We start from the raw sequence: 71,929 nt of genomic DNA on the forward strand, positions 1-71,929 counted from the left end.
ATCTGCCAGGCATTGTGGTGCACACCTTTAATCTTCAGTTGTTGTAGAACTGAATAAGCTAGTTATATTTTTTCAAAGATAATTTGAAGCCAGTGTGGTGGCCCCAGCACTCAGGAGGCAGTGGTAGGAGAATTACCATGAGTTCAAGGCCAGCCTGAGACTACATAGTGAATTCCAGGTCAGCCTGGCCTAGAGTGAGACTCTACCTTTAAAAAAAAAAAAAAAACGCCAGATGTGGTGGTACACAACTTCAGTATCAGCACTCAGGAAGCAGAGGTAGGAACAGCGCCATGAGTTCGGTCACCCTGAGGCTACATACTGAATTCCAGGTTAGCCTGGGGCAGAGTGAGACCCCCCACCTCGAAAACAAAACCAAAAAAAAAAAAAAAAAAAAAGAGAGAGAGAGAGAGAGAGAAACAGAAGAATTTGGACTGGAGAGATGGCTTAGCAGTTAAAGGTGCTTGCTTGCCTGCATAACCAAAGGACCCTGGTTCAATTCCCCAATGTCCACGTAAAGCCAGATGCACAACGTGATGCAAGTGTCTGGATGTCATTTGTAGTTGCTAGACACCCTGGCCCACCCATTATCATTTATTCTCTGTCTCAAATATTTTTTTTAAAAACTCTATCCTTGATAGAAACTGAATTTTTTGTTTGTTTTATGTTGTTTTTCTTACCGCACTAGACATTGAACCCAGGGCCATCTAATCTACATGCCAGACAGATGCTACCATGGAGCTACTTTCCCAGCCCCAGAAGTTGATTCTCATTATATATATGTGTGCATGTGTGTGTGTGTATACACATATATATGTATATATATGTGTATATATATGTATATATATATTAGGATGGGATATATATATATATCCCATCCTTGCTCTACCCTGAATACTATTTAAAACACACACGTACAGCAGTTGGGGTGCTTGTCTAACTTGTTGGAAGTCCTAGGCAATATCCTAAGCAGAGAGGGAGGGAGGAAGGGAGGAGAGCAAGGAAGACAGAAAGGAAAGTGGACAAGGTTCACACCTTTAATCCCAGCGTTAGGTGGAGGTAGGAGGGTCGATGTGAATTTGAGGCCAGCTTGGGAACTTAAGTTCCAGGTCAGTCTGGGGTAGATTTGAGATCCTGCTAAAAAGAGGGTGGGGGGGAGGAAGAAAGAAAAAGATGAGAGAAGGAGGTTGGGTGTGGTGTTGCACACCTTTTGTCCCAGCAGTTGAGGCCAGTCTGGGACTACAGTGATTTCCAGATCAGCCTGGGCTAGAGTGAGACCCTACCTCGAAAACAAACAAGCAGAAAGTAATATACGTTCTTCTATGCACTCAGCCTCAACAATTAACACAAACCAATCTATTTTGTAAAACAAAGTTTTTAGCAAGATACTGAATATAACAACGGTGTTGTGGTATTTTGAAAAGATCCCACAGTTGCTCTATGGATGGGGTGCTGGAGTAGAAATGGAGACAGGGACAGGGCATGTAGTTTAGACACATGAGTACCTTGGACTAAGAATGTGGCACGAAATCTGTGGACAGGTAAGGGACCAAGCCACCCAATGGGTGGCTCCATGGTTTCCCTCCCTCCTCCCTTTTCTTTGTGATAGGGTTTCACTTTAGCCCAGGCTGACCTGGAATTTACTATGTAGTCTCAGGGTGGTCTCGAACTCACGGCAATCCTACCTCGGCCTCCCAAGTGCTGGGATTATAGGCGTGCGCCACCACGCCTGGCGCGCTCTCTTTAAAAAAAAAAAAAATTGCAAGCAGAAAGAGATAGAAATGGGCCTCCAGCCGCTGCCAACCAGCTCCAGACACTTGCGCCACGTTGTGCATCTGGCTGTACTTGGAATCGATCACCGCTCGTTAAGGTTTCACAGGCAGGAGCCTTAACCGCTGAGCCGTCTTCAACCCGTCCATGGTTTCTTTGCACCTAAAACTGATCTTCCAATAGGCCCTTCCGAATGGGAGCTGTACACACACCAGTGACTATTGCCCAGAACACGGCCAAGCAGTGGGTCTTGTCTCCTACAGAGTTGACTTCAGAGCCAGTCCTTTATTGGATGGAGATGGAGTAGGTGTGCCAACTTTCCCAGGAATGTACCCGGGACTCCACCCCGTACCGGGGCCGACCACGCCTACGCCATGTGGCACGCTTGCGTGGCTGCGCGCGCCCGCCCCTCCGGGGACCGCCGGGCCGTGCGCAAGCGCGCTGCGCCGCCATGTGCGCCGCGGCCGTCAGCCGGCCCCGCTGAGCGCAGAGAGACGTGCGGGTCCCCGCGTCGGCCGCTGCGCTGCCCTCTCGGCCTGTCTGCACTGCGGACGCCGTCATGGGGAAAAGCCGGACGAAGCGCTTCAAACGACCTCAGTTCTCCCCGACGGGCGGCTGTCAGGCCGAAGCGGCGGCGAACGGGACTGCAGACGACGATGACGACGGGCCGGCCGCGGAGCTGTTGGAGAAGGTGAGGCGAGGGCGGCTGCGCCGGGCCCGGGCTGCAGGCGGGCGGGCGGACAGGCGGGCGACGGGGAGTCAGCGCCCAGACCACCCCCACCCCACCCCACCCCCGACCTCAGCGCGGCGCGCGTGCGCACTGCGTCCCTCTGACTTCTCTCCTGGCCCGCAGCTCCAGCACCCGAGCGCCGAGGTACGCGAGTGCGCCTGCGCGGGCCTGGCCCGGCTGGTGCAGCAGCGGCCCGCGTTGCCGGGCCTGGCGCGCAGGGATGCCGTCCGCCGCCTCGGGCCGCTGCTGCTGGATCCCAGCCTGGCCGTCAGGGAGACGGCGGCCGGAGCGCTGAGGTGAGCGGGGAGAGGACTGCCCGGGGTGGGCACTTGAGTACGGGCGGTCGCTGTGGCCTGTCAGTGCTTTCTGTATGCCAGCCGTACCCTCTCTGATAGATCCTTCATGTGCTTAGAAGGGAGGAGGACAGCCTGCCCGAGGTCTCTCATTTGCTGGAGTTCGGGGATATGCATCCAGCCTCCAGATGACCCCAGACCAAAATCATGCTGCGTGCCCGGCCCTCAAATGTGGAGCACATTTTTTTTTCTCTCCCTTGGGTTCCCAGATTAATCGAAAAGTCTTCCAATCCGGGTGCCAGGAGCTGCTTTATTATGCACAGCGGATTTTGAGCAGGCAGCATGTTGAGCGAGAAAATCCTTGTCCTTTCATGAGCGCCTTTGATTAGGTGTCAGGAAACTAGTGGGGGAGGGGGAGGACTACCCAAGACAGTACCAGTGAGAAATGCTGTGTGGTGAGTTTGCACTAGGAAGTTTACATTGGAGTGCCTTGTAAATGTCAATTTGAACCAAGACTTGAAGTTGAGTGAAAGCAGGTATGGGAAAAAAGGGAGGGGGGCACGCCCATTGGTGTAGGTACAGAATGCAAAAGTTGAGCCAGGCGTGGTGGCACACGCCTTTAATCCCAGCACTTGCGAGGCTGAGGCCGGAGGATTGCTGTGAGTTCGAGGCCACCCTGAGACTACACAGTGAAATCCATGTCAGCCTGGGCTAGAGCAAGACCCTACCTTGAAAAGCCAAAAAACAAACAAACAAACAAACACCAAAAGCAAAAGTTGGTGTGGTCTGGGAGACTTGGATCGGGATTATAAGGAGGGCTTGCAGGAGCAAGGTGTAGGATGGACTAGGGTTGATTTTTCCGTTTTTCATATTTTCTTATTAGAGAAAGAGTGGGTGCACCTGGGTCCATTGGCTTTGTTGGCAAGCGCCTTAACTGCTAAGCCATCTCAATAGTTAGTAAGAAAGACAAGATATATAATTTCTGTCCTTGGTAAATCTTCAAAACTATTGAGGGAGAAGAGCGTTAACCAAATAGTCCACGTGTGTAATTGCAAGTGGTAGTAATTGCAGAGGACTCTAGGAGAGTTATAACTAGGAGTCCCAGGGAGAAAGCCCTGAGTGAGTCAAATCTGAAGAATAAATGGATGGTAACCAGTTGATGTTCGGCATGAGGACATCTTCTTATCCCTGGAAAGGGAGGAGGCCAAAAAAAAAAAAAAAATCAGAGCACCTGCAGAATTGTTGGCCATCTTCCAGCTTGCATCCAGATTCTTAGTGTCTGGCACAGAGCTTTACACTCAAGGCAAACTCTCTTTCCAACCAGTTTAGCCAGAATCACGTCAGAGCCTATTCTCAGTAGCCTTACTTTTTTTTCTCTCTCAGTTTTTATTAACATTTTCCATGATTATAAAAAATATCCCATGGTAATATCCTCCCTCCCCCCCAACTTTCCCCTTTGAAATTCCATTCTTCATATCCCCTCCCCATCTCAATCAGTCTTTTATTTTGATGTCATAATCTTTTCCTCCTCTTATGATGGTCTTGTGTAGGTAGTGTCAGGCACAGTGAGGTCATGGATATACAGGCCATTTTGTGTCTGGAGGAGCATGTTGTAAGGAGTCCTACCCTTCCTTTGGCTCTCATATTCTTTCTGCCACCTCTTCCGCATTAGACCCTGAGCCTTGGAAGGTGTGATTGAGATATTACAGTACTGAGCATTTTGGTCACTTCTTTCCAGCACTATGATACCTTCAGAGTCATCCCAAGGTCACTGCCATCTGAAAAGAGAAGATTCTCTACCCAAAGTGAAGAGTAGCATTAATATAAGGGTATAAATATTAAGAGAAGTGCTTACTGGGCAGTTTGATAAACATAGTATATACACTTATCCAGACATCAGCAGATGTTACACCCCTAGGGCTCATGACTACCCCTGCTTTAAGTTTTCAGTATCAGGGATGTATTCCCCCCCATGGAGTGGGCCTCCAGTCCAGTTGGAGGGTAGTTGGTTTCCACCATGACTGACGTGCCACTACTGCACCCGTTGGCTCATTTGGCTTGCAGTGTCCACTGTTGAGTATCTTCACATCTATTTCTCCCATTGAACTACATGTAGAATGGCTTCTTCCAGCTTCTGTCAGCTGGTCTACATGGAGGAGGTTACCAGCTCAGTTCCAGCAGGATTTTTCAGTGGCCTTCAATACTTTAGTCCAAGTATGTGGAGTCTTCAGCAATATAGCCTTACCTTGTTACCTTTGCAGTCTCCATTTCAAATGGGGAAAGTCTTCAATCCCCTTCCCCCTTACCTTCCTTCACTCATGTGCCCTCTCAGACCTTAGAACCAACATATTTTTTACTTTTTGGAACTAACATTTTACTTTCAATTTTTTTCTTTTTAATTTTTTGAGGTAGGGTCTCATTCTAGCCCAGGCTGACCTGGAATTCACTATGAACTCTCAAAGTGGCCTTAAACTCATAGTGAGTTTCCTCTGCCTCCCCAGTGCTGGGATTAAAGACGTGCACTACCAAGCCCAGTGGAACTAACATTTTTAAAATTTATTTATTTATTTGACAGAGAAAGAGTATGCATACACGCCAGGACTTCCAGCCACTGCAAATGAACTCCAGATGTGTGTGCCCCCTTGTGCATCTGGCTTACGTGGGTCCTGGGGAACCAAACCTGGGTCTATTGGCTTAGCAGGCAAACACTTTAGCCACTAAGCCATCCCTCCAGCCCAGAACTAACATTTTAAATGACAGTTATTTGTTTGCATCCTATGAAGTAAGGGCCAAGACAGTTGGAAACCTGTGGATTGGTTCTGCAGTATATAGTAGAAATTATGTACAATTTCTTTTTTTCTGGGAAACTCTATGGTTAAAGATAGAAGTGTAGTCGGGTGTGGTGGTATACACCTTTAATCTCAGCACTCAGGAGGCTGATGTAGGAAGATCAGTATGAGTTTGTTTGAGGCCAGTTCCAGACCAGACTAGAGTGAAATCCTACCTTGAAAACAACCAAGACAGATATGAATAAATCTGAGAGCTTCATAGCATTTTGTGACATGTGACCTGAAAGTAAAATATGTTTTAAATTTCTTATGTAGAAATCTCAGTGCTTGTGGAGGTTTTGAAGTTTGTGATGACATGGTGACTAAGGACATCATGACTCCTCTGGTGGTACTACTGAGAGAGGTATGTGGTGGGTTTTTATGTTGGGGGGATGTGTGGTGTGTGCATGCAGATGCATGTGACAGACGCATACCTGTGCAATAGTTACTCTTTCACTCTTCACCTTATTTTTCTGAAACAGTTTCTCACTGAACCTGAGCTCCTGGAGCTCACTGTATTTTTGTTTGACTAGCTGACCAGTAAGGTCTAATAAGCCTCCTGTCTCTGCCTCCCTTAGGGCTGAGTTATAGGAACATGCAGTTATACCCAGCTTTTGACTGGCCGGTGTGGGGGGGGGAGGTTGCCAGGATTTGAACTTAAGTTCTCATGCTTGCACCCCAAGCTCTTGCTCTTACCCACAGAGCCATCTCCACAGCTTGCACAATGCATTGTTTAACATGTTTTGAACTGTTGCTTTCAAGTATAAGATTTAGGAGACAAGTTTAGATAGACCTGTTTATAGTACTTAATAGTAGTTATTCTGTCTTTCCTTAACAGATCCTATGGAAATTTTATTTTTCTTCATGAAAACTTAAAGATGGTATATGCATCACTGAATGTCTTAGGTTGTTTCTACTACTTTTACTTATATGTAATTAGAAAAGCAATCCCTAAAAATAGAGACTTAGTCCTTTAAACTTCATATAATAAAAATAGATTAGTTTTTACTGATTATTTCCTTTTGTGTCAGGTAGTTTTATATCTGCATATTGAATGTAATCCTCACAGCAATTCTATGAGGCCCTCTGCACTGTGGAAATTTTGTAGCATCCTTGGTCTCTATCCACCGGACACTGGTAGCAGCCCTCACCCCTGAAAGAGAACATTAGAAAGGTCTTCACATATTGCCAAGTGCCCTTGTGGTAAAGGGCAGAATCACCCTATGAGGGGTTTTTATTTGTTTCCTGTGTTGCTGGGGTTCGAACCTGCTGACCATGTTCTCTACCACTAAGCCTTAGCCCAAAACCAAAGCAAGTGTTACTCCCATTTATAGATGCTAGAGCCAGGGCATAGACAATATGAACTTGTAAAGGTTATGTTGTGTTCTCATGTTTAACCTCCTATCATTTGTATTGTATGGTGTTCAGTGGTTAGAAAGCTGGTGCGCTTGCATTCTCCCTTTGCCAACATGCCTTGGCTCCATATTTCTGCATTGAGAAGTAATTTTCACTTAATAGCACATAAAGGATACCAGTTTATTTTTTTATTTTTATTTGAGAGAGAGAGAGAGAAAGAAGCAGATAGAGAATGGGCCTCTAGCCACTGCAAACAAATTCCAGATGCATGAGCCACCTTGTATATCTGACTTACATGGGTATTGGGCAGTCGAACTCAGGCAAGTGCCCTAACCACTAAGTTGTTTCTCCAGCCCTTGTTTTGTTGTTTTGGTTTTGTTGTTGTTGTTGCCTGCCGGTTTGGGGTTTTGAAGTAGGGTCTCACTCTAGCCCAGGCACCCCTTGAATTCACTAGGTAGCCTCAGGCTGTCCTTGAACTTATAGCAATCCTACCTTAGCCTCCAAAGTGCTGAGATTAAAGGTGTGCGACACTACACTGGCAGGGATACCAGTTTTGATGTAAGGACTTCAGTCCTGTTCACTTTGGAGCAGTGACTGTCTGTCTGCTGGGGATGATTGCCCAGCATTTGCCAATATCTGGAGACATTTCTGATTTTCAGTTTAGTGGGACTAAGGGTTTATATTAAGTGTCCAGTGGATAGAAGCCAAGGATGCTACAAGACCTTCAATGCAGAAGGCAAGCTCCCCAAACAAGCCCAAGATTGAGACGTTCTGTCTTAGAATACTATGGAGCAACAATTTGGAAGCTAGAATGCTTCACCTACTGCTGTTTGCAACCTCCCTGCACCTGTTTCCTGCTTACATCAGGAGAAGGCTAATAGTTGATCTGCCTCATAAGTTTGTGAGGATTCGATGACTTAACATGCAAAGCACTTAGAGTAGGACATTGGGAGGTGCTTTGCAGACATTTGCACTTGTATTTCTTTGCCAATCTTATTGTATTACATTAGGAAAAATACTTTTTTTTAAATTTTTAATTTATTTATTTGAGAGCGACAGACACAGAGAGAAAGACAGATAGAGGGAGAGAGAGAGAATATGCGCGCCAGGGCTTCCAGCCTCTGCAAACGAACTCCAGACGCATGCGCCCCCTTGTGCATCTGGCTAACGTGGGACCTGAGGAACCGAGCCTTGAACCAGGGTCCTTAGGCTTCACAGGCAAGCGCTTAACCGCTAAGCCATCTCTCCAGCCCAGGAAAAATACTTTTTTGATTTGATTGTATACTTACATATAACATGTAAGGTACTTTATATCCAGTTTGCACCAATTTGGGACCTTTCATATCTGTGTTTCTTGCCAAAGGGATATACAGTTGTGAGAATTATGCCACTGCAGTTTCTAATGTTTAATTTTGTGATTTTTCATTATCATTAGCTTATTTGTTTAATTATTCTTTTTAACCAGTGTGCTAATCATGGTATTTGGTTGCAGTGCAGTGCTGGACTGGATTCAAATGAGATGTCTCCAGAGAAAAAGGATCAGAACAGAAACTGTATCGAGAACATAGCCAATGAGGCTGTGAATGTTCTGTGGAATATATGGTAAGGTGCTTTCCAAGCACAGCCTCCTGCTGGGTCACGGCTGGGCTGCTCCTCTTTCTGTTAAAATGCAGGAACTCTTCCCTGGGTGGACCTGTGAATGCACGATGTTGATACTTAGTGAAAGGTAGTATCAGGCAACCCTAGATTAACTCTCCATCCCAAGTCCTTCCACTCACAGCCTCACTGCATCCTTTTTAATTTCCCATCTTTCCTCTCTAGTTATTGACAGAAATAAGAGGAATCATGACCTTTAGCACCAGTGATTCCTTCTTTCTGAACTCCCATGTACCTGAAGTGGCTGCCTAAAACAGGTTCACCCAGCAAGTGCCTGCTTTGGTGTCTGGGATAAGAAGGGACTGCAAGCACTGGCTGGTACTTTCCTCCTCTGCCCTGGTGTTAACTGAGTGGGAAGGGTTCTGATGGACCTCTTTCTATGCGAGCACTAGTGAGGGGGAGTAGACCTGCTGCTGGATGGAAGTAGCTAGAAACACAACCTGGAGTTACTTTTTTGCCCCATTTTATGTCCATAATTCTAGCAGTATTCTGCCATGTTATTTTCAGTCAGCAGCTACTATAATACTGACCTGAAAGCTTTGTTCTTAGAATACAAGATAAAGTTGGTCCTAAAAAGCTGTCTACAACAGCAGTCTAAACTTGCCTGCAATTTTATCTTAAACTAGTGGATCTGTTCCATTTCTCCAGCAATTATGGCAAGATTATATTTGAGAAAAACAGTTTTTTTTGTTTGGTGGTTTGTTTTTTTAAAGACAACCTCATTATATAGCCCTGATTCACCTCATGCATATAGTCTTCTATCTTTGCCTCCTAAATGCTGGGGTTACAGACTTGGCTATAGGAATGACATTTGAGCAAACTGATGGGTACTGTTTTCCGTATGCTAGGCAACTTTTACTTAATGTAATTGATAATATTTTTGTAATTTGATGCTGGGAATTGAATCCAGGGCTACATGCATAGTAAGCATGTGCTCTGCTACTATAGTTCATCCCCAGCTCCTATGAAATTGTTGAAATGGAATTAAAAAAACATATTTTTAAGTCGGGCACACGCCTTTAGTCCCAGCACTTGGGAGGCAGAGGTAGGAGGATCACTGTGAGTTCAAAACCATCCTGAGACTATGTGGACAATTCCAGGTCGGCCTGGGCTAGAGCGAGACCCTACCTTGAAAAAAAAAACAAACCAAAAAAAGTTTATTTGTGATGAGAGAGAGAGAAAGTATGTGCATGGCAGAGGCTTTCGTGGCTACAAATGAACTCCAGGTACATGTGCCATATTGTGTATCTTGCTTTATGTGGGTACTAAGGAATCAAACCCTGGCCAGCAGGCTGTGCAAACAAGGGCCCTTCACTACTGAGTCAACTTCCCAGCACATTGAACTGGAATATTATGTGCACGCACATGTTTATGTCTGGTCACGAGTGCGGGTGGCATAGCACCACACGTGGAGGTCAGAAAACAATCTGGGGTGTCAGTTCTTTCTTTCCTGTTTTAGGCCGGTCTCGTTCATCACTGCGTTCACCAGGCTGTCTGGCTTGCTGTCTCTTTCTCCTACTTCACTGAGTTCTGATATTACAGACTCATACTGTTACTCTGACTTTACATGGATTCTGGGATTCTGAACTCAGGTCCTCATGCTTATGTAGCAAGCACTTTACCTACTAAACCAATCTCTTCCTTGCACTTTTCTTTTTGAGACAAGATCTCATGTAATCCAAGTTACCTTTGAACTTGTTGTATTGTTAAGGATGACTTTCTGCCTGCTCCTTCCAAGTGCTAGGATTGCAGATGTATACTGTCATAATTGGCTATTTTAAAACTAATTTCTTTTTAAATTTTAAAACTAATTTCTTTGAAAGAGTCTGAATGTGTCAGAGAAAAAGATTTTATTGTTATTTGAGAGGGAGAATGAGATGGGCACACCAGGACCTTCAGCTAGTGCAAATGAACTCTAGGTGCATGTGCCACTTTGTGCATCTGGCGAACATGGGTCCTGGGGAATTGAACCTGGGTTCTTAGGCTTCACAGACATGAACCTTAAGCACTGAGCCCTCTTTTATGTTTTACAGAGAAAGAGAGAGAATGGGCATGCCAGGGCCACCATCCACTGCAAATGAACTACAGATGCATGCTCCCCCTTGTCCATCTGGCTTGCTTGAGTCATAGAGAGTTGAACTGGGATCCTTATCTTGGCAGGCAAAAGCCTTAACCACTAAGCTATCTCTCCAACCCCTCAAATTACCTTTTTTTTTGGGGGGGGTGTGGCTGACCTGGAATTCACTATGTAGTCTCAGGATGGCCTTGAACTCACACTCATCCTCCTACCTCTGCCTCCTAAGTTCTGAGGCCCCCATCCTGGCCTCAAATTTTATCTTTGGGAAAAAAAATGTAACTGGCTTATCCAGTTCATAACTGAAGAGATAGAAAACAAAATGTTTTTTCTTAAGCAGGGAGATTGTAAATGTGTAATATCTACCTGCAGCTATCATAATAACAATCCTTTTTAGTTTTCTTTTTGGAGTTAGAGTCTCACTCTAGCTGAGGTTGACCTGGAACTCTGATCTCAGGCTTGGCTCAAACTCAGTGATCTTCTTCTACCTTTACCTCCTCTCTCCTCAGTACTGGGTTGCTGAGTGCCCTGCAGTCTTTTTATGTACATACAAATGTTTAAATCTACCTGAAGCTGTGACAGTAGGGAACCTTCTTTTGGTTTTGGTTTTTCAAGGTAGGGTCTTGCTTTTTAGCCCCGGCTGACCTAGAATTTTAGTCTCAGGATAGCCTTGAAAACCCAGTAATCCACCTACCTCTGTCTCCCAAGTGCTGGGATTAAAGGTGTGTGCCACCATGCCTGGCTATTTTTATTTATTAGACAGAGAGAAGCACAGATAGATTGGGCACACCAAGGCCTCCAGTTGCTGCATACGAACTCCAGACACATTTGCTCCCTTGTGCATCTGGCTTACTTGGGTCCTGGGAAATCAAACCTGGGTCCTTTGGCTTTGCAGGGAAGTGCTTTAACAGTTAAGCCATTTCCCCAGCTTAGAACCTTCTTTTTTTTTTTTTTTGACATGAATAATCATTTTATAGGGGTTGAAAGGGAGCAGATTTTTCCAAAATCATAAAACAGTCCACTGTAATCTAACACAAAATGTAACAAAAGCCTAATTTAACTTGGGAAGCTCAATAAAGGTAGAACCTTCTTTTTTTTTTTTTTCTTTTGCAAAAAAACATATTTTAGTGCTTTATTTATTTATTTTGTTTTATTTGAGAGAGAGAGAGACAGAATGGGTGTGCCAGGACCTCCAGCTGCTGCGGGCAAACTCCAGACACATGCACCACCTTTTGCATCTGGCCTACGTGGGTCCTTTGGCTTTGTAAGCAATTGACTTAATTGCTGAGCCATCCCTTCAGCCCTAACCCTTTTTGTATAGTAGTAATATTAGAATCTACCTGAAGCTGACAGTATTAAATAACAGTAAGCCACATTTAATAAGTGAATGAAAAAAATATTTTTCCCTAAATACCACATTTAATAATGTAGTCACATTTGTTACCTCTGTTAGTGTGTTCTGAGTGTACTTGGTAGACATGAAGATTATCATTTCCTAGAAACATGAATAAAATTACCAGCAGTTCTACTTACTCTGTACTTGGTTTGTAGACTATTAGTAACACTGATAGCTTTCTAACTTTTTTCTTCCACCCCCAACCTTCCCCTAATTTTTAAAAACAGTTTTATTTACACACAAGAAGAGAGAGAGAAAAGAGAGTCAGATAGAGAGAATGAGTGCTGCAGGGCCTTTAGCCACTACAAACAAACTCCAGATACATGTGCCACTTTGCATCTGGCTTTATGTGGATACTAGGGAATTGAATCCAGGTCATTAGGCTTTGCAGGCAAGTGCCTTAACCGCTGAACCCTGAACCATCTCTCCATCCCTTCTAACTCTTTTATTAAAAAGTAGTTTGAGGGCTGGAGGCATGGTTTAGTGGGTAAGGCACTCACCTTAAAAGCCAAAGGACCCAGGTTCAATTCCTCAGGACCCATGTAAGCCAGATGTACAAGGTAGCACATGCTTTTGGAGTTTGTTTGTAATGGCTAAATGCCCTGCCATGCCCATTCTCTCTATCTGCCTCCCTCTCTGTCTCAAATAAATAAAATATATTTTTAAAAGTAGTTTGAGGGGTAGCAGTGGCTAGGAGGGCCTGGCATGCCCATTCTGTCCCTACCTCCTTCTTTTTCTGTCACACTCTATCTCTCACAAATATGTATATGTGCGTGTGTGTGCGTACATATATATTTTTTAAGTAGTTTGAGGTATTGGAGTTTAGCTCAGGGGATGAGCACTTGCTAGGCAAGCTCAAGGCCCTGGGTTCTATCCTTAGCGCTGAAAAAAATAAATCACAAAAAGTAGTTTGAGGGCTAGGAATGTAGTCCAGTTGTTAGAGCGCTTCCCTAGCATGTGTAAAGTCCCAAATATATTTGATCCCTAGCACAACATAAACTGGGTGTGGTGGCACATAACTGTATTCCCTGAATTTGAGAGGCAGAGGCAGGAGGATCAGAAGTACAAGATGATCTTTAGCTACATAATAAATGTCAGGTCAGCCTGGGCTACATGAGATCTTGTCTCAAAAAAAAAAAAAAAAAATGTGGGCTAGAGAGATGGCTTAGTGCTTAAGGCATTTGCCTGCAAAGCCAAAGGACCCCGGTTCAATTCCCCAGGACCCGCATAAGCCAGATGCATAAGGTAGCACATGCATCTGGAGTTGATTTGCAGTGGCTGGAGGCCCTGGCAGGTCCATTCTCTTCCCCCCACCCCTGTCCCTCTATCTGTCTCAAATAAATAAATAAATTTTTTTAAATGTTATTTCAGTAATAATCACTAGAGTAATTTTTCTGTAAATTGCAACTTCCGCTTGAAGAAATTATAATTGGAGTTTATGAATGAGTAAAATATAATTTGATTTGAAATTTGTGCTGTTTTAGAGGCTCTTTGTCCTGACTTGAATTTCTTATTATGTAGTGAAGTAAAAAGAATAGCAGACTAGGCCTAGGAAACTGAGGTCCAGGCCTGGTTTCACCACTCAGGTTGTGTGTAAAGCTTCTAATAGATCATTTTACCTAGTAGGCAATCTGGATTTTCTCAGATTTGTAAAATGAGGAGGGGATGAAATGATTTCTGAGCTGTCCAGCTCTATGCTGCTGTAAGAAAACTAAAGAAATTGACTAAAGGCTCTTACCATGATGGAAATCAAATATGGTAGCTAGTTCTTATGTACAGTAAGAATGGGCATTCATTTTTTAAAATTTTATTTTTTTGTATTTATTTATTTGAGAGAGAGAGAAAGAGGCAGATAGAGAAAGAGAGGGAGCACCAGAGCCTCTAGTAACTGCAAACAAACTCCATATGCATGTGCCACCCTGTGCATCTGGCTTACATAGTTATTGGGGAATCAAACCTGGGTCCTTAGGCTTCACAGGCAAATACCTTAACCACTTAAGTACCTTCAGCCATCTCTCTAGCCCAAAATGTCTGTTTTGGTTTTTTGTTTGTTTGTTTGGTTGGTTGGTTAGTTGATTGGTTTTTTTTGAGATAGGGTCTCACTCTAGCCCAAGCTGACCTGGAATTCACTATTTAGTCTCAAAGTGATCTTTACTTCACAGCAGTCCTCCTACCTCTCTGTCTTCTGAGTGCTGGGATTAAAGGTGGGCACCACCACACCTGGCTGGCATGCATTTTTTCATTTATAAAAATGGTAGGTAAGGGGCTGGAGAGATGGCTTAGTGATTAAGCGCTTGCCTGTGAAGCCTAAGGACCCCAGTTCAAGGCTCGGTTCCCCAGGTCCCACGTTAGCCAGATGCACAAGGGGGCGCACGCGTCTGGAGTTCGTTTGCAGAGGCTGGAAGCCCTGGCGCGCCCATTCTCTCTCTCTCCCTCTGTCTTTCTCTCTGTGTCTCTCGCTCTCAAATAAAATAAATAAAAAATTTAAAAAAAAATGGTAGGTAAGACAGGTGTAGCTACTCTCCCCTATAATCTCAGCAGTCAGGAGAGTGCACTAGGAAGATTGTCATGCATTTGAAACCAGCTATAGCTACAGAGGGAATTTTAGGTCACCTTGGGCTAGAGTGAGAACCTGCTTCAAGAAACAAACAGTATGGTGGTTATATGACTCCCATTCTCTGTTGTTATAAAGCATTATAGATTTTTGTGGTTGATTTCTTAGTGTTAAATGTGAATAGTAAAACTTTTTTTCCCCCTTCCAATTTAGTGAATGCAATAGTAGAGCAGTATCCATATTCAACAAAGAAGGGTGTTTGGAGAGTCTATTAAAGTACTTACATAGGTTTCCCAGCAATGTTGACCTGGCTATCTCAGTAGGTAAGTGAAAAAGTACTTGTTTTGTTGTGTTTTGTGGGTGTATTACCTTGTTCAGGCACAGTGAACAGTGCCTGATTCTCCAGCAGTAAATGTCTTATTGCAATGTATAGAGTGGATTTTTTGTTTGGATTTTTAGAAATCTGTCATTAATGCTTTACTCATTCTGCTTTTTGCTCTGAAATTTTCAGAAGGAAGGTTATTATAGAAGCCTTTATTAATCCTTGAATGTTTCATCACCATTTTTTTTTAAATTAACAACTTCCATGATTATAAAATAAATCCCATGGTAATACCCTCTCCCCCCACACACTTTCCCCTTTGAAACTCCATTCTCCATAATATCTCCTCCACATCTCAGTCTATTTTGATGTCATGATCTTTTCCTCCTCTTATGGTGGTCTTGTGTAGGTAGTGTCAGGCACTGCAAGGTCATGGATATCCAAGCCATTTTGTGTCTGGGGGAAGCACGTTGTAAGGAGTCCTACCCTTCCTTTGGCTCTCACATTCTTTCCACCACCCCTTCTGCAATAGACCCTGAGCCTTGGAAGGTGTGATAGATATTGCAGTACTGAGCACTGTCACTTCTTTCCAGCACCATGATACCTTCAGAGTCATCCCAAGGTCACTGCCATCTGAAAAGAGAAGATTCTCTACCAAAAGTGAGAGTAGTATTAATATAAGAGTATGAACATTAAGAGAAGTACTTACTGGGCAGTTTGATAAGCATAGTATGTACATTTAGCCAGACAGCAGGAGATGTTGTGCCCCTAGGGCTCATGACTACCCGTTTTAAGTTTTCAGTATCAGGGATGTATTTCCTCCCATGGAGTAGGCCTCCAGTCCAATTAGAGGGCAGTTGGTTTCCACCATGACAGACATGCCACTATTGCACCCACTGGCTCATTTGGTCTGGGTGGCCATATATAAGGCTTGCAATGTCCACTGTTGAGGATCTTCACTGTCATCACCATTTGCTAAGAAACAGTAATCCACATGCAACTCCCAGACCCCTGAGCCAAGATTAGTCTTACTTTACTGACTTGTACCATTCTCTCTCTCTCACACACAGAAAACTGACAGCCTTTCTTGTTTTTTTATTTAGCTATGTGCTTTTCCAGCCAAATGTATTCCCCACCGATGTTTTTCCTGGTTTTAACAAATACTTTTTTTTTCCTGGATATTTCTAGGTAGGTTCTCACTCTAGCTCAGGCTGACCTGGAATTTACTATGTAATCTCAGGGTGGCCTCAAACTCATGTTGATCCTCTGTCTCCAGAGTGCTGGGATTAAAGGCGTGTGCCACCACACCCAACCAACAAATACTTTTTAAAGAGACCATTAAAAGGACAAAAGCAAAGAAGTGGAATACTGCCAGGAAAAAATTTAAAAATCAATTTCCCAAATGGAATCTTGGGAGGGAATTGTGAATAAATGGGAATTTCAGAAACAGTTTAGCTTTTTAGGATCTTGGAGGTGACTTAATTGCAGGACAGTTTTTATTATAATGAGAATTGCAGAGAAGTTAGTTTGTAGCATCTTTCAAAAGCCTTTATTCGTGTACCTTTAGTATTATAATTTTCAGGTTTTTGTAATTTTAGGTTTTCTTTATATTCGAAAGAGAGAATTGGTGTGCCAGGGTCTCTTACTACTGAAAATGAACTCCAGATGCATGTTCCTCTTTGTGCATCTGGCTCTACATGGGTACTGGGGAATTGAGCCAAGCAAGCACCTTTAACCATTGAGCCATCTCCCCAGCCCTAATTTTATTTTATATTTTTCTAGTCATCTTTTTTAGAATAAATCATTTTATAATGTGTAATCATGTTCTTTCTGGGTTTAGCTGGAGTCACAGTTTTATAAATAGTTTGTTTTTTAATTTTTTTATTTTCAGCTTCCATAATTGTAAACAATATCCCATGGTAATTCCTTCCCCCCTCCCACTTTCCCCTTAGGAACTCCACTCTCCATCATATCCCCTAACAAAATTTTTTAAATTTATTTATTTTATTATTTTTCCCATAATTTATTTATTTTATGAGAGCAAGAGAATTGGCACACAAGGGCCTCTATCCACTATCAATCAAACTCCAGCCACATGTGCCAACTTGTACATGTGCAACCTTGTACACTTGCATCACATTGTATGTTGTGTGTTTGGCTTACATGGGACCTGGAGAGTTGAACATGCAAGTGCCTTAACCATTGAGTTATCTCTGTAACCCTAATAATGTTTTTAAATTCAAGTGAGACTTCCCTGTAAGAAAGTGAATTTGTAAGCCAGGCGTGGTGGCGCACGCCTTTAATCCCAGCACTTGGGAGGCAGAGGTAGGAGAATTGCCATGAGTTCAAAGCCACCGTGAGACTCCATAGTGAATTCCAGGTCAGCCTGGGCTAGAGTGAGACCCTACCTTGGAAAAAAAAAAGTGAATTTGTAAAGTCCCATCCTTTATAGTAACGGAGGCTTTCTTGAACTTGTTTTTGTGGTAACACTCAGTCTTTCTGTTGTTGCATGCTGGGGAATTCAGACCAGGGCCTTGCTCATGGTAGGTAGGCAGGTATTGCCACTGAGCTACACCAAGCCCCTGGTCTTGTCTTTTTGCTAAAGTAAATAGAATTGTTCTCTTAATGAATGACATAATACATTTGGAAGCAAGTGCCTTTAACTGCCAAGCTATCTCCCTAGCTCCCCATAATACATTTGGATATAAGTATATGTGCTTATATGCATATACATGGATTTGTATACAAGTGCATTTGGGGAACCAAATTAGATTATAGTGGCACCATGTGTTTTGATAATTTGCATAAACCCAGTCTATTTTGAAATTTCTAGTCCTAGGAGGAAATGTATTTTTATGAATAAATATCTCAAAGAAAAGTAGTTTAAGTTTGCTTTCCCTTTTGTACTTTAGAGGTCTCTTCTATCAAACCTTTCATCCAACCCTATTGTTTTTGTACTTTCAGTTAATAATTTCTAACGTATAAACTGTAATCCATTAACTTTAAAAAATTATTTATTTATTTGAGAGGGAGGAAGAGAGAATTTGTTACTTTGAGATATAGAGAAAGTATGGGCATGCCAGGGCCTCTAGCCACTGCAAACAAAATCAGACCCATGTGCCACCTTGTGCATCTGGCTTATGTGGATCCTGGGGAATTGAACCTGGGTCCTTTGGCTTTTCAGGCAAGGGCCTTAACCACTAAGCCATCTCCCCAGCCCTGCCATTAACTTGTTTTGATTCAAGGAACAAAGTGCTAAATATTACATGAGTCTATTAATATTTTACCCTTGCAGTTTACTTACTTTTTTGTCTCCCCACCATCCCCCAAGGTAGGGTTTTACTGTAGTCCAGGATGACCTGAAATTCACTATGTAGTCTCAGGGTGGCCTCAAACTCATGGTGATCCTCCTACCTCTGCCTCCTGGGTGCTGGGATTAAAGGTATGCGCCACCACGCCTGGCTTTTTTTTTTTTTAATGATATTTTAAAGAAGTATTGCTTCACCAGAAATAACCACAATTTTTAAGGTCATTGTGAATTTAAAGGAAACTAGAATGTTCCAAAATCTAGGGCTGTTCTCAGCAACAGTACTAATTTAAGACGGGCATTTGGTCCACAACCTATCTGCTAGTGGTCCATGATTCTCGGTACTGACCTGCAGTACCTGGGAGGGTACACAACGATCACACGACACATAAGCCAGTTTGAAGGAGGGCCAGGGGGCTTCACTAGATGCAGCCCCATCCTGACTTGACTTGGAACTTTAAAAAAAAATTATTTAATGAGAGAGAACTGGTGCACCAAGATGGCACCAAACTCCAGATGTGTGTGCCATCTTGTGTGCATGTGCAACCTTGCTTGCTTGCATCATCTTGTGCATCTGGCTTACATGGAATCTGAATCTGGAGAGTTGAGCATGGGTCCTTAAGGCTTTGCAGGCAAGCACCTTAACTGCTAAGCCGTGTCCAGCCCTTACAACTTTTAAAAAATTCATTTGTGCTGGCCATGTGCGCATGCCTTTGATCCTAGCACTCGGGAGGCAGAGGTAGGAGGACTGCTGTGAGTTTGAGTTCGAGGCCACCCTGAGACTTACATAGTGAATTCCAGGTTCAGCTTGGACTAGTGAGAGACACTACCTTGAAAAATCAAAAAACAAACAAACAAAAAATTCATTTGCAAGCAGAGAGACCGAGAATAGAGAATGGGTGCTCCAGGGTATCTAGCCACGCAAATGAACTCCAGATGCAAGTGACACTTCATGCATCTGGCTTTACATGGGTACTAGGGAGTCAAACAGTGGTGGTTAGGCTTTACAAGAAAATGCCTTAACTGCTAAGCCATCTTTTCAGCCCCCTGCTTGCAACTTCTGTTGAGCTGATAAAGCACTAAAAGCTGTGGGGATTCGAGACCAAGCTGAAAAATCTTTATTCTTCTCCTCATAAGACAGGCCCCGAGTTGTTGATTCATGCTTACCGTATCAGGAAATATTTGAAGAAGCTGTTGAGTTCCTTGTGTCCTAGGAGCTCACACCCAAGTTGCATAGTCTTTCATGTCCGTAGGTTTAATCTACGCAAAGATTAACCTGTAGACTAGCATGATATCCATACATGATATGTGTAAGTTGAGGGTAAACTGTTAAAGTTGTATTTGTAGAAGTATAGTTCTGTAATGAATTAGAAATTTGAGCCGGGCATGGTGGCACACGCCTTTAATCCCAGCACTCGGGAGGCAGAGGTAGGAGGATCACCATGAGTTCAAGGCCACCCTGGGACTCCATAGTGGATTCCAGGTCAGCCTGGGCTAGAGTGAGACCCTACCTCGAAAAAACAAACAAACAAAAAAAAGAATTTGAAATTTGAAAAAGAGGCAGATCTTTTATAGAGCCGATAGTTTGGGAAGACTCTTGTTTGTGCTGTCCTTGAAGAAAAGCATATATTTCTAAAAAAGCATGTATGTTTAAAGAAGTTGTAAAAATGCCCATTTTTGATGAGTTATACTGATAAACATCATCTTAAAGAGAACTATTTGTTTCTAAATAGTTGATTTTTGTCTCGTAGCATACTGTTTGCAGACAGTGACAGAAGACAACCCAGAACTCCTGAAATCTTTCAGCGCCACAGCATTGCATGTACTGGAATCTGCGTTGCTTTGTCCAGTCAGTTCCATGGAATACATTCTGCTAAAGACACTTATAGCAGGTAAGACTTGTTTAGGTGGTACAATGAGTCTTGATTATTGCAGTGGATAAGATTGGGGTGTGGGTGAGATTCATTCTTGAGTTTTGTTTGTTTTTTATTGTGACAGAATGTAGACAATAAAATTTACCCTCAGCCCTTTCTGAGTGTTTACTCTGGTGGTGTAAACACATGCCCATCCTTGTATAGCAGGTCCCCAGATCTCTCCACAGAAAGCTGAAATGGTACCCACCAAATGACAACTTGACCTGATTACCTCTCCCTGTCTCTGAATTTGATGATTGTCACTACCTTGCACAGGTGCACTCATTTGTATCTGTCCTTCTTGGCTGGTTTATTTCACTTAGCTGAAGGTCCTCAAGGTCTTCCACATAGTAGCATGTGGTATTTCAGTATGTGTGCACACTTACTACCTTTTGTTTATCCTTTCATCTGGTGAAGGGCACCTGGCCATTGTGAATAGTGCTGCAATGAACATAGGTGTAGTCTGCTTGTGAGTTCCTTTTTTCAACCTTTTGGTATGTGCATGTTTTTATTTATCACCACACTTTGAGACAGGATCTCGGATATTCCTTTCTGGCCTCAAATTTGAACTTTTGATCCTCCTGCCTCCACCTCTTGAGTTTGGGATTGAAGATGTGAACTACCACACCTGGTTTTATATCACTTCTAGGGATTTAATTCATCCAGTAATTTAATTTAATTCAGGGATTTAACTCGACACAAGTACTCTACCCCCTAAGCCACAGCCTCTGCCCTCTCCATTGCTTTAAATTTTTTTTTATTTATTTGCCAAGAGGGAGAAAGAGATGGATGGGGGTGGGTAATGGGCATGCCAGAGCCTCTAGCCACTGCAGACAGCCTCCATATGCATGCATCTGGCTTTATGTGGATCTAGCAAATTGAATCTAGGCCATCAGGCTTTGTAATCAAGTGCCTCTAACCACTGAGCAATCTCCTGTACCCATTACTTTGAACTCGTTCCTCCATCACTTTTTCCCTCAATTTTTATTAACATTTTCCATGATTATAAGAAATATCCCATGGTAATACCCTCCCTCCCCCCACTTTCCCCTTTGAAATTCCATTCTCCATCATATCCCCTCCCCGTCGCAATCAGTCTCTCTTTTATTTTGATGTCATGATCTTTTCCTCATCTTATGATGGTCTTGTGTAGGTAGTGTCAGGCACTGTGAGGTCCTCCATCACTTTTTTGTTGTTGTTGTTGTTTTGTTTTGTTTTTCAAGGTAGGGTCTTTCTCTAGTCCAGACTGACCTGGAATTCACTATGTAGCCTCAGGATGGCCTTGAACTCAGGACAGTTCTCCCTCCTTTGCATTCCCAAGTGCTGGGATTAATGGTGTGCACCACCACACCTGGCTCTTCCTTCATTTTAAAAAAATTAATCTGACTTCCTGGTAGCTCCTATTTTACTGTACTTTAAATGTATTTATTTATTTACATATCTCTGTACATATGGGTACGCTACAGTCTCTTACCACTATAATCAAGTGCCCATCCAGCTTTATGTTGTAGCTGAGGAATTAAACCCAGATTGGAGGCTTTGCAAGGTGACACTTTGAACTGCTGAGCCATCCCCCACGCTTGTTTTATTGTGATAAAGATCTGCTCTCTAGCTTGTACAGGAGGATTAACTTGAAAGACTGAGAGAATGGCTTAGTGGGCAAGTATGAGGACCTGAGTTCTGTCCCTAACACTTCTATAAAAAGCCAGGCATAGCCACACATGTCTTTAACTCTGTTGCTGAGGGGGGGGAAGAAACAAGAAAATCAATAGTCAGTCCAACCTTAAAAATGGCAGCTCCAGGCCTGGTGAGATATCTTGGTGGTTAAGGTGCTTGCCTGCTCAGCCTAAGAATCCAGGTTTTTTTGTTTTTTTTTTTTTTAAATTTTTATTTATTTATTTGAGAGCAACAGAGAGAAAGTGGCAGAGAGAGAGAGAGAGAGAGCGCGAGCGAGAGAGAATGGGCGCTCCAGGGCCTCTAGCCACTGCAAACGAACTCCAGATGCATGTGCCCCCTTATGCATCTGGCTAACGTGGGTCCTGGAGAATCAAGCCTCGAACCGGGGTCCTTAGGGTTCACAGGCAAGCGCTTAACTGCTAAGCCATCTCTCCAGCCCAAGAACCCAGGTTTGATTCTCCATGTCCCACGCCAGCCAGATGCACGTGGTGGTGCATGCATCTGGAGTCCATTTGCAGTGGCTAGAGGTTCTTCTGTGCCCGTTTTCTCCCTGTCATTCTCTCTCTCTTTCCCTCCCTCCCTGTCTCTGTCTCTAATAAATAAAAGTAAATATTTTTTTAAAATGGTGCTCCAGGTTCAGTTGGAGTCTCTGTCTCAAGAAAGTAAGACAGAAGAACAATAGAAGACATTTGACATTGTCTTACCTCCCCAGGTGTGAGCATAAGGCAGGCAGATCTGTGAGTGCGCGCGCGCACACGCACACACACACACACACACACACACACACACACACACACGCAGAATCTTGACTGGCATTCTCTGGGTCTTGGATGTTGCATATCAAAGAAAGGCATGGTATGCCAAGGCAGGGGTGATAGCTAAAGGGTTATAACAGGATGCTGCCTCTACAGTGCTTCTTTGACATTTAGTAAAACCTGAACAAAGGCAATGGCCTTGAGATATTTTGAAACTATACCCAAGCCTAAAGACCCAGTCTTGTAGACATTGTTCTTAATGCAAGAGTTTACAGGCAATTCCTTTGTCTTTATGCTCTTCCCTGCCTCCACCTCCATAGGCACAATCTGGAACCTAAAGGATATCATTCCATCTAAGAGTCAGGCAGAAAGCATTAATGCCATACTAAAGATCTTGTCTGAAGTCTTGGAGGTGGATGCCGCAGAAACAGTTGTTCAGATGAAGGAGGCTGAAACCCAGCGGGTGAAGTCTGCTGCAGAGACCGAGGAAGCACTGGAGAATGCCAATGGCGGCAATTTTGTTGAAGATGATGAAATGGAAGAAACTCCTCCTAGAAGAAAAGCCAGAAGAAAAACCTTCATTTCTGATTTACTTCCAGTAAGTTTCTTTGTTGCTACACAGAGTAATGCATCTGTTTTCCTTCAGCAGGTATCTTACCATTATAGAAACATTACAGTGAGACTAGCTATCTAAAGTGAATTTCAGCTAAAATTGGTCATTTTTTTCCCCATTGATTCTCATTATAACATTTGAAATACACTCTCGGAGCCAGGCATGTCACACACGCCTTTAATACCAGCACTCGAGAGGCAGCAGTAGGAAGATCGCCGTGTGTTCAAGGCCATCCTGAGACTAGAGTGAACTCCAGGTCAGCCTGGGCTAGAGTGAGACCCTACCTCGACAAAACAAAAAATATATATATACACACATCCTCTTTTTCTTTCTCTCTCTCTCAGGGCTGGAGAGATGACTTAGCAGTTAAGATGCTTCCCTACAAAGCCTTAGGATCCTGGTCTGACTCCCATAACCACATAACCCAGATGCACAAGGTGGCGCATGCATCTGGAGTTTGTTTGCAGTGCCTACAGGCCCTGGCATGCCCATTTTTTCTCTCTCAAATAAATAAAATATTTTTAAAAAGAAATGTACTCCCAAAGAAGAGGGGAAAACAATCTGTCCAAAATGCATTGTTAAAATAGTGGGAGAATTCAGATGAGACAGATTAATCCTTTTGGAGCACTGCAGAAATTACCCATCTTCCTGACTGAGCTCACTTCTGATACCCATGGCTTCTTGCTTAGGCTGTCAATTCAAACTGAAGGTATTGCTCAAATTGTCCCTTGCATTCTTACCTCTTTTACTTCAGAATTTAGCCTTAGCAGAGTGAAGGCCAAACCTTCATTTCCCTACTAGTGTTGAGAAAAAGTTGGAAAGCTGTGCTGTGTTAATGCTAGAGAGGGTGTAATGTTGGGAAAAGAGTGTACATTTGCAGGTTCAGCAACCATTTCCCCTCAGTCAGCAGAGACGGATCCATCCATACTTTGAGAGAACATTTTCCCCAGGATGCCAGGGAAGACAGAGTTGGGAAAGTGTACCCACTCCCTGTGTTCCTATTACATGTCAGGCACTGTACTAGCCATCAAAGATAGATTATTAAGATGTTTTCTCTTCTCAGGATCACTCTCTTAGGAAGACAGACAATTAAACCTGTGGTTGTAAGATTTGTGCTGAGTGTTAGAGCTGTGTGCAGATTCACAGGGGAGTAGTTTTTTTTTTTTTCTGTCTTTTTTTTTTTTTTTTTGTTTCTTGAGATAGAGTTTCATTCTAGTCCAGACTGACCTGGAATTCACTGTGTAATTTCAGGTTGGCCTTGAACTCATAGGGATCCTCCTACCTCTGCTCCCTAAGTGCTGGGATTAAAGGTATGAACCACCATGCCTGGCTGTTTACAATTTTTTAAAACAAAAAAAAAAACAGCAGAAGTATCCCTTTACATCTCCCACATTACCCCATAGCCAATCTGCTCTTTTATCTTTCCGCAACACTTGCCCCTCTCACTTACTGGTTACTTTGAAGCAAATCTCAGATGTCATAAGATCTCATCTAGGCTGATTCTTTGTGTCAACTTGATAACAATGAGAAGCAGAGGAATGCTGGGAGCAATAGTTATATAAACGGGATCTAATTTCAGTTTCTTCTAAGTCAGATCTGCATACATTTTTAGTGGGTGAGAATCCAGCTAGTCTACGCTCTTAAAGGTTTGTTTACTTTATTAGCACCACATACAGCAGATAGGATGGCTTTTATATACATTAGTAGAAATGAATAAAACAAATTCAGAAATTGCTGGGCTACAGTGATCCTTAGCTTACCAAGTGCTGGGATTAAAGGTGTGTGCCACCACGCCCAGCCCATATGCTTTATTTATTTATTTTTATTTTTTATTTTTAGAGAGAGAGAGAGAATTGGTGCAACAGGGCCTCAGCCACTGCAATCAAACTCCAGACACTTGTGCCACCTAGTGGGTATGTGCAACCTTGTGCTTGCCTCACCTTTGTGTCTGGCTTACATGGGATCTGGAGAGTTGAAAATGGGTTCCTAGGCTTCGCAGGCCTTAATTGCTAAGCCACCTCTCCAGCCCCCAGGTGCTTTAAATCATCTTTAGATTCCTTTATAATTTTTTTAAAGTTTTATTTCATTTATTTATATATTTGAGAGAGCAAGAGAGGGAAAGTGGCAGACAGGAGGAAAGAGAGCGAGAATGGGCATGCCAGGACCTCCATCCACTGCAAACAAACTCCAGATGCATGTGCCCTCTTGTGCATCTGGCTTGTGTGGATCCAAGGGAATCAAACTGGATCCTTTGGCTTTGCAGGCAAATGCCTTAACCGCTAAGCCATCTCTCCAACCCCTATTTATCTGTTTTTATTTGAGAGAAAGATGCAGATAGAGAATGGGCACTTGAAGACCTTTAGCCACCACAAATGAACTCCATAAGCATGCGCTTCCTTGTGCATCTGGTTTTCATGGGTCCTGGGGAATCAAACCTGGGTCCTTTGGATTTGCTGGTTAGTGCTTTAACTGCTAAACCATCCCTCCAGCCCTAGGTTTCTTTTTAATTTAAGTAATTTATTTATTTCAGAGAGGGAGAGAGACAGAAAATGAATACACAAGGGCCTCTAGCTATTGCTAATGAACTTCAGACATATGCGCCACCTAGTGCATCTGGCTTATGTGGGTACTGGGGAATTGAACCTGAATCCTTAGGTTTCATAAGCAAACACCTTAGCCACTAACCCCTAACCATCTCTCCAGCCCTAGATTACTTTTTTTTTTTTGAGGTAGGATCTGTCTCTATCCCAGGCTAGCCTTGAATTCATAGGGATTCTCCAACCTCAGCCTCCTACATACTAAGATTATGCACTCTTTTGCTTTTTGTTGTGGTTTTGCTCTTTTTCAGACAGGTTTTACCCTGTGCTGCCTCATACTCACTATATAGTTGAAGATGACCTGGAATTTATAATCCTGTTTTTGCCACCCAAGTGCGGGAATTGAACCCAGAGCTTCTTGCATGCTGATGGTGGTTATCCCACATCTTTAGATTCCCATCTTTAGATTATTTGTAATACATCATAAAATGCTAGATAAGGAAGATTTGCTTGTTTGTTCACTTGATTGTAGTGTTGAGTATCAAACCCTGAGCCTCGCACATGCTGGGCAAATGTTCTACTACTGATTTACATCCCCAGCCCTCCTAATCCAATGGAACCGCTCTATAAGTACTTGTTATATTATTTACACAGAAGAGTGACAAGGGCAAAAATCTGTAGATGTTCAGTACAGATGCAGATTTGCCTCAGATATTTTTTAGCCTAATTTTGTTAGCCAGGCACAATAGGGTGAATCTGTTTTCCCAGATACTTGAGAGCATGAGGCAGGAGGATTGATTTGAGAACTCCCTTGTCCCTCTCCCCCAAAAATAGGCAACATAGTAAACCTGCATCTAAAAAAGAAAAAAAAAAATGAAGTTGGTTGAATCCATGGATATAAAACTTACAGGTATTGAAAAACTAGTTATATTCTAAGGGCTGGAGAGATGGCTTAGCGGTTAAGCGCTTGCCTATGAAGCTTAAGGAGCTCGGTTCGAGGCTCGGTTCCCCAGGTCCCACGTTAGCCAGATGCACAAGGGGGCGCACGCGTCTGGAGTTCGTTTGCAGAGGCTGGAAGCCCTGGCGCGCCCATTCTCTCTCTCTCCCTCTATCTGTCTTTCTCTCTGTGTCTGTCGCTCTCAAATAAAAAAATAAAATAAAAATTTAAAAAAAAAAAAAAAGAAAAACTAGTTATATTCTAAAAGATTCCACATTAATAGTACTTAGACAATTATAGTAAACCTATGGAATAAATAGCTTATCAAAAGACAAGCTATCAGGCCTATTAAAAGTCAAAATTTGAAAGTTCTCAAACAGTATAGTACATATTATTTTAAATCTTATTCCTCTATGGAATAGCACCTTTTGTAGGCAATTTAAGAATGAAAGTCATGCCGGGCGTGGTGGCGCACGCCTTTAATCCCAGCACTCGGAAGGCAGAGGTAGGAGGATTTCCATGAGTTCAAGGCCACCCTGAGATGACAGAGTTAATTCCAGGTCAGCCTGGACCAGAGTGAGACCCTACCTCGAAAAACCAAAAAAAAAAAAAAAAAAAAAGAATGAAAGTCATGTCGGGCGTGATGGCACACACCTTTAATCCCAGCACTCAGGAGGCAGAGGTAGGAGGATCACCATGAGTTCAAGTCTACCCTGAGACTATACAGTTAATTCTAGGTCAGCCTGGACCAGAGTGAGACCCTACCTCAAAAAACCAAAAAGAATGAAAATCATATAAATTTATACTATTGTTAACTAATGAAGCTGCATTGATAAGTGTTTTCAGAAAAAAATTGTCCCCTCATTTTTCAGTACTAAAGAGATATTTTCCAGGGGCGGGAGAGATGGCTTAGCAGTTAAGGTGCTTGCCTAAGGACCCAGGTTTGATTCTCCTGTACCCTTGTAAAGCCAGATGCACAAGGTAGGCATGTGTCTGGTGTTCTTTTGCAGTGGCTGGAGGCCCTCGTGCATCCATTCTCTCTAATAAATAAGTAAATAAAAATAGCTATTTTTTTAAGATTTATTTATTTATTTATTTGAGGTAGAGAGAGAAAATGCGCGCACCAGGGCCTCTAGCCACTGCAAATGAACTCCAGACGCATGCCTACCTTGTATATATGGCTTACATGGGACCTGAAGAATCAAACCTGGGTACTTAGGCTTTGCAGACATGAGCCTTAACTGCTAAGCCATCTCTCCAGCCCTAAAATAGTTTTAAAAAAGAGAGTTCTCATTTTCAAAGGAAATTAGGCTGCTTGTTCCTTTAAGTACCCTTGATCACGTGGGGATTGTTAGGAGTGTTGTGAATGTTCTCCCCCGCCCCTTTGGTTTTTACTGTTTTTTGTTTGTTTTGTTTGTTTGAGATAGGGTGTCACTATGTAGCCCAAGTTGGCTCAAACTTGTGGCAGTTCTCTTGCCTCTGCCTCCTAAGTGCTGAGTTTATTGGTTTGTGCCACCACACCCAGCCAGTTGTACTGGTTAATGTATTTTCTCCAAGAAGATTGCTAAGCATCTTGTGTTTAAGTGCCTGGTGTCTGAAATGAAATTTGCTTAATGCTAATGTGCCAAACTTCTTTTTAACACACAAGGTTACCTTTCAGGATAAATTCAGTGCAGAATTCCTGACTGACTGTTCTCCGCCATTAACTGAGCAACACCTGAACAGCCATGCAGGGTTGATGAAAACCCACTTAACAGTGGTGTGCTCTGCCATGCCAAGAGCATCGCAGAGCTCATGCATACCTCTTAACACTTTATGTGACTTCTGCCTGCTGTAGGCCCTTCATTTATTTATTTTGTTTGTTTTCTTAGTCCACAGACAAGGAGCTGAGAGAAGCCACAGCATTGCTGACAGCTCAGCAGACAGCTCTGGAAGTCATTGTCAACATGTGCTGCAGTGAAGGTTAGCTACCAGGTCATCATATCAGGCGATTCCCCCAGCACTGAGGGTAGCTTCCAAAGTGATTTTCTTTGATACCCCAATTATGTGTGGTTTGCACTCTTCCTAGAACCCTCTGATGATGAGTGGGAAGAGCTTTCTAGCAGTGATGAAAGTGATACCTTTATGGAGAATTCCTTCAGTGAGTGCAGTGGGCAACTCCTGTCTCCACTCTGTCTGTCTCATGAGATTCATAGTGCCCTCACCAACTGCCTCATCCCAAAGAAGGTAATCTGGTTTCATCCTGGGTTTATTGTGGGGTAAGGGAAGGCGTATGCAAGCTGTTGGTTATGTGTGCCAAAGGAGTAAGCACTTCTCCCAGGTTGCCAGGGATGGCGCCACCTGGGATGTAAAACAGGATGAGCAGTCCTGGAAATAGACAAATGTGATTGTACCTAAGCATGCACTCGGAAGTAGTATGTTGGAATCTTATGAAGAACCATGTCTAAGATGACTTCTCTTTTACCTTTTCCCTATTGCCTTTTAAACCTAGGTCTTTGAGAAGACTGCCTTTCCAAACCATGTTGCAGTTGACGTATGTTCTAGGAACCCTACTTGGAAACATTTGATTAGAAAGTAAGAGCTTTTCTATTTTCAGAAACATTTATCTTCTTTTTTTTATGTGAAAAGTAGACCTTTAAATAGAAAATGCTGATTTCCTTCTAAGACCCAGAATTTTTCTTCATGGATATACATACTCCAGAGAAGTGCATGGCTGTATGCTGGGCACTTGTGTGAGAATGTTCACAGCATTGGGTAATTGTTCCCAGTCTAGAAGGAACTTTTATGTCCATCAGTGGGTAATGAGTCAATATACAAGAAGACAGCAGTGAGAAGGATCTGAACTAGAACCACTTACAACTTGTGTGGCACCTACCATGTTGAGCACAGTAAGAATATACAAGCAAAACAAAACTATTAGCTGGACATGGTGGTACATGGCCTTTAATCCCAGTACTTTGAAGGCTGAGGTAGGAGGATTGCCATGAGTTTGAGGCCACCCCTGAGAGTACATACTTCCAGGTCAGCCTGAGCTAGAGCAAGACACAAGGCTCTACCTTGAAAAAACCAAAAATAAACAAATAAGAATGCTTAGATAGTAATACTATAAAGAGAAGAGAGAAAAGTTAGGCCTGGTGGTACAGGCTTGTAATTCCTAGCTACTCTAGAAAAGGTGAGACCTGCCTAGGCAGCTTAGTGAGAGCCTGTCTAAAATACAGCTTAGTGTTAAGAGTACTTACCTAACATGCATGAAGCTCTCAGTTCAGTCATCAGTATAGCAAAAATAAGTGGGGTTTGCTATATAGGTCTGTACAGAATTCCTTCTAAGGGCCAGGAAGATGCACATTCAGGTGCCAACAGTATTTATTTCTATTTTTTTATTACAGACATACTTAGTATGGCTATGCTTTGGGTAGCATCCTTTCCCTTGTCCTATTCCCCATGGGGTTGTGGCTTATGTGTTGTGGGAGAAGCAGTCAATTGTTGGGTGGAGGCAATGCTTCTGGAAGTATTTATTTCTCTGCAGGTGTGTGAGTGTTTGTTTTATAAACTAGTAAATTCAGTATGTTGTATGCTTTATGATAGGTACATCATATTTTATAATTAAAAGTAACTTCAGTGTTGGGTGTGATGGCACATGCTTTTTATGTAGTATTCTGGAGGCTAAGGTAGAAGGATCAACGTGAGTTCAAGGGAAGCCTGGGCTACAGAGTCAGTTCCAGGTCAGCTTGGGTAAGAGAGAAACCTCAGTTCAAAAAGCAAAAGTAGGGCTGGAGAGATGCCTTAGTGGTTAAGCACTTGACTGTGAAGCCTAAGGACCCTGGTTCAAAGCTCAATTCCCCAGGACTCCCATAAGCCAGATGCACAAGGTGGAGCCTGCGTCTGGAGTTCATTTGCAGTGGCTGGAGGCCCTGATGGGCTCATTGTCTCTTTATCTATCTGCCTCTTTTTCTCTGTGTGTCTGTCACTCTCAAATAAATAAATAAAAATTTTCAAAAAGCAAAAGTAGGGCTGGAGGGATGGCTTAGTGGTTAAGGTGCTTGCCTGCAAAGCCAAAGGACCCAGGTTCAATTCCCCAAAACTCACATAACCAGATGCACAAGGGGCACATGCATCTGGAGTTTGTTTGCAGTGGCTGGAGGCCCTGGTGTGCCCATTCTCTCTCTTTCTCTCTCTCTCTCCCCCCTCCCTCAAATAAAGAAAGAAAGAAAAACAAAATATTAAAAAAAAAAAAAAAAAAAGCAAAAGTAGCCGTGCGTGGTGGCACACACCTTTAATCCCAGCACCCGAGAAGCAGAGTAGTGATGTTTCCTTCCCTAGAAATACTTCTAAGGCAGAATCCTTGTGATTCAGAAAGAGCTGTGCCCCAGAGTCCTTGAGTCCTCAAGCAATCTGATTGGCACATTAACAGTTCACATTTGTTTTATTGTGATCTGTCACAAGACCTCCCTGTACTTACAGACACTCTTAGAACCTTTAGCTTAGATTAAAAGTTAACACTGAGACAGGTGTGATGACCATGGCAATAATCCCATCAGTCCAGAGACTTAAGCAAAGGGATGATGTATTTGAAGCCAGACCGGGCTACATAGGAATTTCTAGGCCAGCATGGACTATATATAACAAGACTGTGTGTGTGTGTGTGTGTGTGTGTGTTTTGAACAAAAAACCTCACTGAAAGCCAATGTGTAAGCTGTAGAGAAACTGTGTTGTTTCTTCCCTTCCTTTGCAGAATGAACACTATTCAGTGTAGAGCCCTCGTGTGTCTCCAGAGTCTCGTGTCCCTCCTGGATGTGGACCATCTGGGAGGAGCCTCAGCTCTACAGACACTTGCACAGCATCTGTCACAGCTTCTGTTTTCTCAGCCAGGTAAATATTCATGACTTACTTTGAAAGACTGCGACTTAGAGCAGTTTGAAGGACAGGAACTTGGACTGTGTTAAGTGTGTGTCATTTTTCATTTAACCTGAGCACATTAAACTATAGGAGTTCAAACAGTCTGAGCACTGGTGTGCACAGCTGGCTGGTCTGCACCTGCAAACCCAATGATGACTGTCATCCCCACTGCCCCCGGCCTGCTCTAAGAGACTTGCAAGAGGTGGGGGGGGGGGGGTTGGGCCTGTCCCTTGCCTTTGTTGACATTATCCCCCTTCAGTCTGTCCTGTGGGAAGGGAGGAGAAGCCTCCACTGCTCATGCCTGAACTGATGTAATCGGAGGCAGGACTACACACAGGAGTTCTTAGCCAGCGCTTTAGGTGAGCAGGACTGAAATCTCTTCCTGCTCCCAAACCCTCTTGCTATAGTTAGAATGGTATCTTATTCTGGGATGTATTTCCATATCAAACTGTTGAAAACCAGCTTAAAAAATTTATGTAAGTGTAGTTTGTTATTTGACTTGTGAGTTATTTGCCTATATTTAGACAGGCTACAAGTTCTTAGATGCTATGAACATTCTTTTTTTTTTTTTTTTTCCCCGAGGGTAGGGTCTTGCAATAGCCCAGGCTGACCTGAAACTCAATTTGTAGTCTCAGGGTGGCCTGGAACGCACAGTTATCCTCCACCTCTGCCTCCCGAGTGCTGGAATTAAAGGCTTGTGCTACCACATGCTGCATCTGTGAACATTCTTAAAGGGAAAGACTTTTTTCCTTTTGGTGGATGAAACCCAGGTCCTTGGGCCTGCTAGCCATTAGTTTTACCACTGAGCCACATCACTAGCCCAGAAAGCATTTTGAATCACCTCTTTTGCTTAACTTATTTTGACATTTTCTTAATTTTTCTGACAGTGATGTAGCTACTCATCTTTTTCTCAAAATTTAGTTGAAAGGCAGGATGAGTCAATGTTCCATTCCCAACTTTGGGTAAATGAACAGAAGTCAGAATTGAATAAAAACTGTGCAAATCTTGTTCTTAACCTGATGAAATTTGAATTACTTGTTATATAAAGTGGTATGTATTTTTAGAATTTTGAATCAAATTAATGGTCTTTCCTGCAAATGGAGGACAGATAAAAATTGAATCTGAGCTGGGTGTGGTGGTGCACGTCTTTAATCCCAGCACTTGGGAGGCAGAGGTAGGAGGATTGCTGTGAGTTCGAGGCCACCCATAGTGAATTCCAAGTCATCCTGGGCTAGAGTGAGACCCTACCTCGAAAAACCAAAAAAAAAAAAAAAAAAAAAAGTATCTGAGATGTGTTGTATTTGTATTTAGTCTTTTATACTACAGTGCTACTGGGATAGTTATACTGTGAACTTCAGAATTAATATGGAAACCTTGAAGTTTCATATTAATAACATCAGCAGTTTTTGAATGTCTGCTGAGCATAAGATTTTCAGGTTTGGTGGGATGGCATAGCAGTTAAGGCATTTGCCTGCAAAGCAAAAGGACCCAGGTTTGATTCCCCAGGACCCATGTTAGCCAGATGCCCAAGGGGGAGGCACACACCTGGAGTTTGTTTGCACTGGCACGCCCATTCCCTCCCTCCCTCTTTCTCTGCTAAATAAATAAATAAAATATTTTTAAAAGATTTTCAGAAATGGGAAGGAACCTTACTGATATTATTTAGAGTATACTTCCTGAGTTCCTTATGTCTTGCACCATTTTGGTTCTAGGGATACTGGTTTGAACAGAGGGGCAGGGTCACTGGTTCATGGAGCCTGTATTCTGTCATACTGCTTGATATAATTTGAACTGTGAGGAAAAAATTAAGAGCAGAGTGGTGTGACGTGCTGCATTTGCATGTGTGGAAAAGGGCCTTTCTTAGGAGGTAACATTTGAGGTGAGATAGATCAAATGTCAGGCAAGATTTTGTCCTAGGATGGTCTAATCTTAAAAGCTGGCCTGATGTCTGTCCTGCCATAATTATAAGAATTCCCCTTCGTAGATATATCTGATAGAATAAACCTTGATTAAAACTTGTGGGGCTCACTGTGGTGGTGATGCTTATAATCCTAGAATTTAAAAGGCTAAGGCAGGAAGATAGAGAGTTTAAGATCAGCCTTAACTGCATAAGGAGACTCTGTCTTAAGGGAAGAAACAATGTGGAAAAGCACCTCTCTTTCACCCAGGCAACCTAAGAAGGAAGCAACAGAAGTGGGACAAAGTACCAGGTACCACAAGGCAGTAAGCCATGATGTCTACGGCTGCTTAAGAAATCAGTCAAGGGCTGGAGAGATGGCTTAGCGGTTAAGCGCTTGCCTGTGAAGCCTAAGGACCCCGGTTCGAGGCTTGGTTCCCCAGGTCCCACATTAGCCAGATGTACAAGGGGCCGCACGCTTCTGGAGTTCGTTTGCAGTGGCTGGAAACCCTGGCGCGCCCATTCTCTCTCCCTCCCTCTATCTGTCTTTCTCTCTGTGTCTGTCGCTCTCAAATAAATAAATAAATATGGACAAAAAAATATTAAAAAAAAATCGGTCAACTTAATGGCTTGAGGTAGTATCATTCTGGGCACAGTAAGGTAGATCTATAGTTTTAGCTACTCAAGAGGCTGGGGCAGGATACTCCATCCAAAACATCAATTGTCAGTTATTCTCTGTTTCTTAGGGCCAGAAATTCAGACAGGGTCTTAACGGAGGTGGTTTGTGTCCACTCCACTATGTATCAAGGGCTGTGATTCTCTACTAGAGGTAATTTTGCCCCTCTCCCCACCCACCTCCAGGGCAGTGTCTGGAAGAATTATATCAGTTGTTATATCTTGAGGTTGCTACTAGTATCTACAAGCTGGAGACCAGGGGATGCTGGGAAGGCATCTTACACAGGAGACTCCTGTATAAACAACAGAATTAATTATCTGGGCCAAAATGATGTGACTGCAGAGTTGGAATCTAGGAGTGGGGTCTCTGCTAGAAAACCTGAAGGCTGTGAGCCAGAATCATTAGAGATGTGTTCACATACATTGGACACTTGGTGCTGGCATCAACAGGAAAAACATTCACGAGCAACCTTTTCACGGGGCCTGAGCTTCCTCATAATATGCTGGCTGGGTTCAAAGGGCAAGAGACAAGAAAGAAAACAGCACTCACATGTGTGTTATTTGGAAATCATCGTCTTTTATGACTTCACCTGTCATTCATGTGTTCTGTGGGTTAAAGAAATCACAAAGTCACACCCATATTTGGGAAGTGGAGAGCAGACTACATTTTAAAAACATATTTTAATTAATTTATTTATTTGAGAGGAAGGGAGGGAGGGAGGGAGGAAGAACAGGGAGACCAGGGCCTCTAGGCATTGCAAACAAAACTCCAGCCACGTGCATCACCATGTGGGTTCTGGGGAGGAAACCTGAGGCTTCGTAGGCAAGCTCCCTAATTGCTAAACCATCTTTCTGACCCCAGACTAAATTTTTATGGGAAGTGTCAAGATACCAGAAGATGGTGCAGAACTGGAATATTGCTTTGCACTTTTGGAAATGTACCACACCAGATAAACTGCCTTCCCTTCCCTTAAAAGGAGTCAGGAGGGCTGGAGAGGTGGTTTAGCGGTTAAGGTGCTTGCCTGCAAAAGCTGATGACCCAAGTTCAATTCCCCGGGACCCATATAAGCAGCGCATGCATCTGGAGTTCATTTGCAGTGTCTTGAGGCCCTGCTGCACCCATTCTCTCTGTCTCTCTCTGCTTGCAAATAAATAAAAATATTTTTTAAAAGGGGAAGTCAGGGGCTGGAGGGATGGCTTAGCACTTAAGGCATTTGTCTGCAAAGCCAAAGGACCCAGGTTCGATTCCCTAGGACCCATGTTACGCAGATGCACAAGGGGGCGCATGCATCTGGAGTTCTTTTGTAGTTGCCGGAGCCCTGACATGCCCAGTCTCTCTTTCTCTCTGTCAAATAAATAAATATAAATAAAATATTTTTTAAAGGGGGAGGAGTCAGGAATTTCTTCACCTAGGTGACCCTCATTTCCCCTTGCCTGTGCTAGCTAACTTGTTTATTGCTGCTGCTGTTTGCCTTGTGTGAGAAGATACAGTAAGAAGAGAGCAAGGTTGGGTCAGGGGCCACCAGGGAGTCTTGGATACTGACCCCTTCTTCCCCATGAGCCATAGCCCCTGGCATGGTCAAGAAGAGCATTGCTGTAGGAAATGACACCATGCTGCTTGTTTTTCGAGCTAGGGTTTGCTCTAACCCAGGCTGATCTTGAATTCACTGTGTAGTGTCAGGCTGGCCTCAAACTCTCAGCCATCCTCTGCCTCCCAAGTACTGATATTAAAGGCATGAGCCACCACCCTCTATAATAAATGTTTTTATTAATAATAGCCTTGGTAAGCAGGGCATGGTGGTACACGCCTTTAATCGCTGCATGGACTTGGGAGGCAGAGGTAGGAGGTTTGCCTTGAGATCAAGGTCACCTTGAGACTACATGGTGAGTTCCAGGTCAGCCTGGACTAGTGAGACCCTAACTTGAAAAACCAAAATAATAAAATAATAATAAAAATAAATAGCTTTGCTAACATTGTCATGCTTTGTCTTGGTTCTTCCTTTTCCTATTTAAAAGCTTGCTTTAGAGAAGAGACACATGCTTCACTTTTGTGTTTTGTGGGACTTTTTTGTTTTAGATTTTGCTAAACATGTGGATTTTCTAGAAGCCATAAGTAGTGCCTTGAGGGCCCTTTTGCAAACAATGGCCTCCAGGAACATTCCTCAGGTAAGATTGGGTAAAATCTTTTTATGTGAAACTTGAAAAGATTCTGTATTTTGGAAGCACATTACTTAATTTCTTTTTGAGTATGTATGTGTTTGTATATGGGTAAGCACATGTGTGTGCATGCGTGTGGGGGTCAGAGGTTGAAGCCAGGTGTTTTCCTGAGTCACTCTGCACTTATTCTTTGAGACATGGTCTCTTGCTGAGCCTAGAGTTCACTGATTCAGGTAGATTGAGATTAAAGAGTCTTTTCTTATCTTCCTTTCCCAGCATTGGGATTACAAGCACCATGATGTCCGGTTTTTTTTATTTTTTTTTTTTTTTTGAGGTAGGATCTCACTCTAGCCCAGGCTGACCTGGAATTCACTATGTAGTCTGAGGGTGTTCTCAAACTCATGGTGATCCTCCCACCTCTGCCTCCTAAGTGCTGGGATTAAAGCATGAGCTACCACGCCTGGCGTTATGTGCACTATTTTACATGGGTGCTAGGATCCAAACTCAGGTCCTCATACTTGTGTGGCAGGCACTTTACCACCTGAACCATTTCCCCAGCCCCTTAACTATTTTTTTTAATGTATTTTTATTCATTTATCTATTTGAGAAAGAGAGAGAAAGAAGCACATAGAGAGAATGTGTACCAGGGCCTCTGTCTAGCCACTGCAAACAAACTCCAGACATATGCATCCCCTTGTACTTCAGGCTTATGTGGGCCCTGAGGAATCAAACCATGGTCCTTAGGCTTCATAGGCAAATGCCTTAACCACTAAGCCATTTCCCTAGTCCCCTCCCCCTTAACTATTTTTTTTTTTTAACTTTGTTGCTGTCCTGGAGAGATGGATCAGTGATTAAGGTGCGTCTGCAGAGCCTAATGAGCCGAGTTCAATTCCCCAGCACCTATGTAAAGCCAGATGCACAAAGCAGTAATGCATCTGGCGTTTGTTTACAGCAGCTAGAGGCTCTGGCACACCCATTTCTTGCACTTTCTCAGACAAATAAATAAAGTAAAACACTCCGTTGCAGGAGAAATGCATGGTCTTTGTGGTTTGTTCAAATGAGGATCTAAGCCAGAAATGGTAGCTCGCACCTGGAATCTCAGCACTGGGGAGGCTGAGGCAAGAGGATTTCTCTGAATTCAGGGTCAGCCTGGGTTACATCATGAGTTCCAAGCCTGCACTAAAAAGTGAGACACTGACATTAAAAAAGACAGGGTTGCCGGGTGTGGTGGCGCACGCCTTTAATCCCAGCACTCGGGAGGCAGAGGTAGGAGGATCTCCGAGAGTTCAAGGCCACCCTGAGACTACATAGTGAATTCCAGGTCAGCCTGAGCCAGAGTGAGACCCTACCTCGAAAAACCAAAAAAAAAAAAAAAAAAAAAAAAGACAGGGTTGAGGGAGAATGCTCACAAGTCAGATGACCCAGGTTCGATCTTCAGCACCCAGGGAAAGCCAGATACAAAGTGGCCCCCGCGTCTATAATCCCAGTAGGCCTATGGCAAGGGGAGGTATAGCCAGGAAGCTCACCCTTCCAGCCGCAAAGTACCAGCAAAAGATTTGTCTCCAGGGAGATTGGAAGGAGAGCACTCATATTCTGAAGTTGTCCTCTGACCCCCACACACGTTCTGTGGCACATACATGCCCAACACACGTGCATACACAAAGAACTAATGAATAAATCATCAGTATATAAGCGAGGTCTGAACATTGGTGTTGATAATTTTTTGTCTCCATTTTAACTGCTTTATGGAAATTTCATATTATTTATTCAAGAAACTCATTTGGTTCTGTATACTTTCCATTGTCAGGTTTGGATGACCTTCCTGTTGGTATTGTTTAATTGGTATTGTTTAACAGTCTACATCTGCTCTATTAAGGCATAGAGCCTGACAAGTTTCCAGTTCAGAAATTTTTTTTGGCAAGAAAAAAAATATTACTGTATATATTTTGTACTGTTAGTGAGGATTCTTCTGTAAATAAGAACTTTCTGTCTCTTCAGTTATTTTGTGATTTTGAGTTTGTGACCAAAAAAAAAAAAAAAAAGGATATAGCTGGGTAGATGACACAGTGGATAAAATGCTTGCCACTCAAGCTTAAGTATACAAGTTAGATCCTCAAGTAAATGTGCAAATAAATAATTTCTTTTTACTATTCAAAAAATATTTATTTTCAAGCAGTGAGATGGAAAGATGGGTGGGTGATGTAGGAGAGGGGTTGTGGACACACCAGGGCCTCTAGCCACTGCAGATCAACTCCAGATGCATGCCCCACTTTGTGCACCTGTCTTACATGGGAAAGTGAACCCAGCTCATTAGGCTTTTCAGGCAAGCACCTTAACCACTGTCCCTAAATAAACCTCCAGTCCCTAAATAAAAAATTTGTATGGTGTGGGGGCTGGAGAGATGGTTTAGTGGTTAAGTGCTTGCCTTTGAAGCCTAAGGACTCCAGTTAAAGGTTCAATTTCCCAGTACCCACATAAGCCAGATGCACAGGGTAGCACTTGTGTCTGGAGTTCGTTTGCAGTGGCTGGAGGCTACAGCCCATTCTCTCTCTGTCACTCTCAAATAAATAAATAAAAATAATCCAAAAAAAATTTTTAAAAAATTTTGCGGCTATCTGTAATCTCAGCACTCTGAGATGGAAAGTGGAGATGAGAATTTCCCAGAAGTTCTTGCAGAGTGCAAGCAAAGGAAACAACAGATTGAGAGAGACCCTGCCTCAAAGTTTGAAACCCAAAGCTGTCCGTTGACCTCCACATATGTGTCATGTATGCACATGTGAACACATATACACATCATACAGATGCACATGTACACAACAATAAATGAAAAGCTAATATAAGTGATGGACTTCTGACACTTTTTTCAAAAGCATATGGGTGCTGTAGCCATTAAACACAACCGAGGTTTTTTATTTTTTATTTTTCTTTCTTTTTTGAGGCAGTGTCTCACTCTAGCCCAAGCTAGCCTCAAACTTACAGCTGTCCTCCTACCTCACCCTCCCATGTGCTGGGATTAAATGTATGAGTCAAGGTTTTATATCTGTGTGTGTGTGTGAGAGAGAGAGAGAGAGAGAGAGAGAGTGTGTGTGTGTGTGTGTGTATAAGTTCATGCACACGTGTATCATGGATCCCATGTGGAGGTCGGAGTACAACTTAGGCTATCAGTCCTCATTCCACCTTATTGTTCAGCACTGCATGTGACAGGCTAGCTGGCCCTCTAGCTTCCTGAGATTCTCCTGCTCTGCTATAACTCCAACACCCAAATTTTAAAAAATATTTGTATTCACTTTTATATTAGAGAGAAAGTGTGCCAGGGCTTCTAGCCATTGCAAATGAGCTCCAGATGCATGTACCACCTTGTGCATTTGGCTTACCTGAGTACTGGGGAATCAAACCCGGGGTCCTTGGACTTCACAGCCAAACACCTTAACCACTAAGCCATCTTTCCAGTCCCTGTATTTCCAGCCCCCCAAAATTGTTTTTTAAGGTTTCTTGAAAGAATTAACCTGGGTCCTTGGTTATAAAATGAGTTTCAGGGCTGGAGAGATAGCTTAGCGGTTAAGGCACTTGCCTACAAAGCCAAAGAACCTAGGTTCAATTCCCCAGGACCCACATAAGCCAGATGTACAAGGTGGAACATGCATCTGTAGTTATTTTACAGTGGCTGGCGGCCCTGGTGCCCCCATTATCACTAGTTTCAGTTTCACTTTTTTTTGTTGTTTTTTTGAGGTAGGGTCTTGCTCTTGACCAAGCTGACCAGGAATTCACTACGTAGTCTCAGGCTGTCCTTTAACTCACAGAGATCCTCCTACCTCTGCCTCCTGAGTGCTGAGATTAAAGGTGTGTGCCATCATGCCCAGCTTCAGTTTCACTTTTAAGAGGAGTATGTGGAATGTCCTTTTTGACTTTATTTTGGTGTTGTTTGTTTGCTTTGTACTGCTGAAGAGCCAACCCAGGGTCTTCATGTGGTAGGTGGGTCCTCTAGCTACCACTGAGTTACATCCCCAGCCCTTAATTTTTTTTTAATTTATTTACTTTTTTTTCTTTCTTTCTTTTTGGTTTTTTGAGGTAGGGTCTTGCTCTAGCCCAAGCTGACCTGGAATGGCGATCCTCCTACCTTTGCTTCCCAAATGCTGGGATTAAAGGAGTGCGCCACCACGCCCGGATATTTTTTGTGTTTTTGAGGTAGGGTGTCTAGCTCAGGCTAACCTGGAATTCAGTCTCAGTTTGGCTTCAAATTCATGGCAATCCTCCTACCTCTGCCTCCCAAGTGCTGAGATTTAAAGCATGCGCCGCCCTCCAGGCTTAATTTTTATTTCTAACTGTATGAAAATTAGGTTAAGAGTAAAAACTATGAAACAAGGTGTAGTAAAAGGAAAATATGGTGTATCCATTTTACAGAATAGTCATCCTTACAAGGGAGTGGAATTCTGATACATGCCATGTGGATGAACCTTGAAGCCCTATTACATCAGTTATTAAAGACAAATATTGCATGATTACGCTTATATGAGTGCGGTATTTAGAAAAGCATTGTGACAAACAGAACTGTGGTTACTAGAGAAGGTCAGCAGAATCATTGCTCAAAAGGCACAGTTCCACTTTGAGAATGTGAAGAGGATCTAAAGAAGCACAGCGTGGTGGGAATGCCCCCAGTGCCCTGGAGTTAAAATGGCCAGGTGCGGAGCAGGTTTCCACTGCACCCACAATCATGCCTATCAGTTTATTTTAGTTACTTACTTAGTTTTGTGGTATGGGCCTGAGAAGTGAACACCAATACAAGCCTCATGCATATAAAGTATATGCTTCTGCCTTTTTAGTTTTGGGTTTATCCTGTTCTTTGTTATGTATTTTTTGTTTTTTGACATTTTCATACTTAGATATTATATTTTGATCCTGTGTACTTCATATTATCTTAATTTTTCCCCCTCAGTCTCACTGTACTCCTCCCCCTCTTCTCTTGCTAGTATCTGTACCTCAAGAGAGAATCACCCCTTCCCTGACAACCTTAAATTGTCATAGCTCATTAAGGAGGGGAGCCTCCCAAGCCTCTTTCTTATCTATAACAAACGATGACTGGCTCTATTATGTGGCAGTCTTTTAAACAAAAAAGTTATATACATATTTGTTTACTAGAGAGAGGCCATGCTAGGGCTTCTTGTCACTGCAAATGAACTCCAGGCACATGTGCCACTGTACATCTGGCTTTATGTGGGTACCATGGAATCAAACCAAGGCCATGCCATCAGGCTTTGCACACAGCACCTTAACTTTTGAGTCATCTCTCCCGTTCCCTTTTATGGATTGAGTAACAGCAGCAGCAGCAGCAGCAGCAACAGGGCTCAAAGTGTAAATATGTCCTAGCCTCCCTGCCCGGCCTCTGTGCCACTCCAAGCAGCAGTCTGTAGCGGGAGTGAGTTCTTGTCGGTTCCTGCCTTGGAATTGTGTGAATTGACACTGTAAATGCTTCTGTCTCTCCGCAGTGCATGACACCCGAGCAGCTGATGACACTGTGCAAAGCAGGTGTTCAGAGTAACAACGTTGGGGTCAGAGTGAACGTAGTCAGTATTTTGGGAATCACTGGCAGCGTTCTTGCCAAAGAAGGTGGTACACTTGAAACACTCAAGGTAAAAGTGTTTCTGATTGAAAATATGTGGTCACTTGAAAGTGGAAAAAGAAACCATTGTACATGACTAGAAAACTCTTACCAAGAAAGAACTAGTTATTGATAGAATATACCCTGTAGCTTGATCTAAGTATTTGTTTTAGGGTAAGTACTTGACAATTGATCTTCATTTCACAGACTAGAAATGTTGTATTTATTAACTAGGTAATTATGAGGAGGGAGCAGAGAAAAAGTGAATGTCAGATATCTAAACAGTGGCTGGCCTAATGGCACACACCTGTAATCTTACCATTTGAGGGGAAGAGACAGGAAGATCAGAAGTTTAAGGTAATTCTCAACTACATAGTGAGTTTGAGACTGGCTTGGATTAAAAAGTCAATATAGGGGGCTGGAGAGATGGCTTAGTGGTTAAGGCATTTGCCTGCAAAGCCAAAGGACCCAAGTTCCATTCCCCAGGACCCACGTTACCCAGATGCACAAGGGGGCGCATGCGTCTGGAGTTGTTTGCAGTGGCTGGAGGCCCTGACATGCCCATCTTCTCCTTCTCTCTCTTTCTCTCTGTCAAGTAAATACAAATAAATAAATAAATAATAAAGTATTTTTTTAAAAAGTCAGTATAGGAAGCTGGGCGTGGTGGCGCACACCTTTAACCCCAGCACTCGGGAGGCAGAGGTAGGAGGATCACTGTGAGTTTGAGGCTACCCTGAGACTCCATAGTGAATTCCAGGTCATCCTGAGCCAGAGTGAGACCCTACCTCGAAAAACCAAAAAAAAAAAAAAAAATTAAAAAGTCAGTATAGGGCTGGAGAGATGGCTTAGCAGTTTAGGCACTTGCCTGCGAAGCCCAAGTATGAGTGCATGTTCATATCTCCAGGTCCTACATAGCCAGAAGCTGCACAATGATGTAAGTGTGTAATGTTGCACATGTGCACAAGAGGGTGCACACTTCTGGAGGGTTTGTTCACAGTGGCTGAAAGGCCCTGCCACACCCATTCTCTTTCTCTCTCTCAAAACTAAAATAATTTTAAAAGTCAATATAATGAGGCAAAATGAGATTGAGTTTTGTTTTGATTTTTTTTTTGGTCATATACCTTTGGTGTTTTTTTTTTTAATAGCTTATTTTTATTTATTTATTGGACAGAGAAAGAGGGAGAGAGATTAAGAGAATGGGCACACCAGGGCCTCCAGCCACTGCAAACTAACTTCAGATGCATGCGCCCCCTTGTGCATCTGGCTAATGTGGGTCCTGGGGAATCAAACCTGGGTCCTTCAGCTTTGCAGGCAAATGCCTTAACCATTAAGCCGTTCCTCCAGCCCACCTTTAGGTTTTTTTTAAGGCAGGATTTCACTCAAGCCCAGTTTGGCCTTGAACTCATGGCAATCCTCCTACCTCAGCCTTCTTAGTGCTGGGACTAAAGGCATGTGCCACCACATCTGGCTTTTCATATACTTTTGTATATGTATATATTATTGTTGTTACAGGTACCTTTCCTGTGCATTTTAACACCAAAAGAAGCCTCCTTGAGAAAGTAGAAGGAAAAATTTAGTGATTAATATAAACTAGAATGTTGAGCTTATGTAACTCCTTAATTATGATTGGTATGTTTGTAGTGAGTGTATCTGTAAAGCTTCAGCCCTTTAAAGGTTCTCATTTTCCCCTGGAATGAATGGAATGAGTTGTCGCCACCCTGACATCAGTGCTCATTCTGAAGGTTGACCTTTGTTACCCTGTGCTTGCTGTTTCCAGACCATTGGGTGCTTCCTGCTTGACGTCGCCACCAAAGATGCTTCCCTTGTGGTAGCAGGAGAAGCTTTGGATGCCCTCTTTGATGTTTTTGCAGATGGAGAAGAAGCTGAAAAAGCCTCAGTTCAAATTAAATTGTTATCTGCTCTGAAAGAGTTGCAGCCAGTCTTCCGAATGAAGGTTTGTATTTATTCATAAATGTGTAGTCTCTGCAGCTCAGGAAGGAGGGCTGTGCAGCTTAGAGCATGTGTGTGAGGAATTCCTGTAAATGTCACTGGTGAGCACTGAGCCCTTCCAGCACTCTGTACAGCACTCAGTAGTGAGTCACACACTCACTGAGGGCGCTCTGATGCTGTGGCTGGAACCAGAGTGCTATCTGACAGTTCTTCATTTCTTTAATAGCTTGATAAGATAAACAGAGCTCCACGTATTTAAATGTTGCCCATAGCTTACAAATCACTTCATATACATTTTAAATTCATTTTTTTTTAAATCAGATAATGTATTATGTGTTGGTTTTGTGGTTGTGGATATTTCCATTGAGAATAAAAGGCAAACTCCATAGTGTTCTGTACTGGAAAGCAGCTGCTACCTTCATTAGCCATTTGGTGTACTGTTTTATCTTAAAGCATCAGAGCTAACTTTGAGTAAGAAAGTAATATCAGAAACTTATGGGGAGGCAAGCTGGGCATGGTGGCTTATGCCTTTAATCCCAGCACTTGGGAGGCAGAGGTAGGAGGATCACCATGAGCTCAAGGCCACCCTGAGACAACATAGTGAGTTCCAGATCTGCCTGGGCTAGAGTGAGACCCTATCTCAAAACAACAACAACAAAAAACTACAAAACCTTTTATGGGGAGGGGATATGATAGAGAATGGAGTTTCAAAGGGGAAAGTGGTGAGAAGGAGGGTATTACTGTGGAATTTTTTTTTATTTGTTTATTTCTATTTATTTATTTGAGAGTGACAGAGAGAGAAAAGAGGGAGGGAGAGAGGGAGAGAATGGGCACGCCAGGGCTTCCAGCCACTGCAAATGAACTCCAGATGCGTGCGCCCCCTTGTGCATCTGGCTAACGTGGGACCTGGGAAATCAAGCCTCGAACCGGGGTCCTTAGGCTTCACAGGCAAGTGCTTAATCACTAAGCCATCTCTCCAGCCCAGTGTGGGATATTTTTTATAATCATGGAAGTTGTTAATAAAAATTTTTTAAAAAACAACTTTTGAGGAACTTGATAAAAGAGCAACTAGGAATTTCATCTCATATATATAATTTTAGTATATATTTTATTTAAAAACATATATTTTAAAATACATATATTTTATAAATTTTAAAATATTTTTAGTGTGTGTGTGTGTGTATGTGTGTGTGTGTATATATATATATAAAAATATATATATATATATATATATATATATATATATATATATATATACACACACACATATATATATATATATATATATTTTATTTTATTTTATTTTTTGCCGGGTGTGGTGGCGTACACCTTTAATCCCAGCACTTGGAAGGCAGTGGTAGGAGGATTGCTGAGAGTTTGAGGCCACCCTGAGACTACATAGTGAATTTCAGGTCAGCCTGGACCAGAGTGAGACCCTACCTTGAAAAACAAAAAACAAAACAAAACAAAATATATATATATATATTTTATGCAGGGTCTTACTCTGGTCCAGGCTGACCTGGAGTTCACTATGTAGTCTCAGGGTGGCCTCGGACTCATGGTGATCCTCCTACCTCTGCCTCCCAAGTGTTGGGATTAAAAGCGTGCACCGCCATACCTGGCTTGGTTTTAGAACTTTTTTTGAACTCTTTTACAGTTCTGGGTATCTTGTGTACTGTACAAACTATCTTCAGCTGAGCTACAATCCCAATCTTATATTTTAAATTAAATATTTGCTTCTAAATAATTTGTCAGTAACCGTTTTTGATACTTATTTACTTGAGAGGGAGGGAGAGAATGGACACACCAGTACCTCTTGCTGCTGCCAACAAACTGCAGCCACATGTGCATATGACTTTACTTGGGTACTGGGGAATTGAACTGGGACCAGCAGGCTTTGCACGAAAACACCTTTAATCACTGAGCTATCTCCCCAGCCCTCAGTAGAGAGTTTTGGGGGTCTTTTTCATCTTTATTTATTTAAGAGAGAGAGTGCATGCATGCCAGAGCCTCTAGCTACTGTAGATGAACTCCAGAAGCATGTGCTACCTTATGCATCTGGCTTAATGTGAGTCCTGGGGAATTCAACCTGGGTCCTTTGGCTTTGCAGGCAAGTGCCTTAACTGCTAATCCATCTCCCCAGCCCTTTAACATCTTGTTTTTTTTTTAAAATATCTTTAAGCTTTTGTATTGACAACCTCTGTACATGTAGACAGTACTCCATGATGATGTCCCTTTCCACCACTCTTCCTTTACTCCTCTCCCTTATTTCCCCTTTCGGTATCCCTTCTGGGTTTTTTAAAATGTATATATTCATTGATTTATTTGTGAGGGAGAGAATGAGAAAGAGTGAGAGCACCAGAGCCTCCTGCCACTGCAAACAGACTCCCAACATATGCTCTGCTTTGTGTATCTGGCTTTACATGGGTCCTGGGAAATTGAATCTGTCCCAGCAGGCTTTGAATGCAAGCATTTGCACTGATGAGCCATCTCCTCATCCCCCCTTTTTCCAACTAGTCTCTCTTCTATTTTGATGTCATCACTTTTTCTCTTCCTATTATGGAGGTCTTGTGTAAGTAGCACCAGCCACTGTGAGGGCATGAATACCATGACCACTTTATGTCTGGAAGAGAGTTCAATAGGCATTTTGATGAGAAATTAGCTTTTATTATTTTCCAGTGTATCTTAACAAACTCCTGACATAGAATTCATTTCTCCTGGAAATGCAGTTGATTGCAGTGTTGCAACAGAACCCATGGCCACACACATTGTTAGCAGCCATTCTCAAGTTGCTATGTCCAGTCTTCCTGGTTCACCCTCTGGAATAGCTGAGACTACCTACCTCCATAGATGTAGACAAGATACCATGATGATATCCCTTCCCAGCACCCTCCTTTATCCCCTCCCTTATTTAGCCTCCTCTGAATTCCTTCCTTTTTACTGATTTATTTGTGAGAAAGAGCGAGGGCACAGGCACTCCTCCTGCCACTGCAGATAAACTCCAAACACATGCTTTGTGCGTGTGCCATTATGCCTGGTTTTCCTGGAAACGTCTAAGACCTAAATGTTTTCTTTTCCAGAAGTAAAGAGTGATAGTATGTGCCCTGCACATTCTCTGTTGTTCTTATACCTGAAGTCAGTGTTGTTTTAAGAATAGTAATACTGGTTTGTTTTTCACATTTTCCTGTAGTGATATGCTACATTTTAAGACTTAGTAGTAGTGGGTTACCGTTTATTAACTGTCCCAAATAAGTGACTGAATTGTGAAGAAAAGGCTTACTGTAGTTAAATATGCCCAAGCTCGTTGTGAGTTTTTATTTATTATGCAAGAAATGAGAAGTCTTACTCTCACTCCTTGCATCACTGGAAGTCAAGTTGAGTGGTATTTGTTCTTAAGTGTGTGTGTGTGTGTGTGCGTGTGCGTGCGTGCACACAGAGTGGTGTGTTCTTTAAGCAGGAAAAAATATATCTGAGGTTTCTTCCTTTTTTATCCAAAAGATAGCATAATGATAGTTGTACTATGTTTATTTTTTGTTTGCAAGCAAAGAGAGAATGGGCATTCCAGGACCTCTTACCACTGCAAATGAACTCCAGATGCATGTGCCACTTTCCATCTGTCTTTACATGGGTACTGGTGAACCAAACCATCAGGCTTTGCAAGCAAGCACCTTTAACGACTGAGCCATATCTCCGGCCTAGTAGTTGTGCTTTTGTGTTTTTACATAATGCCATCCAAGACCTATTTTCATACCAGTACTTGGTGGCACATGCCTTTAATCCCAGCACTCAGGAGACAGGTAGGAGGATCACTGTGAATTCTAGGCCACCCTGAGACTACATAATGAATTCCAGGTCATCCTGAGCTAGAGTGAGACCCTACCATGGAAATACAAAAAAACCAAAGGAAAAAAAAAAAGAAAGAAAGAAAGTCACAGGTCCTTTAGACTTCTGCAGACAGAACTTATCATAAAGAGAATGAAACCACCTTATTTTTCTGATGCTGTCAGGAAAGAAGTCTTGATAAAGTCATCACAACTTTCTACTTGAATGTGGTGGCTCTGGCCTGTAATCCCAGAATTTGGGATGCTGAGACAGGAGGATTGTGAAGTCCAGGTCAGTGTCAACTACATAGTAAGATCCTGTCTCACAGGAATGGTGGTGGCACATGCCTTTAATACCAGCACTCAGGAGGCTGAGGCAGGAAGGATGTCCTTTTCAGGCTAGCTAAGTGAGTTCAAGGTCAGCCTGGTGAGTGAGACCCAGCCTTGGGGGAAAAAATAAAAAACCAATGTAACCAACAGAAACTCTGTGCAAAGGCAGAGGGGTTTGAGAATATAGCTTAGTGGTTGAATGCTTTGCTTACATTACTAGAGGTGAGGTAGAGCTCTATGCCATGAATTTCTTCCTCGTGTACCATAATGTATTCAATCTGGAAGTAGTTTTACCAAATTCTTGAGGGTGTCTTGTTTATAAAATGGCTACGCATACATCCAACTAAATACTTTATTTGAATAATTTATTAATAGATAACAAGTCACATATGACTGACTTTCTTCTTTCTTTTGGCAGATTAAAAAAGAAGGGAGGGGCAGATACAGTCCGGATCAGCTGTGTGTTCTTGACAACGTGAAGATGAATTTGAGAAGGTTTGTTGCTTATCAAGAAACTGTTGAGAAAAGACTGACTTCTTAAAACATCAAAAGAGAAACAGGAAGCCAGGCATGGTAGCCCATAGCCTTTAATCCCAGCACTTGGGAGGCTGAGGTAGGATTGTTGTGAGTTCAAGGCCAGCCTGGACAAGAGTGAAACCCTGCCTCAAAACAGAACAAGAGGGCTGGAGAGATGGCTTAGCTTGTTTACTAAGCCGAGGAACCCATGTTTACCTTCCAGATCCTGGGTTAGCCAGATGCTCAAAGGTGAGGCAAGTGCAAGGTCTCACATGCCCACTAGATGGCGCATGCATCTGGAGTTCAATTGTGGTGGCTGATCGCAAAGTCTCTCTTAAAAAATAAATAAATAAAAATAGAACAAGAGAGAGAAACATAAGTCGGATGAATGGCCGAGTGCTTCACTAGCATGCACAAGTCTGTTGAGTTCATCCTTAGCTCTGCAAGAAAAGAGAGAGAAAATAGGAAACTTGTTCTTTCCCAGTGTTTAGGTAATGCTAAAAATATTAAGGGTTTCCTTGGAGAAGGTGTTCCCAAAGCTATTTTTTAATGGCTACATCATGGATATTGAATTCAAGTTCAGAGCTTTCAAGTTCAGAAGCATGTGTTGAAGTCACGGGATGACTGTGGCACTTTTGTTGCTCTCTCTCTCTGTGTGTCCAGCATATGTTAGGGAAAAAAGAGTGTGAATGCAGTGCAATCTCAGGTGGTCCTCTTTTCCTCTTGGTGCTGGGGATAGAATCCAGGGTGATGTGCATGCTGGGCAAGCACTGTAACATGAAGCTACCCCTAGCTTCACGTAGTTCATAACTACTTTGTGCATATTTAAAAAAAAAAACAGCTTTCAACCATCCCTTTAAATTTTGCAAGAAAGAAACTAAATCATTGAACCTTTTTTATTCAAGCCAGTATCATTTTATATTGGCTAAATCTTTAAATGAATTATACAGACAAGCTTTATAAAATCATTTTTATATGAAGTACTGTTATCCAAATACGAACTTTCTGTGAAGAAGTAAATGAATTTGTAAATCACTCTCAGTAAGATAGTGAGGTGATTGCATCCTGTATGGGGTTGATCAGTTATTGCTGTACAACATCACTCCTTGACAATTTAATGTAAAATCAGAGTTGGTAGGAAATATTTTGAATAAATAACTTTTTAATTAAAAGCTTTGTGTCTTAATAGTTTTTTTGTTTGTTTGTTTGTTTGTTTGTTTTGGTTTTTCGAAGTAAAGACTCACTCTAGGTCAGGCTGACCTGGAACTCACTGTGTAGTCTCAGGGTTGCCTTTATGACAATCCTCCTACTCTCTGCCTCTAGAGTGTTGGGATTAAAGGCTTGTGCCACCACGCCCGGCAAGATTCTTTTTTTTTTTTTTTAATAGTTTACTTTTGTTGCATTGCTTGTAGAAATCACCCAACCAAGAGTTTGTGGGGAAAAGAGTTTTATTTTGGCTTAAAGGATTGAGGGGAAGCTCCACAATGTCAGGGATAAATAATGGCATGAGCAGAGGGTAGACCTCACCCCCTGGCCCACACAAGGTAGACAATAGCAACAAGAGAGTGTGTCAAACACTGGCAAGGGGAAACTGGCTATAATACCCATAAGCCCAAAATACACTCCCTCCAGGAGGCATTAATTCCCAAATCTCCATCAGCTGAGAACCTAGCATTCTGAACACCTAAGTTTAAGGGGGACACCTGAATCAAACCACCACAATTTTTAAAAAAAAATTATTTCTATTTATTTGAGAGAAAGAATGAATAGTCACACTGGGACCTCCAGCCACTGCAAATGAATTCCAGTCATCTGGGTTCTGCAGAATTGAACCTAGGTCCATGGGCTTCACAGACAAATGCCTTAACTGTTAAGCCATCTCTCCAGCCCTTATTTATTAGAGAGAGAAAGAAAGGGGCACATAAAGAGGAAGAGTGAACACGCCAGGACTTATTGCCACAGTAGATGAACTCCAGATATATGTACCACTTTGTGCATCTGGCTTTATGTGGGTACTGGGGAATCAAACCCAGGCCATCGGGCTTTGGAAGCAAGTGCATTTAATAGCTGAGCCATCTCTCCAGCCCCCAGATTTTATTTTTAATTTTTATTTATTTATTTATTTTATTTTATTTTTCAAGGTAGGGCCTCACTCTAGCCCAAGCTGACTTTATTTTAAAATTCTTACTTGTTTGAAGAGATCCACATCAAATGAACTACAGGTGCTGTGCCACCTTGTGCATCTGGCTTATGTGGGTCCTGGGGAATCGAACCTGGGTCCTTTGGCTTTGCAGGCAAGCGCCTTAACTGCAAAGCCATCCCTCCAGCCCTTATGTATTTCTTTCCAGGGAGAGAAAGAAGAGTGGGTGCATCAGGGCCTCCAGGCACTGCAAATAAACTTCAGATGCATGTACCCCCTTTGTGCATCTGGCTTTATATGGGACTAGAGGATCAAACCCAGGTTGTTGTGCTTTGCAGGCAAGTGCCTAACCTCAGCCATCTCTCCAGCCCAGGATTCTTTTTTAACACTAAATACACCTATTCCTGCGTAGTTTGCTTTGTGTGTGTATGTGAGTTTCTTATGAGGATGACAGTGGGGCTCAAGCTGGGAATCTCATGTGCATTGGTGTCTGGGGGATTCTACCCTGCTGTATCATCCTGCACCATTGTCTGGAGTCCCCTGAACTGCATCAGTCTCTGCAGGGCCCTGGGCTACTCTGTTATTCTGTGTCATTGTTTGCAGGGCCCTGAACCACTCCATTTGTAATCTGCCTGATCAGAAAAGTTAATAGCACAGTGTTGTGGTCAGGTTCACATTGCTGGTAGAAATCACCTGACCAAGAGCAGCTTGTGAAATGAAGAGGGTTTATTTGGACTGACAGACTCGAAGGGAAGCTCCACGCTGGCAGGGGAAAACAACAGCATGAGCAAAGGGTGAACGTCATCCTGGCCAGCGTCACGTGGACAACAGGAACAGGAGAGTATGCCAAACACTGGCGAGGGGACACTGGCTATAATACCCATAAGCCCATCTACAACAATATACTTTCTCCAGGAGGTGTTAATCCCCAACTCTCCATCGGCTGGGAACCTAGCATTCAGAACACCTAAGTTTATGGGGGACACCTGAATCAAACCATTACACAGAGATTCAAGATTTTATGCACAATTGATACCAGTTGTCATGATATCAAAACACAGTATAGGGCTGGAGAGATGGCTAAGCAGTTAAGTTACTTGACTGTGGAGGTTTTCAGCTCAGCTCCAGAAAGATTTCTCAGTGACCTTGCAGCCAAAGCATGTGGAGTCCTCAGCAAGAGTCTTACCATCTATTCCTGGTGGGAAACCAAGAGCCTTGGCAATAGCCTATAATGTTTTGGGGGCATCACAGACCTCCCTGGCCAACAGCTCACTGGAAGGTATCCCATCCCTGGCACTGAAAGCTTTCTAGTAATAATCTATGGCTTCTGGGTGTGTCATTGTCCAAAAAAGTAGGTTTCCATATCACTCATTCATACCCTCTTAGATTTTGATTAGTCCTCCCCCACCTAGCCTTTACTCAGTCCTCCTGACCTCACTTAGGCCTTTCCGCCACCATTAATCTGTTGTTCTACTTACATATATACAATGCCATCCTATTAAGTCCCCCTACTCACACCCTCCCTTTCTATTCCCTTTACATCCCCTTTCAAGCTTACTGGCCTCTACTAAGTTTTATCCCAACTCGCAAAGAAGTCCAGTCATTTGTATCTAGGATCCACACATGAGAGAGAACATGTGATGTTTGGCTTTCTGAACCTGGGTTACCTCACTAAGTATTATCCTGTCCAGATCTATTTATTTTCCTGCAAATTTCATTTTTCTTTACCACTGAGTAGAACTCCATTGTGTAAATGTGCCACATCTTCATTGTCCACTCATCAGTTGAGGGGCATCTAGGCTGGTTCCATTTCCTAGCTGCTGTGAATAAAGTGGCAATAAACGTGGTTGAGCAAGTATCTCTAAGGTAGTGAGACATGCCTAGGAGTGCTATAGCTGGGTCATATGGTAAATCTATTTTTAGCTGTTTTAGGAACCTCCACAGTGATTTCCACAGTGGCTAGACCAGATTGCATTCCCACCAACAGTGTAGAAGGGTTCCTCTTTTTCTGCATCCCTGCCAACATTTATGGTCAGTTGTTTTAATAATGGTGGTAGTTCTGAACAGGAGTGAGATGGAATCTCAAAGTAGCTTTAATGTGCATTTCCCTAATAGCTAGGGATGTAGAATATTTTTTAGATGTTTATATGCCATCTATATTTCTACTTTTGAGAACTCTACTTAGTTCCATAGCCTTTTTTTTTTAATTTTTATTTATTTATTTATTTGAGAGCAACAGACACAGAGAGAAAGCAGATAGAGGGAGAGAGAATGGGCACACCAGGGCTTCCAGCCTCTGCAAACGAGCTCCAGACGCATGCGCCCCCTTGTGCATCTGGCTAACGTGGGACCTGGGGAACCGAGCCTCGAACCGGGTCCTTAGGCTTCACAGGCAAGCGCTTAACCGCTAAGCCATCTCTCCAGCCCAGCCCATTTTTTAATTGGATAGTTTGATTTCTTTTTTTTTATTTTTTAAAAAATATTTTATTTTTATTTGTTTATTTATTTGAGAGAGAGATACAGAAATAGGCAGAGAGAGAGAGAGAATGGGCATGCCAGGGCCTCCAGCCACTGCAAACGAACTCCAGATGCATCTGCTCCCTTGTGCATCTGGCTTACATGGGTCCTGGGGAGTCGAACATAGGTCCTTTGGCTTTGCAGACAAGTGCCTTAACCACTAAGCCATTTCTCCAGCCCTTTTTATTTAGTGTTTTTGAGTTCCTTGTATACCCTGGATATTAATCCTCTGTTACATGAGTAACTGGCAAAGATTTTCTCCCATTCTGTAGGTTGCCTCTTTGCTCTATTCACAGTGCCCTTTGCTGTACAAAAGCTTTGTAATTTCATGAGGTCCCAGTGGTTGATCAGTGGTTTCATTTCCTGAGCAGTTGGGGTTATCTTCAGAAAGTCTTTGCTAATTGCCAGGACAGTGGTGGCGCATGCCTTTAATCCCAGCACATGGGAGGCAGAGGTAGGAGGATTGTGGAGAGTTAGGGGGCACCCTGAGACTACATAGTGAATTCCAGGTCAGCCTGGTCTAGAATGAGACCTTACCTCAAGAAACAAAACAAAAACAAACAAAAAAACAAGAAAGTCTTTGCCAAGACCAATATGTTGAAGGGTTTCCTCTACTTTTTCATGTAGCAGTTTCAGGTCTGATATTAAGGTCTTTGATCCATTTGGACCTACTTCTTGTGCATGGAGAAAGATAAGAATCTTTTTTCATCTTTCTACAATACATACCCAGTTTTCCCAGCACCATTTGTTGAAGAGGCTGACTTTTCTCCACTGAGTATTTTTGTCAAAGATCAGGTGGCTGTAGCTACCCAAACTTACATTTGGTAGGATTCCTTCCTTTTCTATTTTATAGAAAAGTTTGAGAAGCATTGGTGTTAGTTCTTCCATGAAGGTCTGGTAAAATTCACCAGTAAATCCATCTGGGCCTGGACTTTTTTTAGGTGGGAGAATGTTTGTAACTGCTTGGATCTCCATACTTGTTATAGGTCTATTTAAATGGTTGATCTCATCTTGATTTAATTTTGGTAGGTCATATTAATAAAGGAAATCATCCATCTCTTTCAGATTTTCAAACTTAGTGGAGTGTATGTTCTTACAGTATATCCCTGTGAATTTTTAAATTTCTCTGGTATCTGCTACAATGGAGCCTTTTCATCTCTTAATTTTATTAATTTGAGTCTCTTTTGGTCAGACTTGCTAAGGGTTTATTAGTCTTGTTTATCCTTTCAAAGAACCAACTCTTTGCTTCATTGATTCTTTGGATTTATTTTGTTGTTGTTGTTGTTTCATTACTCTCTGCCCTAATCTTTATTATTTCTTCCCATCTACTGATTTTTGATTGTCCTTGTTCTTTTTCCAAGGCCTTAAGGTAAAGCATTAAGTTGTTGACTTGTGACCTTTCTAATTTCTTTTTTTTTTTTTTTCTGATTTATTTATTTATCACAGTAAGAGAGAGTATGGGCATGCCAGGACCACTAGCCACTGCAAACAAACTTCAGACTCATGTGCCACCATGTGCATCTGGCTCACGTGGGACCTGTAGGAATGAACCTGGATCAGTAGGTTTTACAAGCTAGTACCTTAACCATTAAGTCATCTCTCCAGACCCTGACCTTTCTAATTTCTTTTTATTTTTTGTTTGTTTGTTTTTTCAGGGTAGGTTCTCACTCTAGCCCAGGCTGACCTGGAATTCACTGTGTAGTCTCAGGGTGGCCTTGAACTCACAGTGATCCTCCTGCTGCCTCCCGAGTGCTGGATCAAAGGTGTGCGCCACCATGCGTGGTCTTCGACTTCCTTAATATAGGCACTTAAAAACTATAAATTTCCCTCTTAGGACTGCCTTCATTGTGTCTCAAAGATTTTGTTATGTTGTGTTCTCATTATTATTTGGTTTATGAGGTTTTTTTATTTCCTTCTTGATTTCTTCATTGACCTATTTGTCTTTTAGTAGTGTATTATGTAGTTCCCATGATTTTGTGTATGTCCTATGGCTTTTCTTGCTATTGTTTTGTAGCTTAATCCCATTGTGATCAAATAGAGTTCAAGGAATTATTTCAGTTTTCCTATATTTGTTAAGATTTACTTTGTGTCCTAATATATGGTCTATTTTAGAGAATGTTCCATGTGCTGCTGAAAAGAATGTGTATTGTACAGCATTTAGGTGAAATGTTCTGTAGATAGCTGTTAGGTCCATTTGTTCTATGGCCTCATTTAGTCCAGATGCTTCTCTGTTTATTTATTGATTAATTTTTGGTTTTTCATGGTAGGATCTCAGTCTAGCCCAGGCTGACCTGGAATTCACTATGTAGTCTCAGGGTGGCCTCGAACTCATGGTGATCCTCCCTCTGCCTCCCAAGTGCTGGGATTAAAGGTGTGTGCTACCACACCTGGCTCTCTTGTTTATTTTTTGCCTGAATGACCTATGAATTGATGAGAGTGAGGTGTTGAAGTCACCCACTACAGCTGAGTTTGGTATTGTCTGTTACGTTAATTTTTTTTTCATATTAAAATATTTGTTTTTCCTTTTTAAAATTTTTTATAATTAACAACATCCATGATTGTAAGCAATATCCCATGTTAATTCCTTCCCTTCCCCCACTTTCCTCTTTGAAACTCCACTCCATCATATCCCCTCCCCCTCTCTATCAGTCTCTCTTTTATTTTTATGTCATGATCTTTTCCTCCTATTATGATGGTCTTATGTAGATAGTGTCAGGCACTGTGAGGTCATGGATGTCCAGGCCATTTTATGTCTGGAGGAGCATGTTGTAAGGAGTCCTACCCTTCCTTTGGCTATTACATTCTTTCCACCACCTCTTCCACAATGGTCCCTGAGCCTTGGAAGTTGTGATAGAGATATCGCAGGGCCGAGCACTCCTCTATGTGACCTTAATTCTAATAGTTTTTGTTTGATGAAATTGGGAGCCTCCATGTTAGGTGCATATATGTTTAGGATTGTAATGTCCTCCTATTGGAGTGTTCCTTTAATTAATATAAAGTGACCTTCCTAGGCAGGCGTGGTGGTGCATGCCCTTAATCCCAGCACCAGGGAGGCAGAGGTAGGAGTACCACTGTGAATTCGAGGCCACCCTGAGACTATATAGTGAATTCCAGGTCAGCCTGGATAGAATGAGAACCTGCCTTGAAAAACCATTAAAAAAATAAAATAAATAATGTGACCTTCCTTATATTTCCTAACTAATGTTGGTCTGAAGTCTGCCCTGTCAGATATTAGGATAGCAACACCTGCTTGTTTTCTAGGCCTATTTGCATGAAACACCATTTTCCAATCTTTCACTTTAAGATAGTGTCCATCTTTTGTGGAAAGGTGAGTTTCTTGGAGACAACAAACTGAAGGATCGTGCTTTTTTTTTTTTAATGTTTTTGTTCATTTTTATTTATTTATTTGAGAGTGACAGACAGAAAGAGGCAGATGAGAGAGAGAGTGGGCGTGCCAGGGCCTCCAGCCACTGCGAACGAACTCCAGATGCGTGTGCCCCCTTGTGCATCTGGCTAATGTGGGTCCTGGGGAATCGAGACTTGAACCGGTGTCCTTCGGCTTTATAGGCAAGCACTTAACCGCTAAGCCATCTCTCCAGCCCAGGATCCTGCTTTTTTAACCCAATCTGTAAACCTGTCTTTTGGTTGGGGCATTGAGGCTTTTGATTTATTAAGAGTTATTGTTTGAGTATAGTTTGTTTTTTCCAGGTTTCTCGTGTGTGTGTTTTGCTTTCTCTTCAGCATGGTGGATCTTTTCAGATATTTTCTGTAGAGCTGGTTTGTTATTCTGTTAGCCTGCTTTTGTTGTGGAATGTCCTTATTTCTCCGTCTGTTTGAGTTGATAGCTTTGCAGGACAGAGTAATCTTGGTTGACAGTTGTTATCTTTCCAAACTTGGACTACATCATTCCAAGCCCTTCTGGGCTTTTTAAAAAATATTTTATTTTTATTTATTTATTTGACAGAGAGAGAGAGAGAATGGGCACACCAAGGCCTCCAGCCACTGCAAATGATGTCCAGACATGTGTACCCCTTTGTGTAGCTGACTAACATGGGTCCTAGAGAGTTGAAACTGGATCCTTTGGCTTTGCAGGCAAATGCCTTAACAACTAAGCCATCCTCCAGCTTCCTTCTGGCTTTTAAAGTTTGCGTTGAGTAATCTACTGTTAATCCTGATGGACTTGCCTTTGTATGTGACTTGATTTTTCTAACTGCTTTCAGTATATTTTCTTTTTTGTCTTTTGTAGTTTAATTATAATATGACAATGAGAGGTTCTTCCCTGATTTTGTGTGTTTGGCATTCTACAGGCTTCCTGTCTGTGCATTGGTATCACTTTTCCTACTTGGGGGAAGTTTTCTTCTATGATTTTGTTGAAAATACCTGTTATGCCTTTGGAGTGAATTTCTTCTCCTCCTACTATGCCCTGAATTCTTATGTTTGAACTCTTCATAGTGTCCTGAATGTCTTGAAATTCCCATTCATACCTTCCTATTAGTTTGCCTTTCACTTTGTTGGACTGTATTAGATCTGCCACCTGGTCTTCTAGTTTAGATTTTCTGTCCTCTCCTTGATCCACTCTACTGGTGAGACTTTCTACAGAGTTTTCTGTTTGACTTTGTATTATCTTGATTTCTTGTGGTTCTTGTATTATAATGTATAGATTTTTGCATCTTGAGTTAATTTGATACTTGTGTTTTCTAATTATCTGCATTGTTCTTAGCCGGTTAAAACTGACTTTATATATCTTCAGTGTAGGAGTTTAAGGTGCCAGATATAGCTCTTATCCTCCAAGAAAAACAGCAGAAGTGACCCTAGGTGTTGAGTTTGCCTGCTATTCAAGTATTGTAGTAGACTGGGTAAAGTAAATTACTGGCAAATTCTAAAATTCAACTGAGCAATATACGCAGTCAAATTCAATCAAAACCAGACAGTATTTATACAAGCATGGGGATTAAACCAAACAGATAATCTAGTAAAACCAAAGTCCCTAAGGATGTGTGTTGCCCCACACCCTTAATCCTATCAACTAGGAGGTTAGATTTCTAGTCTGAAATGGGCTCCAAGTCACCCAGTCAGTCCCTGCCCCCAATAATGACAGAAAGAAAAGACATAGGCCCTAAAAGTCAGAAATCATCAAAGGCAACAGTAATCAACACTAAAATACAGCTTATTTGAGAAGGGTAAAGCCAACCAAGAGTATATCATTCAAATGTCATACGTAACCTTTCCTAACATGGAAAGGGAGATTAGCGCATCCAATGCAGGTTTATGTATCTGGCTTTGTATAAGTAGGCCCTGTTACCTTTTGGGATGGCTTCCAATCACATCAGTGCTAAATGCCCACCTAGATCTCTCTCTTTGCCGGGCAGCTGGAGGTGAATGAGTTCTCTGGATGTTCATGGCCAGGATGGTTCAGGGATGAGAAGCGTTGCAGGGTGCCTGGAGTTGAACCGGGCTGGTCCTATTTGTGCTCTTCTTCAGCAGCTGCTCAGCTGGTCTCTGCTGTTCTCCTTCACGTTTCTTGACTTTGTGAGGAGGCTGATGCAAGTGGAAAATCCCCTCACTTTGTTTCTGCTCCTGCCTTTCTACCACCAGCCAGGCAGTGGCTCAAATCCAGGCCACTAGTGCCTCAGCAGGATTCTGGCCAGTTTTCTCCTTTCTGGAAGATCTTGGTCTCTCCTGCTTTTCTGCTATGGTTGATAATAACTGATACACTTCACTTTTCAGTAGAAGAGTCTATTTTGTTGTGTTTCTGTTTATTTCCCTCCCTAGGCTGCTGTGGCGTGGCTGGTATGCCGCCATCTTACCCGAAAGTCACCCTCAGTGAATCTGCAAGGCTATTATTTTGTGTACTTTCCAAACTTAGCAACAGTGTAAATTGTCAAGCATAGGACCTACTATGTAGCCTATACTTGTATCATGATGAACAAATGAGCATTGTGATTTTGTTTTAGTAAGCTTGAAGAGGATTAAGTCATCCTGTGGACCTTCCATTTAGCATAGAGTTATGCAGATTAATAAAGATGATACACTGTAGCAACAGGAGGCTAAAAACCACATGATAGCTGGGTATGGTGGCTTACACCTAGAATCCAGCACACAGGAAGCAGAGGCAGGAGGATCCCTATGAATTTAAGGCCCACCTGGGCTAGAGTGAGACCTTGCTTCAAATAACAAAAAGGTAGTACAAGCATATGGAGTTTGTTTGCAGTGGCTGGAGGCCCTGGTGTGCCCATTCCCTCTCTCTCTTTCCCTCTCTATCAAATAAATATCTAACAATAAAATATTTTTTTAAAAAAGAATAACAAAATAGGGCTGGAGAGATGGCTTAGCAGTTAAGCACTTGCCTGTGAAGCCTAATGACCCCAGTTCGAGGCTCGATACCCCAGGATCCACATTAGCCAAATGCACAAGGGGGCGCACGCATCTGGAATTCTGTTGCAGTGACTGGAAGCCCTGGTGCGCCCATATTCTCCCTTTCCACCCCCCCATTGATCTCAAATAAATAAATAAAAATAGAAATAAAAAATAAAATGGTCTAGTTGGGGTCTGGAAAGGGGTGGATGAGAGGAGGGGTTGGGAGAAAAGTTAATCAAAATGAATGATGTTATGAATAAGCCATAAGAAAATCTTCTTCACTAGCTGGTAATATATATGTTAAAAAAGAGAGTTTGGGCAGCAGAAGTATCTTGTGAAGGTGGATAATATTGTATCCAGAAGCCACAGACTATTACTAGAAAAATTTCAATGCCAGGGATGAGATACTATATTCCAGTGAGTTGTTAGTCAGGAAAGGCCCTGATGCCCCCATAACATCACAGACTGTTGCCAAGGCTCTTGCTTGCCAACCAGAACTAGATGGTAAAGCCCTATTGCCGAAGATTCTATATGTTTGGACTATAAGACACTGGGAAATCAAGCTGGAGCTGAGCTGGAAGTCTGTGCCCTGTTGGCTGGTTGTCAAGTACTAGAAAGAGCTATGCAGCCTGTTCAGGGGGAAAACAACAGGGTTAACTAACAGTGGACCCTGCAAGCTTTATGACTTGCCACAGAACCTTTAATCCTGCCACTCGAGAGACAGAGGTAGAAGGATGGCCAGCCTGAGACTACATAGTGAATTCCAGATCAGCCTGGACTAGAGTGAAACCCTACCTCAAAAAAAATTTTAAAAAGTCCACAGCCAGGCCAAATACACCAACTGGTACCATGGTGGCATGTCTGTTATAGGGGATACCAGCTGCTCTCCAATTGGACTTCAGGCCTGTTCTGTGGGAGAGAATCCATTCCTGGTATTGAACAATCCTTATAGCTCTGGAATGAATTCCATTTGATTGTGATAATTGTGTGTGTCCTAGGACTCTGTACATGCTAAGCTAGTTTAGTTTGTAATATTTTGTTGAAAATTTTTTTTGTTGTTTTGTATTCCAAAGTAGGGTCTTGCTCCATTTTACTATGTAGTCTTAGGCTGGCTTCAAACTCACAGTGATCCTCCCAAGTGCTATAAAAAAGCCATGGTGTGCCGGGCGTGGTGGCACACACCTTTAATCCCAGCACTCCGGAGGCAGAGGTAGGAGGAGTGCTGTGAGTTCGAGGCCACCGTGAGACTCCATAGTGAATTCCAGGTCAGCCTGGGCTAGAGTGAGACCCTACCTTGAAAAAAAAAAAAGCTATGGTGTGCATGCACGCGCGCGTGCACACACACACAAATATAGACTTTTTTCTTTATTATTACTTTTTTTTTTTTTTTTTTTTTTTTTGGTTTTCTAAGATAGGGTCTCACTCTAGCTCAGGCTGACCTGGAATTCACTATGTATTCTCAGGGTGGCATCGGCGATCCTCCTACCTCTGCCTCCCGAGTGCTGGGATTAAAGGCATGCACCACCACGCCCGGCTATTATTACTTTTTTTGAAAGAGAGAGTGAGAGAGAATTGGCATGCCAGGGCCTCAACCTGAAATTGAATGCCAGATGCTTGCACTACCTAGTGGGCAAGTGTGGCCATGTACTTGCCTCACCTTTGTGCATCTGGCTAACGTGGGATGTGGAGAGTCAAACATAGATCCTTAGGCTTTGCTGGCAAGCGCCTTAACTGCTAATCCAGTTCTCCAGCCCTTTTGTTTTCTTTTTTTGAGGTAGGATCTTGCTCTAGCCCAGGTTAACTTAGTATTTACTATGTAGTCTCAAGCTGCCCTCAAACTCATAGTGATCTTCCTACCTCTGCCTCCTGAGTGCTAGAATTAAAGGTATGCCACCACCATGCCACTCAACTAATAAATAATTTTAAAAATATTTTTATTTGATAGAGAGGACAAGAGTGAGCATACCAAGTCCTCTAGCTACTGCAGAGGAATTCCAGATGCATGTGACACCTTGTGCATCTGGCTTACATGAGTACTGGGGAATTGAACTTGGGTCCTTAAGCTTGGTAGGCAATCACTTTAACTGCTAAATAAATTTTTTAGAGAGAAAGAGACTCTCAAAACAAGTGATTCAGACATGTTGGCACATTCCATTAATCCCAACACCGAAGAGGCCAAGATAGGCAGACTGCTGTAAATTTGAAGCTCACCTTGGCTACAAAGTGTGTTCCAGGTCAGCCTGGGCTAGAATGAGACCCTGCTTCAAAAAAAAAAAAAAAAAAATTAAGTAGAACACAGACACCTCAGTATTGTCCTCTTTGTCCTCTGACTTCCACACATGTTGTGTGGCAAGCACACTCAAATAAATTAAAATTTAAGTTGAGTGTAGTGGTACACACCTTTAATCCCGGCACTTGGGAGACAGAGGTAGAAGGATGGCCAGCCTGAGACTACATAGTGAATTCCAGATCAGCCTGGACTAGAGTGAAACCATACCTCAAAAAAAGTTTTTTAAAAGTCCACAAGACATATAGTTGCAGCATGTAATGGTACAGAATAAGCATTCCTATTCCCAAAGTTAGGAGTGGAGTGAATGGATCAAAGCCAGGACAAAACAACAGAGCAAGCCCCAAATCTGACAGCTCAGTGCCCATTATCTGGTGGCGCTCATGAAGAAATCTGGGCTCCAAAAGGCTTCAGCAGCTCTGCCCCTCCAGCTGTGCTACCTGCAGCATGTTGTGGTTTGAACTTACCCTGAGCACACAGCTTTTCTTGGCAGATGTCCTGTGTCCTAGCATCTGTCTCTAACATCCTGAGGTCTTTATTGCAAGTTAGGGTTCACCTTTATAGTTTCATGCAGTGGCCTCTCGGGACCTCCTTGCAGGTACTATGAACCTGCCTCACTCAGGAGGATTGCTGTGAGTTTGAGGCCACCCTCAGAATACATAGTGAATTCCAGGTCAGCCTGAGCTAGAGTGAGACCCTATCTCGAAAAGGCAAAAGTAGAAATGGGCCAGGTGTGGTGGCATACACCTTTAATCCCAGCACTTGGGAGGCAGAAATAGGAAGATTACTGTGAGTTCAAGACCACCCTGAGACTACCAAAAAAAAAAAAAAAAAAAAGCCCCTAGAAACTATATATTAAGGACCAAAAATGTATAGAAATTTAGTGCTCATTTTACCACAGTAAATCTTTTTTCTGGTTTTTTTAAGGTAGGGTCTCACTCCAGCCCAGGCTAACCTGGAATTCACTATGTAGTCTGAGGCTGGCCTTGAGCTCATAGCCCCTCTCACCTCTGCCTTCCTATTAAAGGCAGGTGCCACCATGCCTGGCTACCAGTCATTCTTAAACTTTTTTAGGTCACTATTTTGAGAAGCTAATGAAAATCATAGGGTCTTTCCTCAAATTCACTGTTGCAGTTTTTGTAACAGATTACCCCAAAACATAAGAGTGTCTTACAACAATGACATTTATTTTTAAAATATAATTTATTTGAGAGAGAGAAAGAATGGGCATGCCAGGGCCTCCAGCCACTGCAAACCACCTTCAGATGCATGTGCCCCCTTGTGCATCTGGCTTACATGGGTCCTGGAGAATGGAACCAGGATCCTTTGGCTTTGCAGGTAAACGCCTTAACTGCTAATCCATCTCTCCAGCCCCAGCAATGACATATATAACTTCCCAGCCTCAGTGGGTCAGGAATGCGGGAGCAGCTTGCCTACATGGTTCGACCTCAGGACTTCACGGTCACAGTCAAGCTGAAGCACTTGCTTTGCAGGTGTCTCACACATGTGGCTCCCATGTGTTGTTGGCTGGAGCCTCAGTTCTTCGCTGTACATTTCCTCGTGACCCAGCACCTGGCTTCCCCGGAGTCTGATGCTAGCCATGCTGCATGCTTGTGTTCTCATCTGCAAACCAGCACGGACACCATCACTTCTGCCACCTCCCACTGAGAGCTGGGGCCGGTCCATGACGTGGCATCAAAGGGCCTCTGGGGAGGGAGGATGGAAGAATTTCTGGACGTAATTTTTAAATCTGTGAGCACACTTTTGAATCGCCACATGCATAGTCCTCTGTTTGCATCAGTGTTCATAGCATTCTGTGGAGATGTCCACTTGTGCCTGGCTGGCGGGGTCGAGAATGGCAATTTTACTGAGTTGCTAACCTTTAAGTGGAAAAAGCAACATGCAGGAATATTACTCAGCAAAATTCCACCTCTGGGGCCTGGAGAGATGGCTTAGTGGTTAAACGCTTGCCTGTGAAGCCTAAGGACCCTGGTTCAAGGCTTGATTTCCCAGGACCCATGTTAGCCAGATGCACAAGGGGGCGCACGCGTCTGGAGTTTATTTGCAGTGGCTGGAAGCCCTGGCGCGCCCATTCTCTCTCTCTCTGTCACTCAAATAAATAAATAAAAATGAACAAAAATGAATTAAGAAAAATTCCACCTCTGTAGTTTGAGTGCACATGAAGCAGGCATACTTGCCACTCACAGGTGCAAACGTAGGCAGTGGGGCTGAAGAGATGGTTTAGTGGTTAAGGTTCTTGCCTGCATAGTCTAAGGATCCAGGTTCTGTTGCAGGACACACAGAAGTCAGATGCACAAGGTGGCACATGGATCTGGAGTTTATGTTGGCTACAGGCCCTGGTGTGCCCATTCTCTTTCTCTCAAATAAATAAAAATAAAGTTTTTCTTTTAAACTTAGGTAATAAAAGCATGAACCAGCTTGGCTACACAGTGAGACCTTGTTTCAAAAACCAAAGTAGGGCTGGAGGGATGGCTTAGCAGTTAAGGCATTTGCCTTCAAAGCCAAAGTACCCCAGTTCTATTCCCCAGGACCCATGTTAGCCAGGTGCACAAGGGGGCACATGCGTCTGGAGTTAGTTTGCAGTGGCTGGAGACCCTGGCACGCCCATTTTCTCCTCCCCCCCCCCCCCCGCTTCTCTGTCAAATAAATAAATAAAAATAAAATATTTTTTAAAACCAAAGTAGCCGGACATGGTGGCACATACCTTTAATGCCAGCACTTGGGAGGATCACTGAGTTCAAGGCCACCTGAGACTACATAGTGAATTCCAGCTCAGCCTGGGCTAGAGGGAGACCCTACTTTAAAAAAAAAAAAAAAAACAAAAAACACCAATCAGGACGAGAAAGCGTGCCGAGTCAATGAAGTGCTTGCCGTGCTAGTGTGAAGAAGTGTGAGGTACCAAGTTCAGATCTCCAGAACCCACATAAATGCAAGGTGGGTATGGCAGCCACCTCTGAGGGAGCAGGAACAAGGAGTATCCTGGGCAAGCTGGCTAGCTAGACAAGGGGAATCAGTGAGCTCTGGGCTCAATTGAGAGACCCTGCCTTAGTAATGGAAAGAGGAGAGAAATTGAGAAAGACACAAGACATTAAACTCTTCCTTCATATGTACACACATAAGCATGCAAAATAAATAATAAACCAAATCTGGCCATGGTGAAATAAGATTATGTCTCAAAACAGAAAAACAGGATGAACTGGGGCTGAAGAGATGGCTCAGCAGGTAAGGTGCTTGTCTGCAAAGCCTAAGGACCTGTGTTCAGCTCCCCGGTGCCCATGTAAAGCCAGATGAGCAGTGGCATATGCATTTGGAGCTCACTAGTTTTCAGCTTGACTGCTCAAGAGGGAGCCCCAGAAATTTACCTGTCTCTGCCTACCCCCCTCAGCACTGGAGCTTCAGACATGTGTGGCCACACATAGCATTTTTTTTGTTGTTGGTTTGTTTTTCGAGGTAGAGTCTCCCTCTAGTCCAAGCTGATCTGGAATTCACTAGAAGTATTAGGCTGGCCTCAAACTCACAGGGATCCTTCTACCTCGGCGTTCTGAGTACTGGGATTAAAGGAATACGTCACCATGCCTCATTCATCCACAGCTTTTTACATGGGTACTGGAAACCAAACTCGTGTCCTCATGCTTGCCCAGAAGTCACTCTTACTCACTGAGCAAACTCCCCAGCCCTGGGTTTATGGCTTTATTTGATGAGAATGCGCTGTTATCCAGGTATTAGGGAAACTGTATATAATGTATACGTATAAGAAGTCTACAGTCCTGGTGGCAACATTTTTTCATGTCAGAAACTGAGGACTCTTGTAGTAGTGTATGACATCCTTCTCCAGACAGAAGATACCAAAAGTACCGGGCGTGGTGGCGCACACCTTTGATCCCAGCACTCGGGAGGCAGAGGTAGGAGGATCGCCGTGAGTTCAAGGCCACCCTGAGACTACATAGTGAATTCCAGGTCAGCCTGGACTAGATGAAACCCTACTGCAAAGACAAAGAAAAGAAGAAGAACATTCCAAAAGTGGCAAAGACGTCTCCATATTTTTTTTTGTTTGTCTTTCTTGTCTGTTTTTTTTTTTTTTTTAAGATAGGATCTCTCTCTAGCCCAGGCTGACCTGGAATTCACTATGTAGTCTCATGCTGGCCTCGAACTGACAGTGATCCTCCTACCTCTGCCTCCCAAGTGCTGGGACCAAAGGTGTGTGCCACTACACCAGGCTCATCTTACTACTACAGTCACTAAGTAGCCAAAAAGTCAACATCACCCATAGCATGTCCCAGCCTTTGTCATGACCTAGTGTGTGGGAGCAGTGATGAAGTTCATCTCTGCTCTGAGACTCCAAGACCCCACATTCCCCCTGAAGGAAGGGTGAGATGCATGCCTTCCAAAACAGGAGTCATCTGTCACTCTTAAGATGCTCTGTCTCATTGCCGATGGTGAGGGCAAAGGAAATGGAATCAGACAGTTGTAGTCAACAGGTTGACATTGCAAAGATATTGACTAGGCCTCCAATGTATTCCACCATTTTTTGTTTGCTTGTTTGTTTAGCCCAGGCTGACCTGAGATTGATCCCCAGCACCCATGTATAAAGTCAGATGTGACCACGCTCCCCAATTCTGAGCTGAGCAGAGAGGAGAATCAATGGGGCTTACTGGTCAACCAGTCTGACTGAAAAACCAGCATCCCTGTGTTCAGTGAGAGACTCCATCTCAAAGAATCAATGTGGTAAAGCAGTAGAGAAGGCCGCCCAATGTTCTCTAACTTCTGCATGCGTGCACACGGGACATGTGCATCTGCACACATGTGCAAACACTAGCGATACATAGACCACAGATGGCACACACAAATTGCTTTCTGTCTCAAGTGTGAGAATCCCAAAACATGTCAACTCTGCATGTCAACTCCAAGAAGTGAGAAATATGCCATCATTGTGATGTTTGTGGCTATTGATACACATCATAACCCCTGGAAATTCATTATGACAAACCCATCTGAGAATGGCATAGGAAAAAAATAGAAAGGACAAAAACAAGGAAAATAGAGCCAGGCATGGTGGTGCACCCCTTTAATCCCAGTATGTGGGAGGCAGAGGTAGGAGAATCTATGTGAATTTGAGGCCAGCCTGGGACAACTGAGAGTTCAGGTCAACCTGGCCTAGAATGAGAACCTACCTCAAAAGAAAGGAAGGAAGAAAAAAAGAAGGAAGGAAGGAAAGAAAGAAAGAAAAAGAAAAATAGCTCGGTACCCAGAAGTCCTTTACATGCTGGGGAAGAAGAGGACACTTTGGGGAGTCAGAAATAAGGAGGCTTATAGGTGCACAGTGGGTGGAAAAGAAAAAGATGAGAGCTTTGTTGACTCACCTGACAAGTTGTTGCCAAAGCAAAAAGACTGCATGGGGCTGGAGAGATGGCTTAGTGGTTAAGTGCTTGCCTGTGAAGCCTAAGGACCCCAGTTCAAGGCTTGATTCCCCAGGACCCACATAAAACAGATGCACAAAGGGGCACATGTGTCTTGAGTTCGTTTGCAGTTGCTGGAGGCCCTGGCGTGCCCATTCTCTCTCTCTCTCTCTCTCTCTCTCTCTCTCTCTCTCTCTCTTTTTCTCTGTCACTCTCAGATAAATAAATTAAAAAAAAAAAAGACCACATGTAAAAGCTATTGGCCCTCTTGTTCTGGCTAACGTGCTTTCTCTTTTGGTATGTGTGTGTGTGTATTCACATAGGTGTGGGCACACTGTGGGAGTATGGGCATGTGTGGGGGCCAGAGATTAATGTCAGGTGAATTCCTTCAATCACTTTTCACCTTATCTTTTTTAAAGATACGTTGCAAGCAGAGAGGGAATAAGCATGCCAGGTCTACTACTGCAAATGAACACCAGACATGCGCCACGTTGTGTCCTTGGCTTTATGTGGGTGCTGGGGAATTGAACCTGGGTCGTTAGGCTTTGCAGGCAAGCCATCTCTCCAGCCCCACCTTATTTTTTGAGACAGTGTCTGTCGCCAAACCTAGGGCTCACTGATTAAGCTCGTCTAGCTAGCCAGTGAGGCCCAGGGATCCACTATTCCTGCCTCTAGAGTGCGGGTGTACAGTCATCTGCCTACCTGTTCAGCATTTTATGTGTGTACTCAGGATCTAAACTCGTATCTCCACGCTTACACAGCAAGCCCTTTAACCACAGAGACATTTCCCCAGCCCCTGAAGTTCTCTTTATTGAGTAAATTAGAGAACAAATTAAAAAATCAAGGCAGCATATCCTAAGATTTTCTCACAGCGCAAGAAAGCTCAGCGGGATGCCTTCTTCATGGTTTGCAGTGTGAGAGCAGGGCATCGGGTTCCACCCATCCCACATGCTTTGAAGAAGATGAATGATGCAGACATTTTTCTTCTTTTTTTTAATTTTTAAATTTTTATTAACATTTTCCATGATTATAAAAAAAATTCCATGGTAATTCCCTCCCCCCCCCCCCACTTTCCCCTTTGAAATTCTATTCTCCATCATATTACCTCCCCATTTCAATCATTGTACTTACATATATACAATATCAACCTATTAAGTACCCTCCTCCCTTCCTTTCTCTTCCCTTTATATCTCCTTTTTAACTTACTGGCCTCTGCTACTAAGTATTTTCCTTCTCACCAGAAGCCCAATCATCTGTAGCTAGGATCCACATATGAGAGAGAACATGTGACACTTGGCTTTCTGGGCCTGGGTTACCTCACTTAGTATAATCCTTTCCAGGTCCATCCATTTTTCTGCAAATTTCATAACTTCATTTTTCTTTACCGCTGAGTAGAACTCCATTGTATAAATGTGCCACATCTTCATTATCCACTCATCAGTTGAGGGACATCTAGGCTGGTTCCATTTCCCAGCTATTATAAATTGAGCAGCAATAAACATGATTGAGCACGTACTTCTAAGGAAATAAGATGAGTCCTTAGGATATATGCTTAGGAGTGCTATAGCTGGGTCATATGGTAGATCAATCTTTAGCTGTTTTAGGAACCTCCACACTGATTTCCACAATGGCTGGACCAGATTGCATTCCCACCAGCAGTGTAGAAGGGTTCCTCTTTTTCCACATCCCCACCAACATTTATGATCATTTGTTTTCATGATGGTGGCCAATCTGACAGGAGTGAGATGGACTCTCAATGTAGTTTTAATCTGCATTTCCCTGAGGACTAGTGATGTAGAACATTTTTTTAGATGCTTATATGCCATTTATATTTCTTCCTTTGAGAATGCTCTATTTAGCTCCATAGCCCTTTTTTTTTTTTTTTTTTTTTTTTTTTTTGTGGTTTTTCGAGGTAGGGTCTCACTCTGGCCCAGGCTGACCTGGAATTCACTATGGAGTCTCAGGGTGGCCTCGAACTCACGGCAATCCTCCTACCTCTGCCTCCCGAGTGCTGGGATTAAAGGCGTGCGCCACCACGCCCGGCCATAGCCCATTTTTTGATTGGCTTGTTTGATTCCTTATTATTTAACTTTTTTTAAATATTTTTTTAAATTTTATTTATTTATTTATTTATTTGAGAGCAACAGACACAGAGAGAAAGACAGATAGAGGGACAGAGAGAGCATGGGCACACCAGGGCTTCCAGCCTCTGCAAACGAACTCCAGACGCGTGCGCCCCCTTGTGCACCTGGCTAACGTGGGACCTGGGGAACCAAGCCTCAAACTGGGGTCCTTAGGCTTCACAGGCAAGCACTTAACCTCTAAGCCATCTCTCAAACCCTTATTTAACTTTTTGAGTTCTTTGTATATCCTAGATATTAATCCTCTATCAGATATATAGCTGACGAAGATTTTTTCCCATTCTGTAGGTTGCCTCTTTGCTTTTTTCACTGTGTCCTTTGCAGTGCAAAATCTTTGTAATTTCATGAGGTGATTAATCTGTGGTTTTATTGCCTGAGCAATTGGGGTTGTATTCAGAAAGTCTTTGCCAAGACCAATATGTTGAAGGGTTTCCCCTACTTTTTCCTCTAGCAGTTTCAGAGTTTCAGGTCTGATGTTAAGGTGATTAATCCATTTGGACTTAATTCTTGTGCATGGCGAGAGAGAAGAATCTATTTTCATCCTTCTGCAGATATATATCCAGTTTTCCCAACACCATTTGCTGAAGAGGCTGTCTCTTCTCCAATGAGTATTTTTGGCATTTTTATCGAATATCAGGTGGCTATAGCTACCTGGGCTTACATCTGAGTCCTCTATTCTGTTCCACTGATCTACATGTCTGTTTTTGTGCCAGTACCACACTGTTTTTGTTACTATGGCTCTGTAGCATAGGTTAAAATCAGGTATGGTGATACCACCAGCCTCATTTTTGTTGCTCAGTATTATTTTAGATATTCGAGGTTTTTTGTGATTCCAAATGAATTTTTGGATTTTTTTTCTCGTTTCCATGAAGAATGCCTTTGGAATTTTTATAGGGATTGCATTAAATGTGTAGATTGCTTTTGGTAAGAATGCCATTTTCACAATATTGATTCTTCCAATCCAGGAACAAGGGGTGTTTCTCCACTTTCTAGTGTCTTCTGCAATTTCTCGCATGAGTGTTTTAAAGTTCTCATTGTAGAGATTCTTTACTTCCTTCATTAGGTTTATTCCAAGGTACTTTATTTTTTGGATGTAATTGTGAATGGAAGTGATTCTCTGAGTTCATCCTCTGTGTGTTTTTTGTTAGCATATATGAAGGCTACTGATTTCTGTGTATTTATTTTGTATCCTGCTACATGAGTGTAGGTTTTGATCAGCTCTAACAGTTTGCTAGTAGAGACTTTAGGGTCCTTTATGTAATGATAACTTGATCTCTTCCTTTCCAATTTGTATTCCTTTTATGTGTGTCTCTTGCCTTATTGCTATGGCTAAGACTTCCAAAACTATATTAAATAAAAGTGGGGACAGTGGACACCCTTGTCTTGTTCCTGATTTTAGTGGAAAAGCTTCTAGTATTTCCCCATTTAGTAATATGTTGGCAGTAGGCTTGGCATAAATAGCTTTCATTATATTGAGATATGTTCCTTCTATTCCCAGTCTCTGTAGGAGTTTCATCATGAATGGATGTTGGATTTTGTCAAATGCTTTCTCTGCGTCTAATGAGATGATCATGTGATTTTTGTCCTTCAACCCGTTTATATAATGCATTACATTTATAGATTTGCATATATTGAACCATCCCTGCATCTCTGGGATAAAGCGTACTTGGTCAGGGTGAATGATCTTTTTTATATACTCTTGTATTCTGTTTGCCAATATTTTGTTGAGAATTTTTGCATCTATGTTGATGCAGGAGCTCGGAAGGCAGAGGTAGGAGAATTGCCATGAGTTCAAGGCCACTGTGAGACTACATAGTGAATTCCAGGTCAGCCTGAGCTAGAGTGGATACCCCACCTTGGGCGGGGGGAGAGGGACAAGAAGAGAAGCTTATCATGAGCTGCTTGGAAAAGGTCTCTAGGAAATATGTCTGGAAAAAAAAAACAAAAACTTGTCAAAGAGATTCTTGTCCAAGCAGGACACTGATAACATGCTTAAAGGAAGCAAAGCAAGGCACTTCCAGTGGTGAGGAAGGTGAACATGAGGCTATTGATTTAGTATATTCAGAGACTACCATGGAAGATGACATGGTTATTGAAGCCATTTAAAAGAAGGAGGCAACCTAGGTCAGTGGTGTAATACCACCGACATGTCTCCACCTCCAGTGGGAAGTGCAGCACGTCTGCTCCAAACCACAAAGGCTCAACATCATGCTTAATACCGTGAGTGGTCTGTAATTACATCCGATAAGTTCACACACCCCAGGGAACAGATGGAGTCTGCTTATTTATGGCATGCTTCTTTTGGAGAAACTATTTATGGACACATTTGGATCACATTTATGCAGTTACAAAAATAACCATTTGATTTTGGTCATTCTTCAGATGTTGTTAAAGTAATTGGCTCCTGGGCTGGAGAGATGGCTTGGCGGTTAAGTGCTTGCCTGTGAAGCCTAAGGACCCCGGTTCGAGGTTTGGTTCCCCAGGTCCCACGTTAGTCAGATGCACAAGGGGGCGCAC

The 71,929-nt window shown here is 42.7% G+C and overlaps 1 protein-coding gene across 1 annotated transcript; it reads left to right on the forward strand.

Annotated features, from left to right (window-relative positions):
- Nucleotides 1–2,231: 2,231 nt before the first annotated feature.
- Heatr3 (HEAT repeat containing 3) lies at nucleotides 2,232–49,725 on the forward strand. The gene is made up of 15 exons (XM_045141825.1): nucleotides 2,232–2,458; nucleotides 2,621–2,793; nucleotides 5,895–5,982; nucleotides 8,467–8,576; nucleotides 14,868–14,977; nucleotides 20,035–20,175; nucleotides 22,949–23,226; nucleotides 28,587–28,677; nucleotides 28,784–28,941; nucleotides 29,207–29,289; nucleotides 31,448–31,584; nucleotides 36,261–36,349; nucleotides 41,824–41,967; nucleotides 43,714–43,890; nucleotides 48,456–49,725. The coding sequence occupies exons 1-15, from the start codon at nucleotides 2,327–2,329 to the stop codon at nucleotides 48,576–48,578; spliced, it is 2,034 nt and encodes a 677-aa protein (XP_044997760.1). The 5' UTR covers nucleotides 2,232–2,326; the 3' UTR covers nucleotides 48,579–49,725.
- Nucleotides 49,726–71,929: the final 22,204 nt, after the last annotated feature.

Source organism: Jaculus jaculus, chromosome 1, assembly GCF_020740685.1.
Source record: "Jaculus jaculus isolate mJacJac1 chromosome 1, mJacJac1.mat.Y.cur, whole genome shotgun sequence".
NCBI classification, from domain to species: Eukaryota; Metazoa; Chordata; class Mammalia; order Rodentia; family Dipodidae; genus Jaculus; species Jaculus jaculus.

Bases quoted from the DNA above. Each gene is read 5' to 3' on its own strand.
- Heatr3 (XM_045141825.1), top strand. From the start codon at position 2,327: ATGGGGAAAAGCCGGACGAAGCGCTTCAAACGACCTCAGTTCTCCCCG. The intron at 2,459-2,620 runs GTGAGGCGAGGG...CCTGGCCCGCAG, and splicing joins CCGCGGAGCTGTTGGAGAAG to CTCCAGCACCCGAGCGCCGA. The intron at 8,577-14,867 runs GTAAGGTGCTTT...CTTCCAATTTAG, and splicing joins AATGTTCTGTGGAATATATG to TGAATGCAATAGTAGAGCAG.